This window comes from Euleptes europaea, chromosome 10 (assembly GCF_029931775.1).
Source record: "Euleptes europaea isolate rEulEur1 chromosome 10, rEulEur1.hap1, whole genome shotgun sequence".
Classification (NCBI taxonomy): domain Eukaryota; kingdom Metazoa; phylum Chordata; class Lepidosauria; order Squamata; family Sphaerodactylidae; genus Euleptes; species Euleptes europaea.
Window position 1 is genome coordinate 34,551,106 of NC_079321.1, and position 72,089 is coordinate 34,623,194.

General features: G+C 41.5%; 3 protein-coding genes across 4 annotated transcripts in view; 2 read left to right on the plus strand and 1 right to left on the minus strand.

The window, feature by feature from the left end:
• Positions 1–4,509, plus strand: part of ALKAL2 (ALK and LTK ligand 2) — a 9,814-nt gene extending 5,305 nt beyond the window's left edge. The window contains exons 3-4 of the mRNA XM_056856561.1: positions 1–18; positions 4,435–4,509. The exon at positions 1–18 is cut by the window's left edge and continues 63 nt beyond it. Coding sequence (XP_056712539.1) covers positions 1–18; positions 4,435–4,499 — 83 coding nt within the window. The 3' untranslated portion in view covers positions 4,500–4,509. The remainder of the gene's footprint in view (positions 19–4,434) is intronic.
• A 7,593-nt stretch (positions 4,510–12,102) lies between these two features.
• Positions 12,103–22,672, minus strand: ACP1 (acid phosphatase 1). Of its 2 annotated transcripts, none has more exons than XM_056856560.1 (6): positions 22,606–22,672; positions 15,583–15,656; positions 15,373–15,486; positions 14,208–14,269; positions 12,323–12,428; positions 12,103–12,195 (listed from the first exon to the last, which is right to left on the minus strand). In XM_056856560.1, exons 1-6 carry the CDS (start codon positions 22,643–22,645, stop codon positions 12,118–12,120), a joined length of 474 nt encoding a protein of 157 aa, XP_056712538.1. In that variant the 5' UTR covers positions 22,646–22,672; the 3' UTR covers positions 12,103–12,117. The 2 variants fall into 2 exon arrangements, with proteins under 2 accessions (XP_056712538.1, XP_056712537.1); XM_056856559.1 differs by lacking the exon at positions 15,373–15,486 and adding an exon at positions 15,212–15,325 and having other exon boundaries at positions 22,606–22,659.
• A 4,783-nt stretch (positions 22,673–27,455) lies between these two features.
• On the plus strand, positions 27,456–59,332 carry SH3YL1 (SH3 and SYLF domain containing 1). Its single transcript, XM_056856161.1, has 10 exons — positions 27,456–27,462; positions 29,974–30,084; positions 35,355–35,468; positions 40,403–40,467; positions 42,496–42,608; positions 43,711–43,839; positions 45,639–45,804; positions 49,612–49,672; positions 50,353–50,409; positions 59,086–59,332. Exons 1-10 carry the CDS (start codon positions 27,456–27,458, stop codon positions 59,277–59,279), a joined length of 1,017 nt encoding a protein of 338 aa, XP_056712139.1. The 3' UTR covers positions 59,280–59,332.
• The last annotated feature ends 12,757 nt before the right edge of the window (positions 59,333–72,089 follow it).

The following is a 72,089-nucleotide window of genomic DNA, read 5'->3' on the forward strand; positions in this document are numbered from 1 at the left end:
ACTGCACCATTCCTGCATGTAAGTGCCACAACTGCCAATTGCTGAAAAGAGTAGTTCAAGTTTTTAAGGGCAGCCCTCTTGTGCAGCTGTCATTCCGTTCCTAGAAGGAGCTTATGAAGTTACAGAAATTAATCAAACCACAAACTGTTGCTAAAATATAAAGTGCAAATGTGGTTACCCAGTACCTTTAATTGTTGATTGTAAAATAGGCATCATTATCATCTATGTATCTAATTCCCAAATCTGCCCCCTGCCTGTGGATACTTAAAATGGAATATAGGGGGCAGACTGACCCCCAACAGGTTTTTCTGCCGACTCAGGGGACCCCCTGGGCCTGCAGAAAATTTTAAATCCCCCCAAAACTAAAGAATTCTCTGCGCATGTGCAGAGAACTCACCTACCGTTGGCAGCTGCCAGCATTCCCCCTCTCCCCAGGCCAGAGGCAGCTGCTCCGGACTGGAGGGACGCTGACAGCCACCTAGAAATTGGGGTGGGCAGCCTCAGCAGTGAGGGGAGGGATCCCCCATGTGAATTTCGTGGGCCCCCACTTGTAACTAATCATCAAGTTTCCATTCCATGGAAAATATTTTGCTATTGCTGCAGTTCCTCAGAGAAGTATCATTTCATTTGCCATCAGTTAAAAATGTCCTTTCTGCAGGGAAGGGATGGCATCTCAAATCAAAACAGACTGTTCACATATTCCAGTTGTATTAGTCAACTCCTTTGCCTTAGATTTGCAACTCAGTAACTCAACACTTCATCACATATGCTAATACACATTAATAAATCAAGTTTATTTTACCTTGGGATATGTTTTTAAAATGTTTTCTGTCGTTGTAAATGACAGAGAAATCACAATGGATGCTGAAACAGGCCAATTAAGATGTCTTTAGCTCTTCATTCTTAAGAACAGAGGCATATTCTCGGCATCTCAGATATGTGTGTTTGATGCTTTGCAGGTTGTATGTGTGCCAACTAAATAACCTCAGAAAAAGTGGCCTATTGAATTACGGTGCTTCCAGTGACACGTAACATCTTCCTGTCCAGCCAAACTGGAATCTCAAGCTGGACATATGCTTTCACGCATATATAAACAAATGTACTTTTAAAGTACATTTGTTTATATATTTAAAACATTTATATCTCACCTTAGACTCAAGGCAGCAAACAAAGAAACAACCAGGTTGCCATGATCCAAAATATACTAGTCCAATAATTTATCATTTCTAAATAGCAAACATGTTTAAGGTAAAATGAGTAGATAATACATATTTTTGAAGGCAGCTTCTTGTGGAGTTATTTGTATTTTGGCTTGTATATCCAAGTACAAAAAGATTAGGTACTGTATCAGTTGTCATATACAGACATTGAACACATGAAGCTGCCTCATACTGAAGCAAACCCTTGGTCCATCAAAGTCAGTATTGTCTCCTCAGACCAGCAGTGGCTCTCCAGGGTCTCAGGCAGAGGTCTTTCACATCGCCTACTTGCCTAGTCCCTTTAACTGGAGATGCCGGGGATTGAACCTGGGACCTTCTGCATGCAAAGCAGAGGCTTTACCACTAAGCCACAGCCTCTCCCCTTAGTTTGCCTGTAAAATACACATATGAGAAAGGAATGGAAATCTGCTTATGTATAAATTTTAAACAGCAGATAACTTGCACATGTACAATTGTTGTCTTTTGTATTTGGGTATTTGCACTAAAGAAACAAATCATTGTGAGGAGGTTACCTGACAGAAGTAGATAAAGTTTGACTTTGGGCCCATGATTCAAAATAAATGCTTTATTCTAGGGCACTGGTTCCCAACCAGGGGTCCATGGATCCCCAGGGGTCCGCGAGAACTAAATTAAGGTCCGCAAAACAAAGTTATAAACCCATAATAAATTAATATTTTCAATTAAAAGTTCTCTATTATAAAATATATATATTCAAATATAATTCTAAGTTTAATGTTTAACTAACAGTTATGATTAAAGTTTATTTTCAAATTCCCGGAATTTTTATTTTAAATCTTGGGGTCCCTGCACCGAACAAAAAAGTCCTAGTAGTCCCTGGTCAAAAAAAGGTTGGGAACCACTGTTCTAGGGAATAATCCGATCCCTTCTGTGAAGGTGTAATAAGCAGTTCTGAATAGCTTATTATACCTTCATAAGGCAGCTGAATCTCTTACTTATGAAATTTCCCCCTCCCTATTGTACACCACTGGTTAGGCTATTAATGAATCTTCAACAGTGTCAGATCCCTTCCACTTAATAAACAATTAAAGGGATATATTAATGTCCTATTCCTCAGGACTCCTTAACAGAGCATCTTTAACTTGTCTTTCCCTTCCCTCAATAACCTTAGCTTAACTTGGCAGTCTTCTAATACAACTTGGCTCGTATTTTGATTTTAGGTTTACAGTTTACATTCGTTCTTGGCCGCTGTTCATAAGTCACTTACCTTTGCAAGTTGGATAGTTGTCATCTGCTGCATTAGCAAAGTTATTCATTCTGCTGCCAGTTACAGCAGACTTTTCCATGCTATATGAACTTGATCTTGGCAGCATTCGAGCGTCGGGAAGGTTAGGTCTTAACACACAAAGAACCATCCTAATGCTTGGCATTTAAATCAGGTTTGAAGGAATTCTCAATGAAAAACACACAGGTTCCCTGAATATTTCCCTTTCAAACTATTGTTTCCAAATCTGATTACTTGCATAAGCATTTCAGGCGTGGAGCATTTGTAATCCTAGTACTTGGTGGTCTAGAGAACCTGCTGCTTATCACTTACCGTTGCTGAGGATGTTTTCCCCATGGTTTCAGTAAACCCTGGTTTGCCAGCGAGGCTGCATCCACATGGCAATTATTCTGCGATGTTTTCATTGCATTTGCAGCAGCAGAAGCATTCATAGACTATCTGTGTCAGTGGTTCGCAAATCTTTCAGGCCACCGCCCCCTTGGTTCCGCAAACTCAACCCCAGCGCCCCCTAACCTATCCTATAAAAAGCATTATTCAAAATAGGGGTTTGCATGACTCACTAAAGAAGATAACAATAAAATTTCAAAACAGTAACAATTAATTGCACATCTATTCAAAACTCAAATTGAAACTTTGTAGTTGAAATTTATTCAACAAAACTGATGAATTTGATCCACTGGTACCAGCTCTTCAAAGTCTGGAAAAAAAATCTGATAGCTTCCACCAAATTTGCCAGCATGGTGCCATAGCCTGATCTATTGTAAATTAGTGAACAACTCAGTTGAAGGGGCCCACCTCTAGTGCCCCCCCCCGGGGGTGGTACTGCTCACTTTGGGAACCACTGATCTACGTGATCCCCTGCGCCATCTTCCCCTCTCCATTCCTTTCAAGGCAATCTGGACAAAACTGTCTGCACCTTCCCCATTCTATCCAGTGTGATGCTGCAGTCAGAGTTCTGGACTGGGATCGGGGAGACCCCAGTTCAATGGCCTCCTCTGCCATGGAAGGTTGCTGCGTGACCTTGGGCCCAGTCACACAGTCTCAGCCTAACCTCCTCACAGGGTGGTTGTGAGGATAAAATATGGAGGAAAGGAGGAGGATGTAATCTGCTTTGGGTCCCCACTGGGGGAGAGGCAGAGTGTAAATAAATAAATATCCACAATGAAAAGGGCAAGTATTACAATTTTCAAAAAATGGAAAACTTGAAATTAAGAGGATCGAGTAGATTACAGCAGTAGATTGTTATAGCGCGACAGCATTAAAAAAAAAACTTCTGGTGGCACAAAGAGGGAAATGGTGCTGATGTGGGAAGAACCTTCAAAATGTAAACCTTCCCATCCAGATACTGCTTGGATTATGTTCTTTCAAAAAAGAACATAAAAAGTCATAGCAGGTTTGGGAAAGATCAGGGCAAAACAGGGAAACCTGGGAAGCGGATGATCAGAGGATGGCAATGTGTAAATACTCTGAAAAAAGCACATGTCAGTATGGAAGAAAAGGCAGAGCAAAACATCCACGTGGAAGCATTCATAGTGTGTATTTGGCAGGGTTGCAGCCCAACATAGCTACAAGTGTACCTGTGTGATTCATGCATTTGCAAATACACGATGGTCAGGTTTACATTTTTGGTGTACACTTAAAAAAACATGAAATGGCTAAAATGTAGGCCAGGGAACTTTCATAAGTCAAGGTCTAAACACTAAGGTATAGTTAGAAGGCTCATAATGTAGGACCCTTCCTGAGAGTTAGCAAGTATGTGAGTGCCTGAATGGAAGGCCTCCTAGGTACCTTCTGCATACCACTTTGAATTCCACGATGAAAAGAATCTGTTGACTTTGTTCATGCAATTCATGAACAAAGTCAACAGTTCTTTCCTCCTAGTTTGCAACACCAAATGATTTTTTGTGTTTTAAACAAGTCAGTGGCAGTGTGTTGGTTATTTAACTTATATTTATGATCTTTTCACTGTAGACTATAAAAGATGTGCCAGGCTTCTGACTCGGCTAGCAGTAAGTCCAATGTGCGTGCAAGGATAAGGTAAGCTTTCGGTAAAACTAAATGGCACACTATTTGCATACGTATAACCTCACCTACATTATAGATATCAAAAATTCACAAGGGTCAGAACAATAGCCGTTTGGGTAAGAGATCCCCTTTCAGAGAGCTTGGTATAACTACCTTTATCTGGCAAAATACTGGTCATTAATAAAAGGATATTCCCCCTACTGGAAAGCATTATAAAGAATTAAACAATGTATGAATTATTCATAGCTACATGCATATAGTGATTTTTAAAAAACAGCATCGTAGGCAGAGCTAATTCAACTGTTGAGTCAACATCAATTTTCATGTATTGACATTGGTCATCTTTTTATTTATGACTGAAGATTATGTACATATTTTAATAAAACGTGCCTATTTTATGCATACAGAAATTAGTAGGGCATCTATGATAATTCACTCATAATACAGGAAATCAAATCATTGTATAGATCTGAGGTTAGAGTTGCATTTATTTCTCACTGAAGGAGCTATTTAACTAATGTAAGCAATACTGGGAATCCCAGACGTTCTAATAACAGAACATTCAAAACCCTAAACATAATTCACTCCTACTGGACTTAGCACAGTGATGCAGTATCCATCTTTGAAAACTTGTAAAGAAACCACTATTGTAGCTACTTAATATAAAACACCAACCTATAAATGAAGAACGTATTTCCGAGATGAGACTCATTATTCTTTTGATAGTTCCTTGTTTGTTTTCTATTTGTTGAGTTTATTGATGACAAAATATTGTCGAAGGCTTTCACGGTCAGAGTTCATTGGTTCTTGTAGGTTATCCGGGCTGTGTAACCGTGGTCTTGGAATTTTCTTTCCTGACGTTTCGCCAGCAACTGTGGCAGGCATCTTCAGAGTAGTAACACTGAAGGACAGTGTCTCTCAGTGTCAAGGGTGTAGGAAGAGTAATATATAGTCAGAAAGGGGTTGGGTTTGAGCTGAGTATTGTCCTGCAAAAGTATTGTCCTGTAAGTATCAAGATAATGTGCTAATGAGGGTATGGTATGTTAATATGGAACCATTGTATCCTGAAGTGATCTGTTAATGTGTGTAATCCAAAGCTAATCTGTATGGCTATTGTTGAATGTTGTCTTTGTCTGGAGGTTTTTCAGGGCAGGAAGCCAAGCCTTATTCATTCTTAAACTCTCCTCTTTTCTGTTAAAGTTGTGCTGATGTTTATGAATTTCAATGGCTTCTCTGTGCAATCTGACAAAATAGTTGGTAGAATTGTCCAGTCTTTCAGTGTCTTGGAATAAGACCCTGTGTCCTGTTTGTGTCAGTCCATGTTCAGCCACTGCTGATTTCTCAGGTTGGCCAAGTCTGCAGTATCTTTCATGTTCTTTTATCCTTGTTTGTATGCTGCGTTTTGTGGTCCCGATGTAAACTTCTCCACAGCTGCAAGGTATACGATATACTCCTGCAGAGGTGAGGGGGTCTCTTTTTTTATTGATGACAACCGCAAGAAGGGAAAGCCATGCCTTTCCAAAGGCAGGCATGGCTATGCAAGACAGGGATTAAGGGGATGCATAAGAATCTCAGCCAAATTTGGTCCAATGCTCCCCCCCATAAAAAAAAAAGTATTTTCAAGGTCTGGTCCAAAAGAGGTGGTATTTCTCCATTTTATGGAGGCCATTAATGGAGAATTGCCCTCATTCTGTGCTATCACTACATAAAGGTGCAAGATAGTTGCAGCCACCAGAATAGCTGCTCTCTCTCCTTACTCTATGTGAGACTGTCACATTCCCTCCTAGGTGCTTTAGATGTTTTTTGAACGGTATCAGATAAATATGAGACTGTAGAGTGTAAACACTACTTTGTCACACTGCCATCTCAGTAAGCCAAGTAAATCAAGATTCAAAAGGGGGGGGAACCTTAATTCACCATCTATAAAAACTACTTCCTGGGCATTATTCCAGGATTTAAACTGATCTAATGAGAAGAGAATCTGTCCTTTCACAGATGATGATCAGTTTGGAATAGCGTGCCAAGCAGACATGTTTCATCTAAGCTCTTGTTCTCTCTTAAGACCTTTTCACACAATTCTCATCTGCATGGAAAAACACTAAAGAGGGAGGCCGACAGTCACTCATAGCAAGTTGGCTGCACAATCCACTACCACACCAAACATTACTAGCAAGCAGAATTCTGACCATACCACTAAGTTGTATGATTGGCTTGGAGAGGAGCTTGGAGTCTGCATGTAAAGAAGTTTAAAAATATCTATGTCAGCAGACAAGTGTTTATACATAACTTTCTAATTTCCAGATGGCAACTATACAGTAGTTTTAAATTTAGTATGTTTATGATCTCACTTTTCACCTTAAGCAGTTCAAACCAGCTAATAAAGTATGAACTACAAAATCAGAATACATCTTTAAACATTTGCACTGGTGTATCTGCCTGTGACATCAATGTCTGTTAATGACATTGCTTTAGCCCAGCTGTTGATATAATTGATCTAAAGTAATCAGATGCCAGCTTATGGCAGCTGATGTTGCTTAGGCATTTAATAAAGTTGACATTGTTACCAAAACCGAGCTGTTGCCACAGTACATAAGAAAAGCCATGCTGGATCAGATCAAGGCCCATCAAGTCCATCAGTATGTTCACACAGTGGCCAACCAGGTGCCTCTAGGAAGTCCACAAGCAAGATGACTGCAGCAGCATTATCCTGCCTGTGTTCCACAGCACCTAATAAAATAGGCATGCTCCTCTGATCCTGGAGAACAGGTATCCATCATGACTAGTATTCAGTTTGACTAATAGCCATGGATAGCCCTAAATCAATATTTCACTTCTTTCAACTGCTGAGGAATAGCATTCAGACTACATTTGCATGGGGTTGCCACTGAAAAGCAGTGCACGCTTCTTCCACAAGACATTTGAAAATACTCAGATTTGTGGGTCTACATAGCATCTCCAACATCAGGAACAGTTGATGACACTAGCCACCTTCCCAGATCTACTAAAAGCTATCACTACCATCCAGACCTTTTTACTGAAAATGAACTTCTGTATCTGCCATTCCCATGCATGCCATTCCCATGCACTTGTGTAGCTGTGCAACAGCCCTTCTACTGAATTTGGCACTCTTCTGCTGTTTGAAATATGCTCATTTTCACCTTCTGTCTCAACTGTATTAGTAACAAGATATAATTTCACTAGTGAAGTTCATATCTGGTGGTGCTGCTCCAGTTCTAAATGAAATGACAATCGTGTGTGTGTGTGTGTGTGGGGGGGGGGTAATCAGCTAAATCAGTGGTTCCCAAAGTGGGCAGTACCACCCCCTGTGGGGGGGATTTCCTAGGGGGGCACTAAGAGGTTAGGGGGCAGCAGGAGGCGCTAGAGGTGGGCCCCTTCAACTGTGTTGTTGGATAGGGTAGATTTTATGGAACCAAGGGTGTGGTGGCCCAAGTTTGAGCTAAATAAACCAAGATTTTTCAAAGCAGTCATTTTTTGGAGATTCTTAAGCTTGTGAAAAAGAAAATACTGCACCACCAGTTATAAATTAGCCAATTTCTAAAAGATGTCAGTGTGTTTTATAATTCATGAAAACATTTCTGGTCAAATGACCGTAAAATAAAGATTGATTGATTGATATTTCATGAAAAAAAAAGTTTTGTATGTCATGAAAAAAAATCTCATTTTTTTTCCAGAAGTTGCCCTTATCAAAGGAAAAATAATAATAATCAAGAACCAAGAGAAGTGCCTTGGAAACTAACAGGGAAATCAAATACCATCTTTGTAACATATTCCATTGTGAACAAGAGATTTATTTTTGCAAGTTGATGGACTACTTCCCATAATTCTTTAAACATGTGTTTTGTATACTTGTCACCACTGTTTACAGATACATACTTTATGGTAGAAAAACTACCACTAGAACTTCAGTGTTTAATACTTTTAGCTGCCCTACATCAGAAATGTTGCATTGCCAAAAGATCCAGTAATATCATCCCTTTCGTGTACAAAAATATTGTACATTCTAATATTTTGTGGGATACTGGTCAAGGAGAAGATATTGTTTGAGACCTTTCATGCTTATGTAATTTCAAAATGTTTGGTTGCAAACTTATTCACAAATCCGTATGGTAAGGGTCAAATCAAACTCCTACAGTACAAACTGCATGCCACTTGCAAAAGACAAATGTGTTTAAATGGAACTTTGGATTCTGGCATATGTTTTCTGTACAATAGAGGTATAAACATTCCAGCTAAATGTGCAATATGTAAATAATGTAAATAGCATAAGTAATAAAGTGTTTGGTATACAACTTGGGCATTCTTCCTGCTTATGAGCTATAGTTTCAGAGATGTAAAATTAAAGAGACAGACACTACAGTTTGATACAATCTGGAGCTGGCTGAAATAGTACTCAAATGTTAAGCGCCAATCACAGTAGCAGATAACATGAAGCTTACTGGAACAGCATCCTTTCACATAATTCTTTCAGAATAATCACCTACTCTACAGACCTTTGGCCCTACTTTATCCTCTGTGACTACCACCCATACTAACTTTGGCTGTGCTTCACTTACATGAAAGACCACCATTTTTTAAAAAGTGTCAGAGAAACTGCAGAGGTAAAGAGAGACAAAAAGTCCGGCTTGTAATTTCCATTCCACCAGGATCAAAAGGAAGCTGAAAGATAACCAGAATTCTGGATCTCTGTGCAGATCAAAGCTGCTTTCCATAAAATTTACTCTGATCCAAGAGACAAATGTGGTATGGCTGAGATACTAGTATCATCAGGCTTTTGCTCCCCTTCTGCTCTGGTCTCTGGGCAGGCATACTGTAACATCCTGGCTAAAAGTGCCTCTTTCCCCAAATCCACATGTTCGGCCTTCATTTGTTGTGGCATGCTTGCAGTATGAGCAGCAACAAGAGTTTGCTACAGGGATTTACTTCCGTGCACAGAGGGTGCAAAAATTTTCAACAAGCAACATTTACATGTACTGTAAGATCATGACAACTCCCTTGTCTTTAGAGACCATGTGTTAATGGATGGACTGACACCAAGCAGTGGCGCAGGAATGCTTTATGAACAGTTTACAAATAGAACAGATGTATTCATCTTCTGTGCATATGCTGTATGTTATTTTATAATCTTAACTATTAATTAACAGTTGTGCTCAATAGTATCTTTTCCAAGATCCCATGTGGATATTCTCAGCACACTATGGCAATCCACACTTGCCTCAACTAAAAGTGGTTTTTTAAACCGTGAGAAGTTTACAGGAGGGGTTTTTCACTGCCTTCTGTTAATGTAGCCAGTTAAGCTGCTTAAGGAGGACTGTAGATAATCATGTGGGAAGTAACAACAGTTGGGGGCTGCAACCAACAGAAATGTTCTTTCCCCTTGCCTGAGCCACAGAAAAACCTCACACTGAGAATGGGGATTTTCCCCAGTCCTATTACAGCTTCCTATGCTCTTAAAAGGCTGCATTTCAGGTTCAAGGAACCATCAGAAAGGTGGGGAAGATGACAAAAATCCTTCTGTGGGTCTGTAAGATCCAAACCATTATCTTCTGGGCACAGAGCAGGGGTCACTGGGGGTGTGGGGAGGGAGGTAGTTGTGAATTTCCTGCATTGTGCAGGGGGCTGGACTAGATGACCCTGGAGGTCCCTTCAGTTTTGAAGCTGCAATGAAAGATTTACCTTCCTTTATCAAAGAGAAAGAGACCCAGTACCTCAACTTGAAGTTGTATATTATTACAGCCAGACAAATAATTAGTTTCTTATCCAAACCTTATTGTATCAAGCCTTAAACCAGAAGGAAATAATACAAACAATGACATAAAACAATGCAGAAACATTTCTTTTAGAAACAGAACTTGCTGGCAAAAGGGATATAATCCAATAGATGGTCTGTTCAAAAAGAAGAGAATGGGCAAGAACACTAAAGACTTTCCAGTTATGCAAAAAGTTCCCTAAAAAAATGTTTTCCAACCCCTGGATCATGACAGAGAACTTTTGCCTGGGTTATGCGACCCTATAGAGCTATTATTTTTTTACTACATTTGAAAGGACCCACTGCCTACAGCGCAAGGTGCCATGTCTCCTCTTTGCATGTACGCTGAGAACAGCAGCACAGAAACAGAGAGGATTCCACCATAGCTCTGACCCCTTGTCTTGTTCCTTATGGTGCTTGGCTTGTGTTTCCTGTCCCTAGATCTTTTGGATTGCTGCTCACGGCCCTGGCCTAGACACCAGGGAAGTGGTATCTCTGGCTCCCCTTCTTCCTAAGACTTGACTGATACTGGCTCAGTAGATTCCTGGTCTGGACCGACAGCTAGCACATTCACTCAAGGAATGTACGCTCAATTAGGATGAGTTTGACAGAGATGGGAAGAACGCTCACGATGGAAGCCTACAACTGTTTCCTGCCTAAGAATGTTCAAGGCCCGGATTCTTACAGCAAGATAAGCACAAAAATGTACGCAGTTAAGAAAGCAGTGAAATGGGACGCAATCTATGATAGATCACATAACCATAACGAAAAAGAAAGCATTTAACCAGGAAAAGACAAAGGATATCCCGCTTCTATTTTTGATGAAGCACAAGGAGCTGGTCACGGTTCCTACAGAGATGATTACTGCCTATTACTCCTACTTTTAGGGTTGCAAACACTTCCATATTTCACAGGCCGTAATAGGAATACTCATGCTGCAAAAGAATAATCTAAAAGTGTCATTCTGCTCACAGAAAGAGTCCTACTGTGAGTGGAAGGGCACCTTTGCAGCTGATACAGGAGCTTGGCTCCAACCCAAAGTCCAAATTCTACAGCAGGGCTGCAGTTTGTATACATTATGTGAACTAAGCTCATGTACTTATATTTGCATAATTTATTTCACTTCTGCTAACAGAAGGCAGAAATGAGGGCATTGAACACCCATATATCAGAAATCTCTTTCAGTCAACCACCTGGCTTCTGCTATTTCACAAGGTACTGCCTACTGACTTTCAAGCAACATTTCAATAGTGAGGACGAATAGAGCTATTTTGTTTTGTTAAACAAAGAAAGCCAAGATTGAACTCTTGTCATTTAGCACATATTACACTTTTCCTGTGTTTACGCTAAACTGCAAAATTCACACATCAATTGCAATATTCTAAGGGCCATAAGCATTTACAAAACGGTTATTGGACTAAACAGTCTTTTGTCTGTCTCCAGTACGTAATATTGTGACAAACCAGAGCTTACACAGAAAACAACTGGAACTACCTGAAAGTATAAATGTGATTCTAACAAATATGTTTAGGGTTAAAATCTCGCCGTTTAAAATGTTCCATATTTAGAGTATGTATATAGGACTTCTTATACATACCTTATAGAGCACATACACTCATAGTTGCATTATTTATTCTTTTTGTTGGACAACTTTTCTTCCATTACAAGGATGATCAAGCACAATACTGTTGTTTTTTTTAAATCTATTTCTCAGGACATACAGGAACTGCAGTGCAAAACTAAAATGAATAAAATTCAAATGGGACTTCTTTTAGAGGAATATTATTACAATTTGATATTAAGTTCTAGAACACTTCTTTAGAAGAGCTACTGTTTGTTACTTTCAGGACCACTTCAGCATGTTAATGAGGTTTCTCTAAAAACTCTTTACAGCATCTAAGGCATTGTTCATAAACAGTACTAAAATCTTCATCATTCCCCTACGGGAAAAAAGAGAAACAGGAGGTAAGTGATCAAGGGCACCTATTCCAGCTGCAAATACATTTATTTATTAGATAATATGACCGATTTTATGATAGATAGGAGTAAATGGGCTGGGATACTTACATAATATGGATCTTCGATAATAAGCTGTTTCTGGGGATCATAGCTGCCCAACAGTTCAATTTGAGCTTTACAGTTCTGAATTTGATTGCTTTTCCTTTTCAGATCTCTGCAATTGAAAATATACAGCAGCTTTTTCTCATGAAGTGCATAACATGGGTTTTTTATTGGACATCAGCACATTTGTAAATAGAATTTGTAAAGTATGAAGGATACTGAAAGACTCCAAGCGGCGATTCCAGCATGATGCACTTTTCCTACAAATAGTATCAAGGACACTATGGATAAAAAGTAATTACAAATCTCCGCCTTTCATAGATGTATTCTCATGTTTATTGCTATTATTTTGTCAGCAAAGTGACTTTATATTGTTTCTTCCCCAATTCATTTCCCTTGTTCAGCCTTAACTTTTAGATAATAAAAATGTTGTTCATGTACTTCTAGAAAATGGAGAAAACGCTTCCATGCTTCCATTGCACAATACTCCTTTGTTAGACATTTCCTTTATTTTCATTCCAGCTCAATTCAAAAACAGTATTCTTCATGAACATTCTCCAATAATGCACCAATAACTGAAACGTTGGACAATATTATTTTCTACCGCATCTTCTCATTTTTATGCTTTACAAAAACAAAAAGGCCTTAGACTTCCGCCCATCATCACTGATTTGCAGCCAGCCAGCCATCAGACAGTATGTGGATTTCCACACTCGATTCCCTCCCATCAGTCCCTTTTGACCCTGGAAAAAATTATTGCTGTAACTGTGAGACCTACAGGTTTATCCATCGTTGCTGGCCTCCCCATGCCTCTCCCCTCCACACACACACTCTTGCTATCTGTGGGGGGTTGTTCTGCTGAAATCTGGCTCCATGTTTGGGATTGTTTAATGCCATCTTGTTTTATAGTTTATGATATGATGTTTTAACTGATGTTTTTATGGTTTTATGTACTTTTGAGAGGATGTTACCCGCCCTGAACCCGGCTTGGCTGGGAATGAGGGCGGGCTATAAATTTGGGGAAAAAATACATGGATGACTACTAGCTGCGCAGTTTGGGGGGTGGGGAGGCTTCAGTGAGGAGAGAGAAGTAAGTGAAAGTGTCCCTTCCTTTGTCAGTGGAGCTTAACTTGCCCCTTTCCCATCCTGACTGAAGCCCCCCAACCCCTGGGGTTGTTTGTCTCTGTGGGTCTTGCAACCCCAGGAATAAGCTTTCCAGGGTCAAAAGGGCATCTGGGGTGGGGGAAAGGGAGAAAAGAAACATGAGGAGAATCAATCTTATTCTAACAATTGGTGGGGGTATGAGCCAATACTTCCATGGTTGATGGCCATCTCTGGTTTGGATGATGGAAGACTAACTAAGTGGCAGCCCAGGGTCAGATAATGCCAAAGACACACAAGCACCTGATGGTCCTACAAAATTTTAACCAAGGCACATCTTAGAGTCTGAAGGCAACTAAATGTAGGTAAAAAAATGCCTCCGACCAAAAAGCCTTCAATATAAATGTTGGCAACTTTATCATGGGTCCCAGACATATAGTAAGGGCTGTTTCTGTGGCAAGATGCACTTTCAGCTCTAGCACAGGAGAGGAAGTTTCGATACCCTGCCTTTTGAATATGATTTGTCACAAAGACACATTCACATCAACAGCATTTTCTCCTATTGCGGAGTAAAACTGGTGATCATTTGCTTGCAGGAGGAACATTTTACTGCACTGTAAGTAAAACAACACGAGTCTGGCTGCTTCCTGACAACTGCCAAGCATGTCTTATGGATGTTGGGGGGAGGCACTTTTTAAAGGCTATCACTTCTAATCACAACACATTTTGATGCTGCATTTAGCAGAAACAACGTGATTATTGCGAGAAATGCTTATTTTTTACAACTTACCGTAAATTGCTTTCATCCATACAAAGTATATAATCAAATGTCAGGAAATCATCCTTCGTAATCTAAAATTCAACAAATATGTTTAAACAATGTTAAGCAGAGATCCATAACACCTGTATGGAATACTAAAAGTATATTCATTGCTAAATAAGAATTCTACGTTATCAGTTGCATAATAGTTGTGTATCTATTCATGGAAGTGTGTTTTTAAACAAAGAAATGTCTAAGTGCCATTGGAGCTTTAAAATCAGAAGTTCTGTATACATACTAAGAGATGTTCATATGGGGTGTTTGAAAAATATAGTGTAAAAGTAGGTCTCCTGTAAGCATGCATACAGTTGAAAATTGTATGTCTTACTTTCTTATGCATAACTATTCCAGACAGAAAATCATGAATAGGTGATAAAAACAATACTATACAGGAAAAACAGGCAGGCCACTGGGTAATTAACTGTGTTAAAAGCACATGCTAGAGATAATAAAGTCTGCTACTCGAAAGCGTCTTTGGTCTCCTGCTTTGTGTTAAAAAAGATTCTGCATGTTAAACAATCCAAATATTTAGAGTATTCAAAGGGAGGGACTATGGCTCAGGGGAGAAGTCTCTGCTTGGCATGCAGAAGGTCCCAGGTTCAATCTCCGGCATCTCCAGTTAAAAGGGCCAGGCACCAGGTGATGTGAACAACCTCTGCCTGAGACCCTGCAGAGCTGCCGCCAGTCTGAGTAGACAATGCTGACCTTGATGGACCAATGGTCTGATTCAGAATAAGGCACCTTTGTATGTTCACAAGCATCACGGATCATATGTAAAAGGCACTAGAATTTGGCTACACCTGACTCATCATAAAGATGCCATCAACATTTCCACTTACGTTAAAACAAGGATTCTGATGTTTAATACTTTGTTACTGCATGTATTGAACACAGCCACTACCAGGACTGGACAATAATTACAGCGCAAGATACTCCCACGATTTCTGCCAAACAATGAAACAGACTCCTTCTACCTGTCGTGCTTTATGGGCCGCCTCAATGCCATGATTTCTTAGACAGCTTAAAGCCCTTGCATCTGGGGAGCGCCCCACGTTCCAGTCAGAAACAGCGGCACTGTCTATCATCCACTGCAAACAACAATACATACATATTTAAAGAAACATGGGTACAGTACCTGCCTGGCAATATGATTCATAGTAATGCCATGTTTCCGCATGCAATTCTGGCCTCGATAATCTGGAGGGTTTCCTATTTCATACGTAGATGTTGCTGCACTGTCTATCCTCCACTACAGAAAAACAAATTCAAATATTTTCATTTTCCCTTCACACTATTATAATGCTAAGAGAAGTGAGCCATCCGAGGGCAGAAACAAAACTTTTACCTTGTTTTCAGCATTCTGATCAATGACAAGCTTTCTGAATACAGCTTCTGCTATAGGCGATCTGCAAATATTCCCTGTAGGAAACAGAAAAATAAACATTTAATACTATGATTCTAAAATAGAGACCTGCACCTCAATCAGCTAAAAACCTCTAGTATCTACAGAAGCAGAGTAGGAAAACTGGAAAATTGGCAGAGCTCTATAGTGCTGTGATAGTGTGGCAGCTTTATACTTGGTAATAGTAGAAAAGCACACTGTGTAGTCAGGAACGAAAGAGACTCAAGAGTATAACAGCAGCCCTATGGTCAGTGGAGAAGGAATCCCACCCACCTTTGATTGTAGCATCCCTGATTGTGGAGCACTGACAAAGCAATACACTAAACACCTCAAGCCCAATAATCAGTTTCCCATGGTTCTAAAATAAAAACCATCCACCTGTTTCTCAGTATTTAAAGATGGCCCACAAATTAATATTTCATAGAAAACAGAAAATGGGATAACTTCACTTTAGAAGCTTAATGATTCATGCATGTCTGAGACAAATGAACCCACAGCATTAAAGTGCATAGATATTCAGAACTTCAGCTGTGCCATGGCAAAGATATAGTATTTTGCAAATACCAAAGATTCTTTCTGTTTTATTAAATCAATGTCCTTACCAGCTGTCAAGTAACCCACCCATCGCTTGTATCTTCTGCCCGTAATTTACTGCCAACCTCTTTATTTTCTTGTATAGTAGTACACCCCAGAAGTGTTAGGCAGCTCACCAAAACTAAGCACACATGGACTTTGAAAAGTTATTATGGATTTCATGAGCAGCAGTAAGACTATATTCCACTGTTAAAGAAAAGTAAGGCAGTAAACCTGCCAAGGGTCATTCAAGTCTTCATCGTTTTGGGGGCTTGACTATCATGTGCCTAGCATAAAGCTACTTCAATTGGTGCTTAGAAGTTAAACTGTTACGTTCCAAGCGTTTTAGGGGCTTTACTGTTTACTGGAAAAGGCACTTCTTGTATTGACTTATCTTCAAAAGGTAAATTACCAGCATAGCCGAACCCAAACTTTCCTAGATTTTAATCCTAATTCCAAATTACATATTGAAATGAAGTCAGAGCCTACAATCTGCAAAGATTTCTATTTCCTAAGAAGCACCTGGTCCCTTTGTCTAAGAGTGAAGTTATATATTCCCCAGCTGAGCCAGCATATTGAGATAAGCACAATTATATTGGGGGAGGCATAAACTTGTCCTGCTGTCCCACCTCATCTCACATATAGATTTGAAGCCTGAGTGAAGTGGTCAAGAAAGCATGCATCAACTTTCTTCATCCTCTCAACAGGGTGTAATCTGGACTACAGTCTGCCTTTCCATTTGTACTGATGGCTGATGTTAAGGGGGCATTTACAGACATCTCCCTCCTGATACAAAAACCCTGTACTATTGGGCTTCATTCTGTTTCTTCCTCTGTACCTCACCCTTTTCTGTCTATTTATTCCATGAAACCCATTTATAACCCATCAATTCATGAAAGAAATACATATAGATTTTAGTTTATTTTCCCAACTGTTTGCTGGCTTTATGGCTTTAGTGCAACCAGCTCTGGATTTAAGGGATGTACTAAGATCAAAGACTGAACAAATGCATTTGCAGACTTTTTCTTCCTTCTTTGGTGATTGAAACTACTGGAAAGGCAGTAACCTTTTAATGAAGCAAAATGCTCTAATGTTATATTCATCTTTGTTGGAACTGTAGGCAGAGGAAGTATGGACAAGTAGAGGTTTCTGATCCAATGGCTCTTATTTATTTAAAACATTAATTAGCTGCCTTTCTTCCTTGTGGAACTCTAGGCAGCTTACAACATAATAATAATGATAATAAAAACAAATAAAAGGTCACGGTTTACATTTAAAAACTCCAATTAGGATTGCCAATAAGTAAAACAGTTAAATGCAGTCCTAAATAAAACTGACTTCAATTGCCTCCTGAAGATCGACAATGAGGGGGCCAGGTGCACCTCCCTGGGGAGGTTTTTCCATAATTGTGGGGCTGCCACAGAAAAGGCCCTCTCTCACGTGTCCATGAGATGAGCTTCTGTGATTGATGGGACAATCAAGAGGCCTCTCCCTACAATCTTAATTCCTGGGCAGAACTGTATGGGACAACATGGTCCTCCAGACACCCCAACTCATAATTATGTACAGCTCGAAGGATACAACCTTTAAAGAAAGAACTGAAACATAGATGTGAGTATGCAAAAACATGACTAGCAGATGTTTGTGTGTTCTTGAGGCACAGGATTAACTGAAAAGTTTCATTTCTGAAAAACAACAACACTCATAGCTGTTTTTAAATTAACAAGCACTTCTTTCTTCAGTCATTGGGGTCCAGTTTGCTGGAGTCTTTAGATTTCAGTTATGTTATATATTTTCAGTTATTCCACCCCAGGGATATAATTAATATAGAAAAATACTAATCCTGGTCCATATGGTGCAATCTCTTCTTCTTCATAGGTCATGCACTCTTCTTATTGTTAACCGCAGGAGAAACTCAAACATATAACTTTGCAAGTATTAACTAGATTATAGATTGCTATGTAAAGAATATCTGCTACTCCTGTTACGAACAGAAGGCAGATGGTATAGTGATATTTGACCAGCTTTATATTTTGAAACCAATGTAAAAGTGGTCAGATGCTTTACACCATGCAAGAAAGGCCATAAGGTCACCAAGTCCTTCCCTATACCTTAGGGCAAACTGTGACTTATAAGTCAAGATAAGTATAAATCAAGTCCCACCTAGTTGTGACTAACTTACAGAGGATTAAGCGTGACTAGTTTTCTTCCATTTGGGCTACAATCTTCATATAAAGAATGCACCACAGAAAAGACACAACACACCAAGGTATATATATGGGGGGCTTTAAGCTACATAATGGCATTCCAATGGGTCACTAACACATTTAATTAGCAGGTAGGGAGTTGCCCCACCAAACCCAACTGTGATGATCATTGAGATCTTAAATGCAAAGTGAAACCATCATGTTCTTCCTCTGCTCTCAGACTTCCAAGAGATTTGTGTGTCTTGCGTTCTGTGGAGAAACATCTAACTGCTGGTTTTTGAATTTTGAATGGAATGCTTCCATTCTATATTTTTTTCTTCTCAGTATGCTGGGGCACAATCTGTTACTAGCTACGGTAACTGCATCCTGTGGCTACTGAAGACAGCTAAGCATCCTACAGACACCATGGCCTGAAAGATCTGTCTCCCCTCTCCCACACACACACACTTTTTAAAAAAATCCAGCATGATGAAGAGTTATGGAGAACTCAAAAGCTTGCACACTGTTCTGTATCATTTTGGTTCATCTTAACAAAAGGTATTCGTAACTTTTGGATTTTGCTTTGGACCAAGGCCACTACTTGCCACTTTTATCCAATCAATTCTCATAAAGGGCATGTCATTGTGCACACCCAGAAATGACCCTTTCTAGCTGTCAAGTTCACCATTAAAGCTCCACATATACATTATCCTCTGATAACTGTAGCTGGAGTGCTTTGCTTTTGTTTTTGTGTGCATTTGTTTTGAACCCAGGTAATGAATCCATTACCTTATAAGCTTCTCAAGACACATCAGTATAATGAAACAAGTAAAAAAAATGATTTCAACAGAGTAGCATCTGCTTCACTATCATGTGGGTACAGAAGTTTCACATTAAATAATAGCAAGTAGGGACCTAGAGTATCTGAATGGCCTACAAGGAGACTGGGCTTTCAAAATGCTTTAACAATCAAGCTGTTATCAGCGCAAGCGGTTGTCAGCACCATAAGTTAATCAGGAAGGGAAGAGTCTGACTTGTAATTTAATTAAATTAGATAAAGGAGTCAAAGCATTCTAACAGCAGCCTTATACACACAACTGGAAAACCTACCAAGGCAGGACCTGAATTCTGTTCACAGAAAAAAAATTATGGCCCAATTTTTTAAACAAAAGACTACCCCCACAACTTAGTGAACTGCAACATGATCTACAACTGACAAAAACCACTAAACAACAATCAGCATCTATAACAATGCATGCAGTATGATGTCACTTTGAAGCCTTGTGACTGCCTCTTCCAGGCAACCAAACAAATGGAAAATTACTAGGCATCATTTAGAAAAAGAATAATGTAAGGAACGGCTCCTCTTATGTTATTTCTTTATTTAAATATTTATGTCCTGCCTTTCCATGTGGTTCAAGGTAGCTTACAAGTCACAGTTACAACATTAAAACCAATAGAATAACCCTGCAGATGAGCCTTAGGAATACCACCTAGCCCTCCTCTTTCCAGGGGTCTGTAAGGCTCTTTGCTAAATGATATTGATTTAGTAAAGAAGATTGGTAAGGATTTGTGAAGTGGCTAGAGAATTTACCAATGACATACAGCAAGGCTGGGGGAAAAGAAATCTTTCATGTTTCTTCTATATGTTACTCTTCTGCAAAATTGAAGTAATTCAGACATCTAGGTACAGGAATTCTGCACACTCTGATATTTGTAGCTTGACACAAATAGCAATTGGGATTCCTCAGACAAGACAAAGTTATTATGCAACTAATAGCTGTGGACCAAGTTCATACTGAGGGACAAGAGCCAGTCCTTGAAAGAGAACCTGAAAATCTGTCCTGGGGAATGCATATAGGATGACCTAGTTTCACATTATAACTCAAATGTGATTTTTTTACAATAGCGTGTTTGTAAATAGCCCCTCCCTTAATAACTTTGGGAAGGCAGCCTAGGATCTGAGGTTTCATCAAATGATAGACAAATGATTAATAGATTATTAGCATAATAGTAAAATTATAAGCTAGTCATTTGTTATCGTTATCATGAACCGACAAAGAAGTGGATCAAGAGACAAGGAAGTGATTTTGCCTCTCTATATACTAATTTTGCCACACATGTAAAACAAAATAGTCTAATTAAGACTTTATGCAATGTTTAAAAAATAACTACAAATAGTTATCATAGTTTACAGCATAATCTTGTTCATTATCATGTTATAGAATAGATTGTAAGGCACAAGGCCCTGTTCACCAGCTAGTTGGTTCTTCTGACCCATGGAAAAGGAATGTAAAAGAAGGAAAATCTCAACAGGCTCAACTTTTTAACCCCGATTTGACAAGCAGGGTCTGCTAATTTTTTCCCCTACACAACTATTACAGCTGCCTTAATGAACCATCACCTCACAGCCACAGAATGCACTCTATTTGAAACCCTTTCAGGGCCACGCCCCCAGAGAGACATGCATATGTGTGTACAACACAAGGGATCTCATTTCAGTGCTCTCCCTTCCCTCCAGTCCATTCCTTTTTCTTAGCAACGGCTGAGCAGACCTGACTTAAGTCCACAATCCTATTCACACTTACCTGCAAGGAAGTCTACTAAACTCAGCAGGTTTTACTGCCAGACAGACCCATTTGAGAATGCTCTCTAAGGCTGCCAACCCTATGCCCGATACCTGGGATTTCTGAATAAACATGCATGCAATTACAGTGTGAGTACCCCTCCGCAGCTGGGGCTGGTGTGTCCCCCCATTAACATAGAGCCCAATGGAGTAATGAAGGCAAGGAGGCTGGTGTGAGCTTACGGCTTGCTTTATTGGCCAAGAAGTCATAACTGGGTGATCCAGGATCCAGACAAAGAGCTCCGCGATCCTGTCACACAGAGGGAGGGGCAATGCAAGAGGTTTTATAGACATTTGACATTCCAATAACATTCGATGTTAGCTTGTCAATGCAATGTCATTAGTTTCTAAAGCGCCTGCGTGAGCATTGCTACATTAATGAATAGAACTCTACTGTTCCCTTGCAGGGTGAAGCGAAACCTAAAGGAGGAATAGGTGGGAGGAAGGCTGTTCCCTTATGTGAGAGGAAAGATTCCAGCCTTTGGCATGTGTGTGTCTACTTGCTAATGGAAAGGGGGGGGGCACTGACAAGCGGCTTCCATGGGTATGCGTGTAGCCTGCGTGTCTGAATGTGGTTAGGTCGGCACAACAGGGTGAGCAGCGCTGCTGAGAAAGGGAAGTTACCGGTGAGCCATGGAACAGCAGTGACCAAGTGAGAAGGCGGGAACAGCAGAAGAGAAAGCAGACACACACACACACATGTAGTAGAAAAGGGCAAGAGTCCAGACTAACAAACTAAAGACTAACAAAAATATTTTCTGGTAGGGTATGAGCTTTCGTAAGCCACAGCTCACTTCTTCAGATACAGCTAGAATGTGAATCCATCTGTCTTTAAGTAGAGGACAGTGAATTCAGACAAGTATTAGTATGTAAATGTTAACAGTATGTAAATGTGAATAGCAGGCGTGATGGGATTAGGTGTGGTATGCAGAAAAGTCTGTGACGTCCAGGGGAGAGATGGGTGTGGAGAAATCAGCATTGGTCATGAGCCATGAATGCAAGGTCTTTATTCAGCCCAGGTAAATGCATTGTCTTTATTGGTTCTTGTAGGTTATCCGGGCTGTGTGACCGTGGTCTTGGCATTTCCTTTCCTAGGAAGAAGGAAAGAAAATACCAAGACCACGGTCACACAGCCCGGCTAACCTACAAGAACCAATGAACTCTGACCGTGAAAGCCTTCGACAATATTTTTGCATTGTCTTTAGTTTGAATATCAACTGTAATTCAGCAGTTTCCCTTTCCAATCTCCCTTTGAAATTCCTTTGTAAGAGAACTGCAACTGTGAATGACACACACACACATGCAAAAAAGACGCGACGGATTAGAAAACGTCAGGTAAGGAGAGAGAATACTGCACTCCTGCTTTATTATGCAACTAGAGAGACGGGGAAGGCGGAGAAACACGAAGAAGTCTGGATCGTTTTCCTCCCCACGCGGCATCCCTGCCCCCTCGCCTCCCAGCACCTCCATCTTTTAGTTTCTACCCAGGTACAGAGACGAGCAATTAGAAGACCCTCCGACCTTGCCATGCAGCCTCCCCGCCTTTCTCCGGAGCTCGCCCTCGCTCCTTCTCCCACTCACCCAGACACACGAACAAGACAGACCTCCCCTCGGCCGCCATGCTCGCCCAGAAGCCCGTTGGTGAGGTGGCGGCCAACGGGCAGAGGCAGCCTCGTTCCAGCACTGTCGCGAAACCCCTTCGCTGCTTTACGGCAACAACAAAACGAGAAAGCCGTTAAAAGTCCGTCTTTGTATGTTGCCTGACTGAATGGCTGTTTTATTTTATTTTTAGTATGAGGGACGCATAAATAGTATCCTTTTCTAAATGTGAAAACACATATGATGATGAGGGCGTGACACCGGCGCGCGCCCGCTTTCCTTCCCCGAGAGAGAGGTCCCCTAAAAATCAGGCATTGGGCTGGCCTACTATTCCCCAGCTCAATGCACCTGCCCCAGGTGAGACTTCGCTTCTCATGGGTGGGGTTTTACCGAGGGAAGGAGTGTTCCTCCCTCTGTTTTCCCGTAGTTGCCTGATGTGTTGCTGTCAAGATTGGGAGAGGCTTTTCCAGCGGGGGTTTCCGTGCGTGTCTATGAGCGCACTGAAAAGAGTAAGTATATGGATGCTCCTGAATGTGTGGAGGTGCGAATTGGCCGAGGGCATCTTTCCTGACAGTGGGCCTCCCTGGTTTGTTGTCTCTCGCCGCCTCTCATGCAATACATGGAATTAAAAATAATAATGCTTTAGAATTAAAAAAAGCTTGCAAATCTATAAAAACAGCAACAACTGCTCCTGAATGTGTGGAGGTGCGAATTGGCCCAGGGCATCTTTACTGACAGTGGGTCTCCCTGGTTTGTTTTCTCTCGCCGCCTCTCATGCAATACATGGAATTAAAAATAATAATGCTTTAGAATTAAAAAAAAGTTTGTAAATCTATAAAAACAGCAACAACACACCCTTAGTCTGGAAAAAGCTGCCTGTCATTTTTAGAGCATTTTAGACTCCTAGTCCAGTTGAGAAGGAGCTGTAACTTTTTAAAATGTGACTTCTGCTCAAGTGACTTCTGTATGTTTTCTCAGTGTCCAGTAGCATCTGGTTGCTTTAAAAAAATAGTTTTGGGAAGTCAGTAAAAAAAAAATGTTGCCCAAGCTTTTTAATCTATTTTTTCTTGAAATTGTTTTTTTTCTGGTTGACATGAGCATCAGTGCATCCTAAAAGCTGAGGACTGGTGATACTACCCTCTTCCTTGTGATCAACAGGCCAGCTCTGTGTCTTATATGGGGGGGGGGAATCAATATTGTGTTCACTAGACCTTCTCTTTAAGCGCAGTTGCGTTAATTAAAATTGGGCTAAACCAGCTTGCACTTAAATATCTTGTTGTTCCTAGAAGTTGGTTCAGTGACTCAGGCACCTGTATTATTCAGTGTTTGCAAGTGATCTTGTGGATAGTTGCAATGGAAAAAAAAGTGTTTTCGGTAATGTCAGCTGGTATGAAAGTTTACTCTGTGTTGTTCGTTGCTGTTTGATGTTTGTTCTGCCAATTAGTCATGAACATGCATTTGTGGATCCGTAGTCTTGGGCGTTTTCTTGTTATGTTCAATGCCATAATATTCAGCAAAATATACTTATCAGTATTTTATTGCCTATTGTTAAGGTTACATTATTCCAACTGCCTTCCCCCTACTCAATAAGAAGTAAGAATTACTGTGGCTAGATGTCTGAAAGCACAGACATCTCAGCTTACTAAAGGACGTTTGATAAGGAAAGGTAGGCACACCCTAGCCAAAGATTTTTTTAAAAAAAATTATTCCCCTATTGCTTCTTTTTCTATCATATATTTACCCGTTGCTTGCCGTTGAATTTAATGGGCTTAATTTTAGTTGAGATGTGCTTAAATTGAAGAGAAAAAAGGGCTTCGTGCAGGAATGCACTTTGTCATTAACTGAAACTTGTAGCTGCTTCTTCTCTGTTACCGCCAGCTGCCATCAGTGAGACCAGGCATAAAGAGGAAACAGCTAGGCACTCTTGCATCATGCCTGGACTGAGACCTTACTGAGATCCCTGAGCATCTTTTTTGTTATATCTTAATATCAGTTGGAGTTTTAAATTGACATCAGGTGCTTTGGGAGCCAAAGTTTGACTGCAGAGTGAGGCAAAATGTAACCAATATGGTGCTGAAGATATATCATAGACATTGCTTAGGAAACCTGAGAACAATCCTGCAAGACAGACCACTATTATTATTCCCATTCTGCAGGTGTGGACTGAGGCAAAGAGAATGAACACTTTGCTTATGGTTCCCTAATGAATTATGTCTAATGTGGGATTTGAATGGGAGACTTCTTTGTTCATGGTACTTCTCTACACCATCCCAGGTCTCTTACATTTTTATTTAAAAACTTTAAAAAAGTTATTAGGCTATACTCTTGAATACCATTATCATATCCCCGCTGTATAAATTGAAATATGTGAGCTCAAAGTTATAATTAAAACTCTTTAAAAATGTTATTTGTAAACCTTGCATAAATTCCAATACCAAAATATAAACTGCTGGGCAATTGATACACAATCTGCGAGATGAAAAGGACAAAAGGCAGCCAGGCACATGGTGTAGAGGAGTGATCCTAAGCAGGTCTAGTCAGAAATAAGTCCTATTTTATTTCAATGGACTTAGTCCTAGGAAAATGTTTTTTCGGATTGCATTGAGGGGCTCTAACCCAGTTAACTGGCTCTAACCCAGTTATTGTTAATTGTATCTAGAGAAACCTGTTTTCTTGTCTTGTAGATCTAGGACAGGCCAAACTCTGCTCTGAAGTCGTCTGTTTTCTCCTCCTTTCTCACCTACAGTAGGAAACTTCATCAGATGCCACAGAATCTTTTTATTTATGTGAGATTATACAGGCTGACGTATTTATAATTTTTTTAAAAAAATTCTGCATTCATTTGCCCTTAGTAGGGACAGGCCTAGTTTAGTTTAGTGTTTTCCAGCTTGTATACGTGCTGCTGCCTCAGCTTTTGTGATGTTTAGTTTTAAACTGAAGGTAAGCAGAAGATCCCAGGGATGACCTCAGAATCCTGGAGAACTCATCTTGGAGAGAGAGATGTCATTGGCATGCTAATGACACCCAGCCCTATATTTCTGCCATGAATCATTTGGGAGCAATGCTAAACAGATCTACTCTGAAGTAAATCCCATATTATCCAGTGGGGCTTACTCCTAGGAAAGGATTACAGCTGTTCTTCTCAACCAGCATCTTGGGTGCTGGTCAGATGAATGAGTTAGGATAGACTGAAAATGAATCCACACAAATCAGAGGAGATGATCTCAGGTGCTGTAAGAATCTGGGTTACCTGTGACTGATGGTATTACGACTTCCCCATCTGAATGAGTACAATGCGTAGGAGTGCTTTTTTATAAGCAGGGAGGAGGTTGTGGTTGGTAGCTTTTTGACTTAATTTATTATGGAGATTCCACCTCTTCCTTAGCAGAAGGACTCTTGCATAGTGATTCATGGTTTTACAGCCTCCAGGCTTGTCTGCTGTGATCTGCTGTGTGTGGGTTTCAGTAAAGCTTTTGACAGGGTTTTGCATTATATTCTGATGGGTAAACTGGAGGACTGCGGACTAGACTCTAGGATAGTTAGGTGGATAGGGAACTTGTTGGAGAACCGCACCCAAAGAGTCAATGGTAGTTTATCTGATAGGAGGGTGGTGTCCAGTGGGGTGCCACAGGGCTTGGTTCTGGGCCTGGTACTTTTCAGTATTTTTATAAATGATCTGAATGAGGGGATGGCGGGACTATTCATTAAATTTGCAGATGACACCGAATTGGGAGGAATAGTGAACATCCTGGGAGCTAGAGATAGAATTAAATGAGATCTGAACACACTGGAAAAATGGGCAGATGTGAATAAGATGCAATTCAACAAGGATAAATGCAGAGTTCTGCATCTGGGTAACAGAAATGAGAAATACATCTACTGGATACGGAATATTCTTCTAGGTAGCAGTGTGTGTGAACAAGATCTTGGAGCACGGGTGGACTGTAAACTAAATATGAGCAGCCAGTGTGATGCAGTGGCAAAAAAGACTAATGAGATCTTGGGGTGTCTCAAAAGAGGCATAATATCAAAATCACAAAATGTCAAAATCCTGCAGTACCTTGCATTGGTCAGGCCACACCTGGAGTACTATGTCCAGTTTTAGAGGTCTCACTTCAAAAAGGATATGAACAGAATGGAGCAGGTGCAGAGGAGAGCAACGAGACTGATCAGAGGCCAGGAGACCAGACCTTACAAGGACAGGCTGAGAGACTTGGGAATGTTCAGTCTGGAGAAGAGGAGGCTGAGGGGGGCATGATTGCTCTCTTTAAGTATTTGAAAGGCTGTCACTTAGAGGAGGGCAGAGAGCTGTTCCTGGTAGCTCGCAATAATGGGTTTAAATTATAGGCAGAAAGGTACTGGCTGAATATTGGAGAGCGAATTTACAATAAGAGTAGTTCGGTGGTGGAATCAGCTACCTAGGGAAGTGGTGAACTCCCTTTCACTGGCAGTCTTCAAGCAGCAGCTGGACGATTACTTGTCAGGGATGCTTTAGACTGATCCTGCATTGAGCAGGGGGTTGGACTAGATAGGCTGCACTGCCCCTTCCAACTCTATGAGTCTATGTAATCTTGAAGATGACTCAGTAATTTTAGCTAGCTGAGACTGCAGCTGCTCCCCTCCCTATAGATTTGGGGAACTATAAACAACATGTGTTATATCAACAGCACTAGCTGTCAGCATGCTTCCAGGCCCAATTGTAAATGCTCATTTGAATCTTTTAAAGCTCTCCTGGTCAGGCATCCATATATCCTTAGGAACAGCCTCTCCCTACATGATCCTCTGCACCCACTACCTTCTTTTAATCGGGTCTTGCTTCGCATTCCAACAGTATGTGGGGTAAGAACTGTATCCAGCACAAGCAAGGGACTTCACTTTGATTGTGGCGCTATCTCCCCTCTCAAGTTCAGAGTACCATTTTCTTACTCCGTTTTAGAAAGGGACTCAAATTTTAACTGTTTTGTCTGGCATTACCTTAGTGAATTTGGTGCTGTGATATCTGGCTAAGGAAAAGCTCAGGACCCTGAAAATTTTGTTGGTCGCTAAGGTGCTACTGGACTCGAATCTGGCTGTTCTACCAGATTGTGGGTTGAATTGTATGACCAACACAGCTACCCTCTGAAACTAAATAAACAAACTAACTCTTTAATAAGAGACAAATTCATGCCCCCCATATGTCCCAATAAGCGTGGGCACTCTCTCTCTCCCCCCCTCGTCTCTAATGTATTTCAGCTGTCATTCAGAGAGATTATCCTGCTTAGGAGGATGACAGAGAATTCTGTTTGTGTGTACTTAGATTCTCAATTCCAGCTGTTCTGGAATACAAAAGTAATTTCCTGTGAGTCATAAAATCCTCTTGGTAATATTTTTGTTTTTTAATTAGGTTATCTAGCAGATTTCCCTGAGATAAAGTCATAAAATAAATTGAAAGCATCTTGTCAGAAGCTTAGGTAATGGATTCTGTGTTGAGGTGCTAAGCCCATTCAGGAGAATATGTTCTTAGATCACAGCCCAAAGCTGGATTTCCATGATTAAACTATATTGTGTATGTGATATTTTAAAAATAGCATTTGTAAAGTCGGCGCTTGTGTTGTATTATTGTACAGTACCAGAGTACAATGGGAAAGCAGTTAAAATCAGCGAAATGTATCTAGATATTTATCACCTGAAGACTGTGGGTTAAATTGTACGTTGTCTTATGCTTGTTTTTTTCTATAAATACACCGGTTGTCATAAACTGATCTACACTTGACAGTGGATCAAGAATCAGCGTTTGTGTTTCTTTTGGAGGCTGTCTTGACTCTGACATTATGCCTGTGGTCTGTAGACCTCATGGGGAACACAAACTTGTAAAAGTCAATTTTTGCAATAGTCTGTGGAGAGATCTGCAATTCACAAGGTCAAGTGAAAGCCATTACTTGTCTTGGTTCAGTTTGTCCGTCTTCTCATATCTAAGCCATATCTAGATGCTGGTCAAGAGGTGAGAATTCAATTTTCTCCAAGAATCTTTAGAGGCAGTTGCAAGATTCCAGTTGGGTTTTTTTGCTCCATTATCTCGGATTGTAATTTTTATATAACACCAGTTCTTTGATCCATGTGAACCCTGTAAAATGTTACCTAATTTCCAGAGTTAATGTTTGTCACTTTTTTATCTTTTCCTTTGTCTTCTACTTTGTAAAGTTAAAAAAACCATTTAGTGCAGGAATCGGTATATATTGTTCTGAGAGCCAGCATGGTGTGGTGGTTAAGAGCAGTGTTTTGGAGCGGTGGACTCTGATCTGGAGAACCGGGTTTGATGCCCCACTCCTCCACATGAGCGGCGGAGGCTAATCTGGTGAACTGGGTTTGTTTTCCCACTCCTACACACAAAGCCAGCTGGGTGACCTTGGGCAAGTCATGCTCTCTCAGCCTCACCTACCTCTCAGGGTGTCTGTTGTTGGGAGGGGAAGGGAAAGGGGATTGTAAGCCGGTTTGATTCTGCCTTAAGTGGTACAGAAAGTCGGCATATAAAAACCAACTCTTCTTCTTCTTTCTTTTTCTACTGTGGAGAATGGGTTACATAATTTTATTCACAGGGGATCTTACCGGTTCTGTAGGTCAAATTTTAATTCCTGTAAATTGTATCAATTGTTAGATCAAAATGGCAATCTTTTATGCTTTGCTTTAGTAGGGCCATAACCATGAGTTTTATTTTAAAGATTTCAGTGAAGTCATCAAAATAAAAAGAAAGTTTGTTTAAAAGGAACTGAGCCAACATAACACTTGGATTAATTACGGATTGACAGGCTTCCCTTGGAAACCTGCAAATTAAACAGTGTGTCAATTTTCCATTGACATTCTGCCCTGGAGCATACACAGTGCTGACTCAGATGGGGATCAATATCATCTTTCTTGAATAAGCATTTCCCACCAAAAGCACCAAATCCATCAATTAATAAATCCCCTTCTGGAACAACTGTTTGTTTTTTATTTCCTGCTACATCCCTTGTGTCTCTTGAATGCTGTTGGAATGGGAATTGGACTAATTCTTTATGAAGCTTGAAGCATACTTCAAATCTACCACTGAAGGAATGTGTCACCTACTCACAGACTGTATTCCCACTGTAGTGGTATCAAAATAATAAATGTTACTGCATTTGATCAGTGTGATTTCCCAAACATCCTCCTATTAAGTATGCTGAGATTGCAGGAAAGTTGTACGGTGTTATACATTTTGTGGTAAGTTGGTTTCTTAAAGTGAAAGCCGTCCAAACACGGAATGTTGTTAAAATATCATGAATCCTTCCAATCTTTTGATATTCAAGGTTTTGTTATACTATCACTTTTATAATATTTATCATTTTTTTCCAGTGAATAACCCTATACCTTCCAATTTGAAATCAGAAGCAAAAAAAGGAGCTAAGATCTTAAGAGAATTTACAGAAATAACATCCAGGAATGGACCTGACAAGATCATACCTGGTTAGTAAAGATGTCTCTCACTCTCTCTCTCCCTCACTCTCCCCCTCCCTTCCTCTCCCCCCCCCACACTTCACTTGAGAAGAATAAAGGCATGAGCTCTATGTATAATGTGAAATGGCAAAACCCTGTTGTTGGCACCACAGGTTAATTGTTCTCATAGGAACTGAGTTAAATTCCAGGAGGCAGCAGTGGCCCAAAAGCATACTTGCCTTCAGTCCTCAGATAAGTACCCAGTTCAGTGAAGATGTTGAAAAACGTCAACATTCAGACATAATGACAACCGTGGTTTGCAGTGACTTCTGAATCATCAAACCAGAATGGTTAACAGTGATGTGAAGTTGGTATGCAATACAACGTTTGGACAGACTGTAGTTTGGGTTACATCTGAAATGATCTAACCATGGTTTGAGATGGCATGATACCCTTGCCTGGCCATAGAAAAGGGGCAGAGAGAAAATCAAATTGCTCTGGTGGCTCTCTATCACTAATGCTTTCCTGTTTCACTCCTTCCTTTTTCTTGGCCCCTGCTTTGTCTCCAAGCCAATTTTGCAGCTCTACTGATGCTCAAAATATTGTTTTTGCTAAGGTTATTCCTTTTTTAAAAATTTTTGTAAATAGTTCAATGTGAAAACCATAATAATTACAAACATTTAGGATTCCCCCACCCCAGAAATAACCATAGATGTTATGTGTCTCATTCCAATCAACATGTTTTGTACTAAAACAAAACGCATGAAGTCTCAAGTGGGAACTCCACCAAGTCTCAAGTATGGCTCCACCATACTTCTACACTGAGGTGTAAAGTATTCAGTGATCAATAAGGAAGTTCTGTGCTGCTGTAGCCCCGCCTCAATGATTAGGCATGAAATGTGGGAAATAGCACATGCCTACTCTGTACAGCAGGGTGAAATTTACCTTTTCCGGTATCTGGTGGAACCCTCAGTCACTTTGGTGCCTGCAGCTGCTTTGCAACACATCCCATGGCACAAGATCACACTCTGCCCTGATTTCCATTGCTCATCATGACAGTAATCAGATCCTGTCTTTTGCTGACACCTGGGACTCAGCTCTGGAGTCCAAGACCAAAAAGGCCACAGCTTTGTCCAACCCAGAAATCGGGGTCTTCATACACTTGTGGATGTCTAACAACATTTGAGATGGTCTGCTGGACCAATTCTAGCAGCGTAACCTCCTCAATAAAGATACAAAAAGGACTTCAGCAGATCATATTCACAATTCAGAGCAAGCAATGAATGTCCTTAAAAAGTAATTCAGGTGCACTAGTGTTCAGCAGAGCCATGCTGTGTTTTTGAGAAGCTGGCACTGATGCATCTTGAGTGGAGAGAGATGACCCCCGGCCATGCTGTAGGCAGTGGGATAATGAAGGGAGCAAGTGATGGACAGCTAGCAAAACATCTGCTGCCTCTGTAACTCCTGCCATTATGCCTTCTGTGTCTTGGTTCAGCAAGATAGCCTTGATGGTTAACAACCTCACCAGATTTTCATCAGCTTGTGGATGCTATTTTGGCCATGATAGCAAACAGTACCAAGGGCTGTTCTTCAATAGAGCCATCCAGAGCCACTAGAGAGACCACACTTCAAGATGCTCCCACCACAGTAAAATCTGTGGAGGTACCAGCAGGCTCGCCCAGCCTTGCCAGCATGCTCCTGGAAGAGATGTGACTATGATACTCATTACCACAGGAGCCTCCCTCCTGGTCTTTAAGCAGAGTGGAAATGTGAAGACTCTACTGTATAGGCAGTTTGAGGAACCAAAGCTGGAAGAAAAGGACATATCTGAAGACCTGGTCATTGTTGTGGAAAATGTGTTGTGTTGACCAGATCCATCATATGACATTTTTCTGGCTTCTTTGGCCTACTTGTTCACAGTTGTCCTCCCCCAATACAATTTTTCACTCTGAGTCACAGCAAATCGGGTTTCCCTGATGACATTACGAAGAAGATACAGCCAGAAACAAGCAGCCTTCCAGAATGACTAATGATATCGTCTGTTGTGTTTGATTAGCAAAGTGGGTAAACATCATGCTAATGTTTCTCATTTCATGTTCCTTTTCATATTCATATCTAGTCATCCAGTGTATTATTACCAAAATAATGCATTGTGTGATTAGTAGTGGTTCATGTGTTTTTTTTTTGGGGGGGGGGGTTACTAGCAATTCATGTACTCACTGATCTCTCAAAATCCATGCAACCACCATACAGAATCCAAAGCCCATCTCATCTGCCAAGGATAATACAATTCCAGTGATGAATGGCAGGTGTGCTGTGCTTAAATACCAATGTACTTATGCTATGTATTTTCTTGTCTGGTTGTCACTTTCAAAGCTCTCTTCAATATCCCTCTTAAATCATCCATCTCATCTAATACATATTTCCAGGCAAACTAATCTTCCATTGCTACTGCTGTATTGTGCAACAAACATCCAAAGTCAGCTAACTGAATTGACAGTTTTGCTGACTTGGGTATCTGTTGGGTTGGTGCTCAGGTTCAGAAGACATGCTAACATATACTAGGAAGATGTGGTGGAAATAGCTTCCAAGGAAGATATGGTGCTCCAAGAAGAGGCTATTGAGGGGAGGTGGTGAGAATAAAGTCTCAGAAACATGGACTACAGCAACCTCCAGTTGGTACCGAGCCTGCCCAAATGGAACTAATAACTATAGTTGAGTGTGTGGTCAACCGGGGGAGAGAAAAAAGATGGAGAGGCTACTATGTGTGGAAGACAGGGCAGTTGAAACTGTTTGGGCTAGGCAAAGCCTCTGTACCAAACTGACTGTCATGGATACAAGTGAATTATGGAGGTGGTTCAGTGACCAGCACTCAGTGGATTGGGTATTGCAAGAAGTCATTGGGGACAGGAACATGTCTGAAACCATCAGTAAAGCTCTTGGGGGGTCCCCCAAGTTAGTGTTGGCTGCCATTTGGGAGTCTCATTCTATCCATCAGATGGAGGTACATATTAGGCTACTAGAGGAACCAGAACAGAATTTTGGATACTGGGCCGCAGCAATCAATGATTGTGGCCTGAGACATTACAGAGGGCCACTCCAGAGCAACACAGTACCAAATGTGATTATCAGCATCTGGGAAGGATGAGCACAACTGACTGAGTGGTTACATCTTCTCCCACATCCTTCCTTTCATGAGCTCAACATTCATACAGCCAGCTGCATAAGGGAAAACTTTGCTGTCTATTGCAGTATTTAGAAATATGTCACAAGAAAATTGTTGTTGTGATCATATCAACTAATGTGAAAAATCACATCGTGCCGTCATAAGCTATGTTATACCCTTTGAAGACTACTGACTTCAGTGGACTTAAAATGGTTTGCTTGTTCTTTCCCCTGATCTTTTCTTCCCTCCCCAGCACTATTTTTATGGCCTCTTTTCCTCTTTGCTCTCCTCCTTGCATTAGCTTTTGCTTCCTACATTGTCCAGATTGAACAAGCTATGGTTAGTGCTGACTTTGAAAACGAACAAAAAAGGGGGAGAAAATTTTCAACCCAAAACCGAATAGGTAACCAAAAAGGTTTGGGTGGGGGGACAAAACACCCTTATATATGGGAATATGAATGTCAGTTGCACAAAAGCTAAATTTATATTCCAAACACTTTAATCAAATTACAAATGTTAAAAATTGTGCATCAAAATACAACAATTTTTGATTACATATGACCGTACCTTCCCCTAATGTAAAGAACATATAGTAAAAATGCACTTGTACACATGGGGAAGTCACATGATCATCCTTTCTATGACAGGTATAAGTATAAATAACATAGAATACACGTAAACCTAACCAAATGTGTTTTGGCCATGAGGCCTTCCTCAGTGGCTAAATTTTGTACACCACACACCATGTACTGTTTTTATTAAAATTACAACATGCCTGACCAAAGCACTGAGCATCCTAAAAAGGAAAAGGGAAAAGTAAAACCACTGATTTAGATTATTATTTGATTTAGATTAATTATTGTGTGAATTTTAAAAACAAAATATAATTCTTCTTATTAACTAAACATATTAAAATTACACTTACCAGGTATAATTTTTTTAACAAACTAGGTATCTCTCTTTGTTGTTAATTAGGACCATCAATGATAACTTTCCAGATGGCTTACGTTAGCAGTCCAACTTTCTAAAATATGTAGAGAAAAATACTATCCATTCATTCCAACAAAATATTAAAAGGACAATAAAAAATACAAAATGATTTTATACCAGAAAATATGGAAAATTTACCCCTATAAGCCAGGTCAGGATAAAACATTGCCCAATGGTGTGTATAGCCACATACAAGAAACCAAATGTGATTTCTTTGAAGCCATGAGTAGACCAACTTAAAAATGGAGACAGGAATCTACATATGTTGGGGGGAGAAACGTGTAAGTGTTCAAACCCATGATATCTTTCAATTTCCTCAAAGCATTGTCTGAGTTGAGCTAGTGTCTTCATCAAGTACATCAGTGTCCCAATGCTGCCAAGATGTTCACAAAACAACTGCACTGATGTAATGTGAAAAGTACATGAATTTTAGTGGAAAGGTATTTGTCATTTGATCTGATTCTTTTTCATCATCAGTTTGAATTGGCAAGGGAGGGAATAGAAAGGTTCCCTAAATTTGGCAGAGTATTATTTATGAAGGGACGTAAAAGAAAGTGACATCCTCTCAAATGTACTTATGTAAGAATTTGACTGTCTTTTTGTTTTTGTTTCCTGTGATCTTGTCTTTATGGTTGTGCTCCATCTATCATTTCGTTCCTATTACATGTGACTCTGAAAAGTATATAAGAGAAATCCCTGGATTTTGTGTTGTTTTGCATAGTGGATAATGATAACTTTAAAGCAGAATTGACATATCAAATCTCCCCCTTCCTTCCAAAAAAAAAAAAAGTTCTGTCAACAGCTTTATATTTACTTAGCTTTTCAGTAAAAAAAAAAAAAAACTTCAGTTAATTCCATGTATTCAAGAAGGCTTTTGGATTTGTGTTTCTACCCTCATACTGTATGGCAAAACATTGTTTAAACCAAAGGCAGTTGCAAAAGCAATTTGAGGTAAAATACAGGGATCTGCTTCTCTGAGAGGAAAAAGTCAAATGTGGGATTGGGTCACTTCAGCTTCAACTGTAATGTTTTTTGCATTTTTCAAAGCATGGTTGGATCTAGGTTGATTTTTTTTTTTTTAAAGGCTTTGCCCTTTGACGAATTTCTTTTCCTTCCATAATCTTTAATTGTTCATTATTTGCAGCTCATGTGATTGCAAAAGCAAAAGGCCTCACAATTTTGTCGGTTATCAAGGCTGGATTTTTGGTAACAGCTCGAGGAGGCAGTGGGATTGTATTGGCTCGTCTGCCTAATGGAAGTAAGTATGCCCATTTTCGGAACAGAAAGAGCTCTTTCTTTCCCATACAATTACCTAATAGTTTTGTGTGTGGGGTATGGGAAGGATTTTAAAAAGTTACTGACTGCGCTAGATGTTATGGGGTGGAGGGGAAGAGGTAATATCTTTGTTTACAGAAATCTATCAATTCTTGTGTAAAGAAAGTTTTAAAGAAAATTAATTTTCTTAATTTTTAAAGAAAATTAAGATGTGGTAATGTCCGTTCCCACTCTGAGGGTAAGGGCATCTTGCAGCTCGGGTTATTCCCATTGGTTGCTCGGGGAGGCAGGACTAAAAATCTTTAACTATCTGTCTCTCAGGGCGGGAATAGCCCCAACTTTCAGTTTCCCTCCTGCTTTTGCCGGGGAGACAAGCTTAGAGCAGAGCTCCTGCTCAGTCTAGGATAGTGTAGGAGACTTCCATATCTGTCTACCTTTGGCTATTCTTACCTTTGTCTTACTATATTCTAAATCTTATCATCTACTTATATATATATTCCCTTATATAAAATTCCCTTCTCTCCGACTGTGGGTTTCCCCCCACCCGATTCTATTCTCCTCTGCTATTCCTGCTTCTCGCTGAGAATTCAGAGGGTATGGTTACCACTGCCACCTCAGTTGCCCGAGAGGAGGATGACTACCTCTCTGAGGTGGATCATGACGGCTCCTTGTGCGCCCGGCAACGCTCGGTCGCGTCAGAACAGCCCCGCGACCAGGGCAGCGGCCAACTTTTAAAAACAAAGGAGCCAGCCGACTGCCGCCCACGCGGACAATCTGAGAGGCGGGAAACACGTGAGCCGTTTGCCTTCCCACCCCTCCCAATACTGCCAAGGGTTATCAGGAAGATAAGATCGGAAGGAGCGGATGTTATACTGATCGCTCCGGACTGGCCGAGGAGGCTCTGGTACGCGGCCCTCACAGCCATGTCGACCCAGAGGCCCTGGCGCCTCCCAATTCTTTTGGATATGTTACAGCAGGGTCCGATCCATCACCCCAATCCCAGTTGGTTCAGTTTAACTGCATGGGCATTGAGAGGCAGCGACTAGAGTCGCTAGGCTTGAACTATTAGGTCATTTGTACCATTCTGGAGGCCAGAAAGCCATCCACCAGGAGAATCTATTATTACACCTGGAAGGCCTTCGCACGCTGGTGCCGTTGAAAAACCATCAATCCGATAACCATTGACCTCCTGAACCTATTGGCATTCCTCCAGGATGCGGTCAAACAGAAGCTCAGACCGGCCACCTTACGTAAGCAGGTGGCGGCTATTTCCACAGTTATTCCCTCACTCGATGGATTTTCATTATCCGGTCACCCACAAATTAAGGCCTTCCTCAAGGGAGTGACACAATCTAACCCACCGGTTATACATAGATTCCCAACCTGGAGACTTAATGTAGTCCTGTCACCCTGACCAAACCACCCTTCGAGCCCTTACGTGAGGTGCCCCTTCGCTTCCTAAGCATGAAAGTCATTTTCCTAACTGCCATCACATCGTCAAGAAGGATCTCTGAAATTAGGGCATTATCCGTTAGAAAAGAATTATGTATATTCCATAATGAAAAGGTGGTATTGCGCACAGACCTCACATTCATCCCTAAGGTGAATTCAAATTTTCACCATAAACAAGAAATCCATCTTCCTTCCTTTTCTGCCAATCCAATCACTGCAAAACAAAAGGAATGGCACTCCTTAGACGCACGTAGGGCAATCGGTACCTACATCAACCGTACCGAACCAATCAGAAAATCCAAGGCGTTATTCGTGTCAATTTCAGTCCCTAATCAGGGACTGCATATGTCCAGACCATCCATTAGTCGGTCTGTTAAGCAGTGCATCACCGAAGCATATAAGGCTTCAAAGTTACCAATCCCGACAGACATAACTGCTCACTCAGTAAGAAGTGCTGCTACCACAGCAGCCTTCAATAACCAGGCCTCAGTGGACAAAATATGCAAAGCGGCCACATGGTCCACCTTTTCAACATTCATGAGACACTACCAAATTGACATGCTTGCTGCTGCGGACGCATCCTTTGGTAGAAGGGTGCTACAGCACATAGTCACAGATTGAAATATTCCCATCCGTATAATAGCTCCTGGACATCCCGAGCTGCAAGATGCCCTTACCCTCAGCGGGAATGGAGCCTTGTATACTCACCGAGAAGGTTCCTTCCGCTCTGAGGAAGAAGGGCATCTTGGCCCACCCAAAAATTTCAAATCAAAGAAATACATGGCCTTTATTCACAATAGGATAGCAATCCAGTTCTCAGCAACCTTAATAGAGAAACGTAATGCACAGTTTATTCTTGCTTACTACCTTCTCACTGTTATATTCATTCTGTTACGCTGTTTCCTAGTGTTCGTTTTAGGGTTTTTTACATGTTGTATGATGTTTCTTCTCAATTTATGAGTGTGTGTGTATATATATATATTTATATTTTTTATATATATATATATATATATATATATATATATATATATATATATATATATATATATATATATATATATATATATATATATATATTGTTTACCCTGTCTCGAGTAACTAGCTAGTGGAAAACTGGAAGTTGGGGCTATTCCCGCCCTGAGAGACAGGAAGTTAAAGATTTTTAGTCCTGCCTCCCCGAGCAACCAATGGGAATAACCCGAGCTGCAAGATGTCCTTCTTCCTCAGAGCGGAAGGAACCTTCTCGGTGAGTATACAAGGCTCCATTCCAGCATGGTGTAGTGGTTGAGAGCGGTGGTTTGGAGCGGTGGAGTCTGATCTGGAGAACCGGGTTTGATTCCCCACTCTTCCACATGAGCTGCGGAGGCTAATCTGGTGAACTGGATTTGTTTCTCCACTCCTGCATATGAAGCCAGCTGGGTGACCTTGGGCTAGTCACACTCTCTCAGCCTCACCTACCTCACTGGGTGTCTGTTGTGGGGAGGGGAAGGAAAGGGGATTGTAAGCCGGTTTGATTCTTCCTTAAGAGAAAATCTTAGTAGAGAAAGTCGGCATATAAAAACCAACTGTTTTTCTTCCTTCATCTGATATCACTGCGCTCAGGTGAAACTTTTATTCCAGCCAGGCTCTTTTTTTAGTATCCGAGCCTGGAAAAGGAAACAGTGTTTACATACGAACATAAGTGCCTTCAAGTCACAGCCTATTTATGGTGACCTCAGCAAGGGGTTTTCAAGGCAGCGGTGAGTTTCAGAGATGGTTTTGCCATTGCCTTCCTCTGTAGAGTCTTTCTTGGTAGTCTCCCATCGAGGTACTGACCCTTCTTAGCTTCTGAGATCTGATTCAATCAGACTATGCCATCTTCCCTCCCTGGACAATATTTACAATCCTTCAAATTCACCCTGCTTTTTTAACATCCGAACTTTAGGGCATGTGTAAATATCTCAGAGTTTTCCTATTTATTGTTGCCTGTGTTACTTATTGTCTTGTTGGGGTACCACTCACCTCCATATGCCTTCCCCATAAGCGAGAATTCCCTATAAAGCCGGGATGCTTTAGACTCAGTGTCTGACATTTGGCAGGGAGAATTGTTTGGGTCAGGATGCGCTGCCATAAGGTTTTATCCCAGATAGATGAGGGGGGAAGGGTTATAGGAAGGCAAATTCTCCACTGAAATGGGAAACCCAACTGAGTAATTGAAACATATGATATTAACCAATTTAATGAAATGAGATCAAGGTTTCCAAAAAGGAAACAAAGTTGTGCACATTCTTCTTAGCTGAATTGGATAGAAGAAAATGCCAAAGCATTCTGTTCAGTTTCACTTGTAAGACCACATCATGGAACTTGGCAGAGTTAGAGATTTTTAATTTAAAATTGTGCCTTTAAGAACAATAGTGGATTAGTTTCAGTGGAGAACTGGAGGCCATTTGCGGTGTTTTAGTACTATAAACATTTTGATACCTGTGAATGCTTTTTCTGTTAGTCATCTTCCATGCTTCTGGAGAGTGATGGAACTCATTGAAAATAATATGCTAACACTGAGACCAAATTGTGTTACTGATATAGCCACGCGCCTCAGAAGTGTGCGTTGCTAGCAGGCACTGATAAGGCACTGCTTCCTTAACTTTGAAAATAGCTACAAATGAATGTTCTCTTTGTCTTGAGTCTATACTTATCCAAAAAGTATTATGGTGCGATTGCACAACACAAATTACGTGTCGACTGTGGTATAAAACAGCTCATTGTATACCATTGTGAAACTTTTCAAATTAAATACTGAAACCATTTTGTTAAGCAAGGGTCTGCTGTTCAGTTAGTTCTCTCCGCTAAAGATTACCAGTTCCAGAAAGTTGTGTATAGTGTACATTGTTTAAAGGGAAAATCTTTTCCTCAGTATTAGCAAAGAATCGTAGTGTTCTCAAAACTACTGTGGATATGTTTACGAAGAATAGTATAACACATCAACCTGGATCTAAGTTGTGAGTCTGTAGCATCATTCCCTCCCCTTCTGTTGAAGAATCCACAAACAATATCACAGCTGGAGACTTGCAGATTCTAGTGGATGGGAGTCTGATTGCGTGATTGGGGGATGCCGAAGGAGTTTATGCTTGGGTCAGATTCACAAGCAATAGTTTTCTGGTTTTGTTTTAATTTTTTATACCCCATGTCGTGTGTATCTTATTTGGCATGCCTAAATTGAATTAGATACATTGTTGCTGTAAAATTTCCAGTGTTCACTTATGGAACTTTGAGATATCTTAACTGAGATGTAGCATGATCTTCAAGTGTTTATTCCTCTCCCCTTGAGGAGTGTAGCATGCACAATTACCTGGCTTGTTTGCAAATGAAGTTTCTATAAAAGGGGTGGATGTGATGAGTACCTCTTTTCATGTGGCATCAGTAAATGTCTTCCTAGTTCTAAAGATTGTTATCTAATCAACATATGTTTCTGTTCATGTTGTCCAGGCTGGTCTGCTCCTTCTGCAATAGGGATAGCTGGCCTTGGTGGTGGATTTGAAATTGGAATCGAGGTGAGCAGTTTATATATAAAACATATTATTCTTTTTGCAGGCATGCATCTTCCGTTCAATACCTGACAATGCCACAGAATACTTTCTTGTTATTATCTGACTTAGGACCTTAAAACGAGCTCTATAGCCATATGCATCAAATGTGAATTTAGTAATAGTTTGAGTTTATGGCTGAGCACTAGCTATGTTATCCTATGTCTTCCAGTTGTTTTTTTCATGATGGAAGATTAAATTGCTTAGATCCACGTAGGAAGGGGGTAGTCTGCTGCGACCAAAATAAGTCTTGTGCCGCTTTAAAAATACACACATTTATTGTGGGATGAGCTCCTTCACAAGGCTCCTTGTTGTTTTTTATAGCTAGTAGTTTAGTTTTGTCAGCTAATTTACAAAATCTGAAGTTCAGCCGTAACACTTTCCTTGAGAATTACTCCCAAAGAACAAATTAAGGGAGAATCATACTTCTTCAGAATACAGAAGGCAAGGAGGTGATTGGCATCGCGGTAGAGTCTCTAGCACCATCAGTGGAGACTATCTTATAATGCAGATCATTTGCGTACACACCTGCTAACTGACCCCCCAGCCAGATAAGTGTCAGACCCTATCCTGAATCTAGCCAATTAAATAAAGGAACCAGCTGCTCCCGCCTCCACACACACACAACTCGACGTTGCATCCTCCAGGCCCAAGTGCATCCTGTAGAGCAGTGGTTCCCAAACTGTGCTCCACGGAGCACTTGGAGCACCGCGAAACATCTCCTAGTGCTCCATGAAGAGGTTAGAAAGAAAAATACTACTGTTGTTCGGTTTAGTATATAGGTGCTAGGTGAAAAATTAGTGCTTCATGTTGAATTTCTCTCCTGAAAAGTGCTCCATGACTCAAAAAGTTTGGGAACCGCTGCTATCGAGTGTCAGGAGGAGGAGATTACTAGAAAACAGCTCTCATAGAAGCCAAGATGGAAGCTTCAGTAAGTGCATACAGGTGAAATGAAGAGTCAGGAGACCATGCCAGTGCCAGTGCTGTGTAGTAGACATAATTCAGTAAACAAATATTCACCTTTATCTTAAACACTGATAGTTTTATGAAGGTCTATCTCCATGGGCCCTTCAGTTGTTGACAGGATGAACTTACAACACACTTAAGGAACTACGTGACAGACACATGTCTCTCTAAACACTTCCAGGTGTGATATGTATGCATATTTTCCCCCATACATATTGTAAACAAAGGGACTTTCCCCCCATCATTGTCAAAGGCATCTTTTTGCTGTTGTATGCTGAACTAGATAAGTCCTGAAAGATATAGGAGATCAGTTGCTATTCCTACTTTGGGGCCATGCTCAAAGCCTGTTCCTCTAGATTTGTTGTGGTAGCATGTAGCCAGTTGGAATGGGGGGACAGGAGGAAGCTCACTCTTTCCTGGTTTCAAGATGCCATTTTATTGAACTGTTTGTTTATATTCCGCTCTTCTCCTGGACGGGGGCCCAAAGCAGCTAACAGTACACAGAAGGAAAAGGCAAACCAAACAAAGGGAGGGGATGCTTCCAGTAGTGAAGCAGGCCTTCTCTCTCATCCAGCTGATCTTCCACCCAGCTCTAGACCCACCCATCAGGCTAACAGCCCTGGGCACACTCAGGCATTGCATACTGATGTGCAGAGAGAACAAACTCAGCAAGAGTTATTTAGCTGCCGCTACCTAGCAAGATCTTCCCCGATTCCTCCCCTGCCAGAAACTGGTTTCAGACACCTGAGCATCTAATGCCTTTGATGTTTGCACTCTGTGGGTCTACAAATTATGTTTACTTCTCAGTTACTTAGGACCAAAACAATAGAGAGATGTGTAGTCATTTAGTAGTGACACTGGGTTTCTTCCTTATCTTCTAGTAAAAGATCTTGATAACACCTGTTCTGCAAAATGTTTTCTGTGCTATTCTGCTGGTTGGCAAATTCCATAATTTGAGTACCTATGTTCTTTCTTTTGGGAAATAGATTAAAATTTAAGGGTTCCCCCCTCCTGTTTTCCCTTCTGCAGGTATCAGACCTTGTAATAATACTGAACCATGAAAGAGCTGTTGAAGCATTTGCAAAAGGTGGCAATCTTACTCTGGGAGGAAACTTTACGGTGGCAGTCGGGCCTTTGGGGAGGTAAAGATATTTTTTTTCCAATTTAGTATACCTCTTCTTTCTTGAAAGGCAATGGCACGAAGGACCAAATAATACCTGTGGGGGTTTGGGTTTGTTTTTCTTTCCCTGCATTAGCCTTTAAAGTACTCTGGGGTGGGTCACAATTTCCAACTAGGGAAACATCCTAGGGTGGAGAGATAACTTCTTTCTGCAGCTTCACAACCTTGCGCCCCTACCCAGCTTATTTTGGGGAGGGGTTGGTTCTAGTAGAGTTCCAATCCCGGAACTATAGTTGCCTCTAGTTTGACCATAAGAAATGGTGTGTGTGTGTGTGTAAAGTGCCGTCAAATCGCAGCCGACTTATGGCGACCCCTTTTGGGGGGTTTTCATGGCAAGAGACTAACAGAGGTGGTTTGCCAGTGCCTTCCTCTGCACAGCAACCCTGGTATTCCTTGGTGGTCTCCCATCCAAATACTAACCAGGGCTGACTCTGCTTAGCTTCTGAGATCTGACGAGATCAGGCTAGCCTGGGCCATCCAGGCCATAAGAAATGGTAGTACCACCAATAAATACCTTGATTGCTGTACCTGTTCTGGAATATGGGGAAATGGTAATGGGTGCCACCACAAAATGGCTGCCTGTGGAGGGGGAATGGCCCATCACAGGATGTTGGGAGATTCCATTCCAAGTGTTGTCCTACGATAGGGGCTGCTATTTTATTGGAATGAACTCTTCCTGTAGACCCAAAGGACTACTCTGGGCTCTGTCAGAAGTGTCTCCTGCTCCAGTGAGGTGGAAGAAAAGCAGGACTTGTTCTTTGGGGGAAGAACTACCTTGAGGACAAAATAAGTGGGCACCAAGAAACACATCAGCAGGTGCTATCAGCAGCTACGTTGCTGATAGATTCTGCATTGGGGATCACTGGTACACCTACCTATGGGGGCTTCACTGCCAAGGTATGCTTGGAAGCTAGAGTGACTTTCTGCAAAAAGAACAGTTTTAGAAATGTATTTATATATGTGGTTAAAAAAAGAATGTGAAAGGCAACTTGGGCATATGCAGATGACCAAGAGGTAACTGATAGCTGATTGCAATGGGTCTCTTTTCTTTCTCCCACCCTCAGGAATCTAGAAGGTGACGTAGCCTTGAGAAGTTCTGCTGCTGTCTTTACATACTGCAGATCTCGAGGGTTATTTGCAGGTGTGTCTTTGGAAGGAAGCTGTTTAATTGAGAGGAAGGAAACAAACAGCAAGTAAGTTGTAAGCAGAGTACTCGTTTAACCTCTTAGTTCCAGTGTTGGGGAAACATTAAAGAAGTGCTTCTCCTTTTAAAGTTTGATCATGAATATGCTGCCTGTGCATGGGGAAGGATATTGTTCTTAAGTCTGTCCAGTAACCTGTTCATGTTACAGTTGCACAGTGCAATTTACTCTTGTGCTCAGTATGTTTCTTCCCACTGGAGCTCCAGAAGTTGTAATTGAATGTTTCCTCCTCCAGGACACAGTGGGTTGGATTCTGCCAAACACTTCTGCTGTCAGCAGAGTGGAACTTATCTCATCTGTTGTTGCACCTCAAAATGCCCCCAGAAGTGCTGCTTCTGGGGGCCACAGGGACCTCAAAGAACAGCAAAAGGGAAAAGCCAGAGGTCTGCCATGCAGAGGGGTCGGGAAGCGAAAATTGTCCCTCCTCTTCTGTTAGCAGAAACATTCCACTGGGTCCATCCCATTTACCCTGATCTAGACCTATTGGACCTCAGTAGAACCAGGGAATCGAACCCACTGATGATTTCCCATTCCTTTTTGTCCAAGCGTGATCCACAACCCCCAGCATCCACTTCTCAGGGTCAAAAGGGGTACTGGAGGCAAGGTGATGCAAAGAACATAGGCCTCTGCCAGTCTGCTGACTGCCTGTTGAGTGTTTAAATGCTGAACAAATAGATGACATAAACCTGAATTTCACTTGTGTTTCTCTTAAAGAAAACGTATTTATTAATGCTTTTAAGAGTCACATGCCTTAACAAGTATCCTTACATTAGTTCATATATGCTGACCAGTTATGTTCCTTGGTTATAAATCAGACATCAAACATATGTGTGTGTTGTGTTAAGTGCCGTCAAGTCGCTTCCGACTCATGGCGACCCTATGAATGAAAGTCCTCCAAAATGTCCTGTCTTTGACAATCTTGCTCAGATCTTGCAAATTGAAGGCCTTGGCTTCCTTTATTGAGTCAATCCATCTCTTGTTGGGTCTTCCTCTTTTCCTGCTGCCCTCAACTTTTCCTAGCATGACTGTCTTTTCCAGTGACTCTTGTCGTCTCATGACGTGACCAAAATACGATATCCTCAGTTTAGTCATTTTAGCTTCTAGAGTCAGTTCAGGTTTGATTTGATCTATAACCCACTGATTTGTTTTTTGGCAGTCCACGGAATCCGTAACACTCTCCTCCAACACCACATTTCAAAGGAATCTATTTTCTTCCTATCAGCTTTCTTCACTGTCCAGCTTTCACACTCATACATAGTAATAGGGAATACGATGGCACGAATTAATCTAGTCTTGGTGGCCAGTGACACATCCTTTCACTTCAAAATATTTTCTAGCTCCTTCATGGCTGCCTTTCCCAGTCTCAGTCTCCTTCTGATTTCTTGGCTGCAGTCTCCCTTTTGGTTGATGGTGGAGCCAAGGAATAGAAAGTCTTGAGCAATTTCAATTTCCTCATTGTCAACCTTAAAGTTGTGTAATTCTCCTGTAGTCATTACTTTTGTTTTCTTGATGTTCAGCTGTAGTCCTGCTTTGGCACTTTCTCTTTTAACTTTCAGCAGTAGTCGTTTCAAATCTTCACTATTTTCTGCCAATAATGTAGTGTCATCAGCATATCTCAAATTATTAATGTTCCTCCCTCCAATTTTCACTCCACCTTCATCTAAATCTAATCCAGCTTTCCTATATATCAAACATATAGTCTTATGAAAAATACAGAAATGAGATGATTCTCCTTGATTAGTTACATGCCTGATTAAACTTTCCCACCCCCATTTTTGAACTACCGGTAGATTCTATGGTTCGGGCGTTCGTGCAAGTGCCATTCTGTTCGGTGATCTGCCTCCTCCTGTTCAGGCACAAGACCTTTATGATGTTCTGGAGTCTTTTACTCTACAATATGAAACTCAGAAGGGGAGAAACCATGGATGGACACCAGCAGTAAAGGAACCGAGAAAGGTGGGGGCAATCCAGTTCTGTATTAGTTAATTCCTTCAGTCAGGCCACTCTTGTCATTTCTATGGTGCTCTGGTTATATCCCGTTGACTACTTTTGGCGACCGGTGATCAAGACTGGAGTTGTGGCTCAGACGCAGAACATCGCATACAGAAGGTTCTAGGTGAAGACACGCAGGTGAAGGGTTCATGTGCAAACAAAATTTTCTGTGCCTACTCCAGAGCTCCTATACTTAAGGTTGCCAGCACTGGGTTGAGAAATACCTGGAGATTTTGGGGGTGGAGCCTGAAATGGGCAGAGTTTGGGAGGGGAAGGGACTTCAGTGCCATAGAGTCCAATTGCCAAAGAGGCCATTTTCTCCAGGGGAACTGATCTCTGTCACCCAGAGATCAATTGTAATAGTAGGAGATCTCCAGCCACCTCCTGGAGGTTGGCAAACCTATCTATATTCCTCCCCTCTCCCTTGATTACCAACATTTGCAGCTGTTTTAAAGGAGGAAGTCAAGAAAGCCTCATTACAAGGGACGAAGCACTTCTCCATGGTTGGGAGCTGGAGAACAGAAACTGGGAGTGAGTTATAGTAGGAAAATCCTGTCTCTGTGCTCTGTGTTGTAGGCAGTATTGCAGGAGCATGGCAGTACAGGTTGAGTATCCCTTATTCATAATTCCTGGAACCAGAAGTGTTCTGTATTTCGGATCTTTCCGTATTTTGGAATATTTGCATATACATAATGAGATATCTTGGGGATGGGACCCAAGTTTAAACACAACATTAATTTATGTTTTATATACACTTTATACACATCACTAGAATGTAATTTTAAACACTATTTTAAATAATTCTGTGTACATTGAATCGTCAGAAAGCAAAATGTAGCTATCTCACCAGAATACCTGTATCAGCTGTTAAACAAGAGCAACAACAAACTAACTAACAACAGCAGGCTTTCAGTCTCTCCCTACGATGCTGTGTACACCAGGGATGTCAAACTCATTTGTTACAAGGGCCGGATATGACATAATTGTCAATTGGTCGGGCCGGGCCATGCCTCGCCAGCCCAGATAGGGACTGGAGGGAATGGCAGGCTCGGCTGGCTCGCGGGCTGGATAAGAGCTCTCAAGGGGCCGGATCCGGCCCACTGGCCTTATGTTTGACACCCCTCCTGGTGTACACTGTATTTTATTTTTTTAGGTGAGAAGAAACATCAGAAGCAGTTGAGGGACTAGGAAGTGGGGGGGCCCAGGGATGAGGAGGCATTCTGCTGGATGGCTTTTTTAAATGTTTCCTCCAAAGTCATTTACAGTGGTTTTACTCTTAGAAGTCCAGTTTTTCGGTCATTCCAGTTTTTGGATGTCTGGTTAAGGGATAATCAACCTGTCATTATTTTAATCAGAAAAAAAGAGGAATTTTTAAAATCTCATAGTTCTATACGCTGATCCTATCTCCATATTTTACAAAATCAGATTTACTAAGTGAAATCTAAAAGTAATAAAATCATCTATTCAGATACATTGCTTTTCATGCTGTTTAAGTAGTCACAGTCTGTAAGAAAGGGATAATTGGAAAAGTCAATGGGAATCCACCTGCATTTTTGTCCCCCTTAGATGAAATATTTTTTTAGACAAGAGCAATGTGGAAGGTTACTGACAAATTATGGCATACCAAAGGACATAATTTTGAGCCCAAACTCAAAACATTTATCCAGGGGTTGGAGTATTTGCTTGGCTTTTTATACTGTTGTATGTAACCTTTAGAATTTGGGGAAATATTTTTTTTTAAAAAAATAAACATTTAACTTGAGGTTACAGGGAGATCCACACCTATGCAGAAATGATTATCAGGCGGATAAAGATAATGACTTGGATCCGGAGAATGTGTTCCACACATATTTCGGTTCAGCTGTAGCAGAGCTTGCTTCCTGTGCTGGTAGCATGTCTGTTTTTGCTGAGGCTCACTGAAAACCATTGCTCTTGTACAAGGAGGAGCAGCAGTGGAAGCGAACTGTGCTCTGGACAGAGCAAAGCGCACGTGGAGCACATTCACAGGATCCCAGCCAATGGGTTGGATCCAACCCGTTTTTCTACTGATGAGGAAGGGGGTTTCTTTCATCAGAGCCAGATCAGAGCCAGATGGAATGGGGACTGAGAATGAGTGAAAAGGCTGCCTGGATCTAACCCAAATACCAGAGCATAGCAGCTATGGTTGAAATGGGCAGAAGCTTCCAGAAGGATCGCCATCATGAAAGGCAGCTACACTTTTGGCTTCATGGTGAGACTAAGCACCAAGAAAAGGGATGCGTGTAGCCTGCTGAGATGGTGACAAGAATATTAGATATAAGTGTTAAAAATGGAAGTCTATGAATATTTCAGGAAGACATACGTTGAGTAATGGGGACCAGTGATGTATCATTTGTAGTTCCATAACACTGAGCTGATATATTCAGTTAGTTAAAATATATCACAATGTCATAGCTGTTCTGAGAGCTGCAGTGGTCTTATGTTTAGTTTTATAACGAGTGTGAGTGATAGGAGTTCTTATCTAGTTACCATCTTCAACAGGAAGAATATGTATTGTTGTTGATGGACTTAGGCAGGATAGCCTTGCGCTGTGGAGCCATGGCAGCTCTGACGTCCATTATGAAACTAATCGACTACTGCTCTGGTTGCCGGGTCAGCAACCACTGGGCATTTCCATGCATAATACTTTGTGCATATTAATGAAACATGACCTCGTGACTGGAATTACATTAAGTGAAGGGGTCTGTTCCACTGTTGTAATTGCAGGCATTTTAGTTAAATGCTAAGATAAATGTGAACTTTTTAAAATATCCCATGAATAATTTCAACCCCCTCATGAATTATTGGGGAGTGCAGCAGAACTAGCATCTGAAGGCGGCTCAGACATCCCATCTTGTGTTAAAGGGTATATGTGCAATTTCTTCTCAGGAAGATCAATTATACCAGGAAGACTAACCAGTCTTAAAAAGAGTTAGACCCTTCTAAGGCCCTTGACTTCAATACAGATTTTTCTGTAATTAACTGCTTTAAACCTCCTTTAAGTCAGGCTCCTTATTTGCTTCTACTTCTACTGTGAAAAATAAGAACCTATTTTGGGCAAATGTGACTTGGGACTGGTTAAAAACTTGAGGTCACTGCCGTTTGCGGTGGGAGGGCGGGATATAAATTGAAACAAATAAATAAACAAATATTTCTAAAGCCCTATAGGGCTAAATCTTAAGGAAATGACTCTTCTTTCCCTTGGGGCTGACAGTGTTCATATGGGAAGGAAGCATGTTGGGGAGGGGTATCCAGGAGGGGGGGATTTGAGAAAATTGCCCCCCATAAATATTCTAGGCAGGATCAAAGCCATTATGATGGTAAAAGCCTGTTTGAACAGTTGACTGATAATTGGAAGACAATCCTCTACCAAATGAATAAGGAGAAAACTCAGAGCCATTAAGACGTAAGATTCTCTGAAACTCTCCATCCTGAGTAAGGTTTTGGGGATTGAAAAGCATTGGGCAATTTTTGTTAGTTGCACTTTTAGTTTTACTTTAATCACTGCTGCTAGAACCCATCAACTGCAGGTGGACTTTGATTTGACAGTGTAATCAATTGCTCTGTTTAGATAGCTGACTGATAATACTTCTGTATGGTAAGTTCTATGTGAACTGTGTTGTTTGTGTATGAAATTCATTGGGTTAATGGCTTTGGGTTTCCTTAAAGCTTTGGATTTGGTTGTACTGCGTATTAAGAATGAACATGTTGTTGCATTTCTGCCCTCTCACCCTGCCTCCCCCCTTATTGTAGACTAATGAGCACTCCTCAAGGCCACATTCACACAGGACTTCTGAAAACTCCACACCAGAAGGTAGTATTACACGTTCCCTGCGTGTGTTTGTACAGTTTACTGTATCTTCACTTCTGTCTTCCCATATTACTTAGTAACTTTGTTATCAAAGTTGGTTAAAACAGATGTATTCCTTGTAAACCCTGACCTGGATGGCCCAGGCTAGCCTGATCTTGTCAGATCTTAGACGCTAAGCAGGGTCAGCCCTGGTTAGTATTTGGATGGGAGACCACCAAGGAAGTCCAGGGTTGCTGTGCAGAGGAAGGCACTGGCAAACCACCTCTGTTAGTCTCTTGCCATGAAAACACCATAAGGGGTCGCCATAAGTCGGCTGCGACTTGACGGCACTTTACACACACACATTCCTTGTAAGCTTCTTAGTATTTATACCTTCTTCCTAGGGTATGCAGGGTATGTACACATTATGATAAATAGTCATCTATGTATACCTATCTTATGCATACCTATCTTTTGTAAAAGGTTGCTTTCATTATGCTCAGCCTTGCACAAAGGCAGACTACTAAAATGGAGCTCTTTCTTCTAATGCTTTTGTGTTTATTTCCCCATGGTATAATTTTGTTTTCTCTTGCCCCACTCATTTTTGGGTTGTTTTTTTTACTAGGAGTTCTGAGAGAACTGTTATAGCTTCACAATATCAAAGTGAAATGAATTAATAAAACATGTTTTGGATTCTTTGGCAGCTGTGAGAACACCAAACAGACTTTATCCTGAACTTCCCAGTTACTCTGCCACAGTGGGTAAGTGCTTGCAACGTTATCGTTTTATGCAAGTCCAAGCAGGGTTTAATTCAAGAAATTGTTTGTAAGTGATTATTCTGTTTGTAATCCAGATTGTGCTGCTATTCCATGCATAGTCCTAAAACTGGAGAGTTCACATGCATTTTTACCACTTTAACATTTATTAAGATCTCAGAAAGTCATATCTCAAAAGCTAAGCAGGGCCAGCCCTCGTTAGTATTTGGATGGGAGACCACCAAGGAATACCAGGTTGCTGTGCAGAGGAAGGCACTGGCAAACCACCTCTGTTAGTCTCTTGCCATGAAAACCCCAAAAAGGGTCGCCATAAGTCGGCTGTGACTTGACGGCACTTTACACACACACACACACACACACACACACACACACACACACACACATTTAAAAAAGAAATTGGCTTTCTTTTTAACATTGTAACAACCTTGAATCAAGCATATCTTGACATGATCTTATCCCAAGTGCTTGGGCTACTTAATGTTAACTTTTGTTCATTGTTGCTGGAAAAGGCAGTGTCTCAAAGATCTTTTTGCTCGCTTTTGAATTTCATTACAATACAGATCCAACCACACACAATTAAGCAATCACCGTAGTGTTAAATGAAAATGGCAAAGCCGAAGAGTATTTTTGTATGTAATATTCTGATTTTTAAAATTTAAATTTTGGTTTTACTTGCAAAGCACTGTTCCTTTCCAATATAAACCTCGAGCAAGATACCTTCATTTCTCATTTAATACCCATCTACAAACACACAGATATGTTCTATGCTGTACATTCTGAATAAACCAAAGAGAATCCTGTCATTCTGTTTGCTAGCCAAACTATCTCACTTCCATTCAACACCAGGACAATATTTCAAAAAGTCTTTAGCTCTGTCTAAACAGAGTCCTGAAACACTGGCCTCCATTAAACAAGGCAGCCTACTGGCAGTAGCACAAGGAAATCAGCTTGGGGAGCAAGTAACAATAGTTAATCACCTGAGAGTGCTTTCAAATCCTGGGTATGGATTTTCTAAGGCATGCATAACACCACCTCACAGCTACTGCCAACAAAATGGGGGACCATCCTTTCCCTGTCTTTTCTTATCGCTGCCCATCTTTCATGGAAGGTAGGATGGGAAAGGACAGGCTCAAGTTGCATTGTTGTGATGTGTAATGCCTTGAACCTTTGCAGAAACAACCAAAAACATCACAACACCAGGCTATTATGATACCATGTACTATATTCCCTGAGAATTTCTAACAACCATGACTGTAATGCATAACAGCTGAAGTATTCATTGCAGATTTCTATTTCATTAGCAAATGCATAAAATTTCATTGGCAATTGTACAAAATATCTGGCAACTGGTTTTCAACTTTCTCTGTTCCACGGAGTTTTGGCATTGCTTTTAAATGATCCCTAGCTTGTACAACAGCTTAAAATCCGAAGTTCCTTTTGGACAATGCAACTCTGTCTGTTACTCCAAAGTCCTCTCAACTGCCCTGGTCTCATTTGCTTTCCTTAGGGCAGTGATCTTCCAACATAATGCGTGTGGGTGCCATGGTGTCCTTTCACAGCAAACACTCACTGTCTCCTCAAAGCATCTCTTCCTCCAAAGTTCTTCTCCATCCAATCAGAGCAAGGGGAAGGCTGCAGAAGATACCCAGAAGCATCACCTTTATATATGCTGGGAGCAAGAAGAACCAGCTGCCTCTGGGCGCTAGCATGGTGTAGTGGTTAAGAGCAGTGGTTTGGAGCAGTGGACTCTGATCTAGAGAACCTGGTTTGATTCCCCACTCCTCCACATGAGCGGCAGATGCTAATCTGGTGAACCGGGTTGGCTTTTTCACTCCTACACATGAAGGCAGCTGGATGACCTTGGGCTAGTCGCAGCTCTCCTCTCAGTCCCACCTACCTCACAGGGTGTCTGTTGTGGGGAGGGAAAGGGAAGGTGATTGTAAGCCGGTTTGAGTCTTCCTTAAGTGGGAGAGAAAGTCAGCATATAAAAACCAACTTTTCTTCTTTTCTTCTTCTTCAAACTGTACAGTACTGCAGCATGGGCAGCAGTTTTTGCTTCTCTTACAAACAGTGCTGCATTGCCCAGGTGGAAACTTCTTTCATTTATTTATTTTAAACATTCAGGAGTTCAGAGGTGCTTGCGGCGATCCCCAGCAATTCCAATGTGGAATGCCGCAGCACAGACACTAGCAAGCTGCTGCTGAAAAGCCCCTTCGGTTCAGAAGTGACCTACAGTAAACCTGTAATGTTGGCAAATCCCAAGACCGTGTGTCTGTCTTTTTCAAAGAGCAGATGTAGAAGGAGATTGAAATGGGCAGCAGGGATGACCCCACGTCTCCATGGTTATTAATCCAATTCAGGCACAAAAGTCTCACTTTTATTTACGCTGTCTGCACTAAAGAAAGAGACTCGTAGCTCCTGCCACAACTGATCCCATCATAATCTCCAGTTGCACACTTTCTGTCAGAGGCCGCAAGTGTTGCACCGCTCCCCTCATCTCCCACGAGCTACAGAGTCACTCTTTAGAAATACTACCCCTTCTCCACCAGACGGAAAACACAGCGGTACAGACAAGGTACCGCGCAGTTAAAAGTTCAGATTAAAATCCAAATTCAGCAGCCTGAATTCCAGTTCCAGTTTCTCAAAAGGCAGAAGAAAAAATACATACACTGTGAGTAAGGGGATGTATGTACATTATTATTTTTTTTGGGGGGGGGGCTTTCTCAGCACCACAGTCCCTGTCAGTGAGAGGGAGACCATGCATGCAAAGGGGGTTACAGTGTCTCCTTTTAGACATGTATATGCTTTTCATCAGTATAGCATTCAGGGATTCTTAGAATAGCTGTGGGGCACCCCTTGCATGTATGCCTCTGTGTGCACGTGCAAAGCTGCCCTGCATGGCAGAAATGCCCTGAGACATCTGCTGCAGCGACATACCATTCTTGGCAGCACAGTCACAGTGGTGCAGGGCCAAACTAGTTGCAGCAACTTTCCCACTCAGCCCGCCTTCATTTAGGTGCATGTTTTTTCCCCCCAGATTCTCCTGTATGGTTTGGTTTTCTTTTCTATTGCTGTTGTCACAACTGTTGGATTTCCTTAATTCACTCTTGTCACAACTCGTTGGGTGGTTTTGGCAGGGGGGTGGACCCTTTTGGGAGATTAGGCCTGTGTGCCCATCCTCTTGGGTGGGAAGCCCATTAAGATCCTTGGGGACATGGGTTAAGGGGGCATGTCCAGCTCAGGGGCTTCTGGTCTCTCCTGGCCCCAGTGACTTGTGCCCAGGTGTTCCTGTTTCACTGCCATCCCAGGTTCTTCTCTCAGCAGGTGGGCTGAGGAATGGGGGTTACGAAATCAGGTGGCAGGTGGGCCACTTGATGTCTTGGATCCATTCCCCTATGCCAAGCCAAACCTTTGCAGCTGTAACCAATAAAAAGTTGTGGCCTGTTATACCCACACATGGTGTTGGTTCATTTTTCTGCCCAGTACCCGCCTCCCCTTCACCGCTGGGGCCACAATTTATGGTCTTCCCTTTAAGATTTAGGTCCATCAGATCTCCACAAGAGCCTTTACTGATCTGTCTGTGCACGTCAAGTGATTTAGGCACCTACCTAAATTGCATTTGCTGCCTTTATAAGGCCTTGGCAGTAGGCCTCAAATGATTTCTGAATGAGGAGCTCAACCATTTTGATTCTTGACAGCGGCCCTTGTTCATTCCACAGGAAAGCCATCCTTTATGCCCTAAATATTTGTTTAGTCTCTGAAACTTGTACAATTGCCATGACTTAATCATGCTAAAAAGGTATGCGTTCTTAGTGCCTGCCAATTACTCAATTTAACAGAATGGCACTGACTGAAACGCACCTCAAAGCCCACCAGGGCAGCCAAGTGCCAGGTGGCTGCGGGTAAACTACCACCAATCCACCGGGCTGCCCGCCGACCAGCTGAGGGCCGGTGGGCACCCCTTGCACGCACGCATGTGTGATGTGCCTACGTCAATTCAGGGTTTACCCTGAAGTGCCGTGGACGCTCTAGCAAATTCAGCTGAAACTCTGTGGTTTCTTAGAGTTTCAACTGAGATTGAGAGAGCATCCCCATCACTTCCGAGTAAACCAAAAGTGATGTAGGTGTGCGAGCGCATGAAGCCAGGCGCGCGCCCACACAGCACACCCCAGAAAACCTCCTGGCGATCAACCGATAGGACCTGGTAAGCCTAAAGCCCACAGTTTTCTAGCCTGAACATGCACATACCTTGCTCCCTATCTGCGTTTTGTAACCAGCTGGCTCTGTTGTACTGTGCATATTCAAGGTATTTATTCCCAGTAGGATCCTGAGTTCCACGTGGTATATCTCTCCCCCCACACGCATTATAGTATAAGCCAGAAAAAGAATCTTATTTAAAGGGCCATAAATAGTATTATCCTAGTAAAGAAGTCATAAAAATAGTCTTAGAAATTGTTTCCTGGGGATTTCCTGCCTTATGATAAGCATTAAAGCAATCTATAATAGTAACAGCAGAGGAAGGGAAGCTCTAAGAGGGGTGTTTATTTTAGTTCAGCATAGGCTACAAGCCTGATTAGGAAACAGAAAACCACAAAAAGAGAGTGAGAGAGCAACTAGGCTACGATAAACTGCTTTAAAAGGGAGGAGGGAGGCTTCACTTTTTCCTATTTACAAAGTTGATCATGTCATCGTGGCTTATAAACAGATGTGCCACATTATCCCTATTGACTACAGACCTTCTGGTACAAATATCCATTAGTCACCCTGATTTAGTGTGTTGCTTTTATCATTTATAATCGGCTATGGGGTGCTTTCTAGAAATTATTACAAACATACCACCACACAGCCATTCTGTTAAATTGAGTAATTGGCAGGCACTAAGAACGCATGTGAAGGGCTAGAAAACAGTTTCTCCTACGTAAAATTCTGTAAAACAACCAGTCCCCACATATCACATCCATTCCTGCAGGAAAAAAGTTCACCACTGTATTCTGCTATGCAGTAAGAGGTATCGGCCGGTACTCTACTAGGTATGTGTGTGTTAAGTGCCGTCAAGTCGTTTCCGACTCATGGCGACCCCTACTAGATATAACTATGCATATTAATTCAGAGAGCTCCCTTATTCCAGTGGAAGCCTTGGTTGTTATGATCTGTGCGACATTTCCCTCTTTTGTGCAATTTTGCCCATAAAGACTTATTTCAGTGTTGCGCGTGACCATCAACGAGGATGGCAGGCAAACAAATCCAATCCTTCGATATGAAGGAAAGCTATGACGATTGATCAAACATGTGGAACAGCATTCTGAATAGGGAGTTCATCACTGCTGCATAAATGGAGGGCTTGCTTAGAATTTGACATTGTGCTGAAGCGGAGAGCCAGCATTGCACATGCTGGAATTGTAACAAAAATATAAATGACGAGACATACTTTGTTATGAGGTCCAGTACTGATGCTGTGATTATTAGTAATAACTTTCAGTGTACTAGTCATACTCTTTAGTTTGATATTTTATATATTAAGGAACTGGACTATGGGAAAAGAAAGGAATATGGGCCCCATTGGTACTATATTGTCCCACAGAAGGCACACTTTAAACACTTCTCCAGTGGAGGGGCTGTGGCTCTGCTTGGCATGTAGAAGGTCCCAGGTTCAATCCCTGGCATCTCCAGTTAAAGGGACTAGGCAAGTAGGTTATGTGAAAGACTTCTGCCTGAGACCCTGGAGAGCTGCTGCCGGTCTGAGTAGACAATAGTGACTTTGATGGACCTTGATGGTTTGATTCAGTACAAGGCAGCTTCATGTGTTCAGAGACCTTTGGGTGCTCTAATGGAAAATTACTAGTCTCCTATGGAGATCAAGCATTTTTTCCAGGTGATTAAGCAAGGAATGGTGGCAACTATTGGTTTGTAAGTTTTATTTTGATCATAAATGATTAGCACAACTGGGCTGGTGATATGAGTTAGCAAATTTGGTAGACTTTCAGTGCATTCCTAAGGAGAGTTACTCCAGTCTAAGCCCATTCGTTTCAGTGGTCTTAGACTGGAGTAACTCTGCTTAGGAATGCAGTGTTATTTGCAAGATTGTGGAAATAGTTTCTGGCGCTCTCTACACAGGGAAAATTAACTTCCTGGGAGCCCACTCTCTTGTTCAAGAGAACCATGGTGTGGGTGCCAAAAAAGCATCATATTGGAGTTCTGGGTTCCTAAGTTTCCGAAGAGTATTTGGGTTTTTTATTGTTTTAAGACATTTAATGCTTTATTTCCCCAAAAAATGTGGAAAGGAAGCTTTTTTAAAACAATTTGCCAAGAGCAACTTTTCAAAGCTCTGGAGTTCTCTGATGCACCAAGCTGTGTTAATTCAGACCTGGAATTAACCCGCAAGAACAGAGGTTTCCTGCTTAAGGGGACCAAATTAAATTGCACTTACAGAAATGCCATCATCTAACCGTGGGAATAGCCAGCAAGGTGTAGTGGTTAAACTGTCAGAATAGGATCTGGGAAACCCAGGTTCGAATCCCCACTCTGCCATGGAAGCTTATTGGGTGACCTTGGGCCAGTCACACACTCTCAGCCTTGACCCTGACTGGTATTTAGATGGGAGCCTTCCAAGGAATACCAGGGTCATGATGCGGAGGCAGGCAATGGCAAACCACCACTGAACGTCTCTTGCCTTGAAAACCCTACAGGATCACCATAAGTCAGCTATGACTTGACAGCAAAAAACCAAAACAAAACTCTGGAATGCTCTAATGTTGAAAAAGTTGGCCATCCCTGAAATAGCACTGGGTCCAGTGGCTTCCTCCTTCCCCCATTTCCCAAGATAAAAATGAGATGGATATGTTGAAGGCCTTTTTTATAAATAGCAAATGACTTCCTTCCCCTTTTAAATTTGATGTAGGATTACAAAAATGCAGGTCCCACAGTGAAGATCAACATAACCTGTTTGGTTTGCTAGTTTCCTGTTAACAGATCAACACAGCTCAAGAGCTCCAATATTTGTTGAATGTAGCACTGTAGCACCATCTTGTGTGAGCTGTGTAGGGGTTTTCCTTTCACTCTTTAAAGTACAAACAAAACAGTTTTGCAATGGAACAAATTACATAACAATGACTTTGCATTTATACAGTATCTCAGTATAACTGCTGTACATGTGAAGAGGCTACATGTTCTGCGTAGCTTCTTTGGTGGAGTAACCTGCATTAAATGAGCTGCTATAGAAATACCAAATTCCACAGGAAAATGCTTTTGCCTTGCTAGCATCACATTTCAATCAAGCCCATCTTCACACTTTGCTTTAGTTTGGTCAGTTTTCACTCTGGATTCTTAAACAGTGTTGTCAATTAAGATAAACTGTTTACAAGATGAACGGCCCGAGTTAAGCAGTCTCTGCTTTTCTGCACGGTTTGGAGAGAGTGGCAGGGAGAAGCTTTTATCCCTCTCTCATAATACTAGAACACAGGGGTCATCTGCTGAAGCTGGAGGGTGAGAGATTCAAAACATAAAAGGAAATATTTATTTACACAACACATAGTTAAATTGTGGAACTCCCTGCCCCAGGATGTGGTGATGGCTGCCAACTTGGAAGGCTTTAAGAGGGGAGTGGACATGTTCATGGAAGAGAGGAGTATTTGTGGCTACTAGTAAAAATGTATACTAGTCATGATGCATACCTATTCTCTCCAGGATCAGAGGAGCATGCTGAATATATTAGGTGCTGTGAAACACAGGCAGGATGGTTCTGCTGCAGTTGTCTTGTTTGTGGGCTTCCTAGAGGCACGTGGTTGGCCACTGTGAACAGATTGCTGGACTTGGTGGGCCTTGGTCTGATCCAGCATGGCTTTTCTTATGTTCTTATGCATGCTATGAAAACCTGAATACTTATTTACATGTGAATTCAGATGACAGCTCAGTTTGAGCTGGTAGATGGCTCAGACTTTAAGACCTTGTAAGCAGACTGTGCCAGACTAAGTGCTGAACTTTCTAGTTGTTCCAGTTTTTAACTTTTGAAACTCTTGATTAGTTCCTTTGCCAGCAAACCTTCCCCTGAAGTGCCCTGGTCTGTTTGCAGATGTTAATGGCAGTATCTACTGTTCGGCATTACAGTGTGCCACTATGAAACATTTTTGTGTATTGGTTCTTAGCAAATGTTTTGACTCTCAACAGTGGGCAGATATGCAGCCAACTTAAACATTAAATGACATTCTGTAACCTTTGAACTATCCCTCTATTTATTTTTTTCACTCTAAGAACACTGTGAGTTTAGTGCAATATATCAGGGAATTCTACAAACTCTATCTGAGCTGCATGCCAGCGATACACTCCTTCAACAGAGCTGCAATCCCTTCCCCACCACCCCCTCCCCTCCCCAAACTGCTTCATCTACAGCAATTGACTATTCATTTGCTACTTTCTAGGACAGTAGTGGAAGGAGAAGAAAGAGAAGGGAAGAAGTAGGCAGTTTATAAAATGGAGCAAACCATGCTTTTAGACGTATTTGGTACCCATTCTTGTACTGCTTTGTAGTTGCTGAATTGAAACCAGGCTGTCTTTTCTGTAGCATGAGGTATTGTATTTGGCATGTTAGCTCTCTCCACTGTGTGAATGTCTCAGTTTATAATTAAGTATCGCCTCAGGTCTTGAATGCGTTTCTTCCTTTTTCAGGAAACTCTTGTGCCAGTCCTATGATGGTGAAAGCAATATATCCATTTGAAGGGCAACTGCCAGGGGACTTGACTTTCAAAGCTGGAGACCAAATCAAGATCACAACGAAAACAGATTCACAGTTTGATTGGTGGGAAGGATATTTCCAAGGCAGGACTGGCATTTTCCCTGCCAATTATGTCACAATGAACTAAAGATAAAGCAATATTAAATGGTGTTATCATTTAATCGACATACTTCTGAAATACGCAACAGATTACGGTATCAGTTGTATTAGATGATCTAATGGGCCTGCGTGCCGCAGATTTGCAGTGAGACACTCCTCCCAAACATAAGTGCAAATGCAAGGGATGCAAAGAGATATTGCATGGAAAGAGGGGTTCATGAATGCCTCCCTGTCCTTATCCAGTCCATCTTTCATGCCTTATGGAACGTCTGGGTGGGGAGGCACTCGTGGGTCCCCCGTTTCCTGCAAGTACCCTCTTGTGCTGCAGCTCAACCTTTCCTTTCACTGGGAAACAAAGTATTGATTTCCATGGGACTTCTTTGTGCATGAGTCTATGCATGTCTGTATTCAGCCTTATGGTTTTTAACATTTTTTTTAACCAAAATAATATTTTAAGAAATGCTTTTTCTATATCTTTCGGTAATGGAAGAAATTTTAAAAATTGATCAAAATGAGCTGCACGTGGAATGATAAGCTTAATGTATTATACCTTTTTTCATTAACAGTGCCTTAAACAAACCTGAAATTTTATTTCTTGCTAATTTGTTTGCCAAAATAAATGGGTATTTACAATGGGAATGTTTAAGCCTTTAATTGCAATAAAGCAAAAGTAAACTCAGTGGTAAGGCATTTTTTGTTTCTTTAATCTGATCTTCATGTCTATGTTTTTCACTGGGTCCCAAACCTCTCTTAGCTATCCCCTCCAATTTTGCTCCTTCTCTGGAACTGCAACTGGGAATTTTCAAAGGTCCTGCTGAATGTGACATTAGTCCTGTATAAAAATTAACAAATAAATACCTTAACAATTCTTCATTCCAGCTGGTGTGATATTTAAATCAAGTCTCTGGTCATGAAGAATGCAACATTTCATACTAGAATACATCTATTTGGGCCATGGATGCCTGGTATGCTAATGGAAGTAGAAAAGAGCAAGAGACGAGTAGCACCTTAAAGACTGGCAACATTTCTGGCAGGGTATGAGCTTTCGTGAGCCACAACTCACTTATTCAGATACAACTATAATGTGAGTCCATCTACCCTTAAGTAGAGAAGAGTGAATTAGACACACAGTGGCAATGTAAATGTCAAAAGCAAGTAAATGACATAAGCAGGCATGATTGGATTAAGTGTGATATGCAGAGGGGTAGTAGATGTGGAAAAATCAGCATTGGTGATGAGACAGGAATTCCAGATCTTTATTCAATCCAGGAGAAAGCATTGTCTTGAGCTTCATTATTAGTTGTAATTCAGCAAGTCTCTCTTTCTAATCTCCCTTTGTAAGAGAACTACTCTTAAATCAGCAACTGAATGTCCTGGAAGATTAAAATGTCCCCCCACTGGTTTCTGAATGTTGTGGTTTCTGATGTCAGACTTATGTCCATTTAATCTTTGTTGCAGTGACTGGTATGCTATTGAGACACACTAGGCATCTACCCCAGGATGCTTATGTCCTTAGTGAATCATTGTCTGGTTTTAAAAAGACAGTTTTCCCCAAATGCCAGCTGCACAGCAATCCTTGCATTACTCTTAAAGGTGATGTCCAGTTAAATTCCCCAATGCATTTTTCATCACCTAGACTTGGCCACTTGATAATATATTTACAGACCACTCTTAGTCATTATGCATAGTTCATTGCTTGGTGCAGAGAGCTCCTAATTTTTCAGTGTTGTTTCTGTTGAAACCAAGGGTGTTTGTCTAGGAAAGCTGGGATAGGCAGAGGGATAGATAACACTTTGGGACTTGATTGAGCCACACCCTCCTGTCTCCCTATTTCAGGAGCCACCTCCCACTTTGTGACTGATTAAAGGGTTTTTCTCTCTACCCCAATCTTCCCTTTGTCACCACTCAGGTTTGGTTTGGTTTATGTGAGCTAGGTAATATATGAACACACAGGTTCTAAGAATCTCAACATACAACTGCACAGTTTGGGAGTTCAGAGCCAAAATATCCAGATCTTCTCCCACCCTCAGAGAAGACTCCCTGTCAGCTCACCAAACTTCGCCCACTGCCTGCTGGCATTGGCTGACAGAATTCCTCAGTCTCAGAGACTACATTTAACCCTGAATCCATCACCCAGGGCATGAGAGCAAAGCCATCTGTTCATATTTTAGCATTTGGTACTTTCAGTAGTATAGAAGAGTTGGTTTTTATATGCCGATTTTCTCTACCTCTTAAGGAGAATCAAATCGGCTTACAATCTTCTTCCCTTCCTCTTCCCACCACAGACACCTTGTGAGGCTGAGAGAGCTTGAAGAGAACTGTGACTAGCCCAAGGTCACGTGAAGGAGTGGGGAATCAAACCCGGTTCTCCAGAGTCCGCCACTCTTAACCACTACACCACTCTGGCTCTTTCCTCCAAACATGGAAGTTTCATTGAGGTTTAATGGCTGTCTTTCCAATATAGCTGAATGTTCCCTCTACCATCCAATTTTAAAGCCATCCAGGTTAGTGACCATCCCTTCTTATGGTGAAGGCAGCTGGGCCCTCAAACTGTAGCAGTCAGTTGGTACTCCAGAAGTTCGGCTACATACCGAAAAATCCCTGCACAAAAATATTCAGTAAAGTGAATAGCTCTGATGTGCCTCATATGTTTTCATCACATGACTCCCTTCTGCTAAGCCTTCAAGGGGGATAAACTTCCTTCAATGGAGAATGACTTTTTCCGGTGGAGAAACGTATTAATTTTTTTAATGAAGTCTCTCTCTGTTGGAGAAAGACTTTATGGAAGGGAGTCATAGGCTCCAACTGTATGTGTCTCTTTTTCTCCATTGTAGTTTCTAAAGATGACCTTATTAATAGCTACCATGTAAAAACTATTATTCTCCTGTTATGCCACATACAAAAAAATGTGACCTTTTCTATATGGGTCTTTTTAGTATTTGAACAGAGCAAATTATAGGTTTTCTATACAAAATTATATATGTGTGTGTGTGTGTGTGTATGTATATATATATTTAAAAAATTGGTATTTGTGTGTATAACTGCTTCTCATTTTGTGAATCTGAAGCAACTCTTAATCATATCTTATTTTACCAGAAAATTCTTGGAGGAGAATATTATGAATTGTATATTCATCTTGATAGGCATGTTAAGAATCAACCTGTCAATTGCTGTTTATTTTACCATTCATTGTTTTGGTTTTTGCTTTAACATACAGCAAGCCACACTGAGCACTTTGTCAGGAAAGGATTTATGCAGATGTTATGACAACCCAGAGGGCTCTTTGGTGACAGTTTGTAGCCAAATGCCACACAATATAAATCAGAGGTCCCCTGTTAACTGTGGTATGTCTGGAGGAGTGTTAAACACTACAAAATACAAGCGTGTAATGAATCAGTTATGAGCACCGTGGTGCAGATTGGTAAGCTGCAGTACTGCAGTCCAAGCTCTGCTCACCACCTGAGTTCGATCCCGAGGGAAGTTGGTTTCAGGTAGCGGGCTCACGGTTGACTCAGCCTTCCATACTTCCAAGGTCAAAAAACAAGTACGCAGCTTGCTGGGGGTAAAGTGAAGATGACTGGGGAAGGCACTGGCAAACCACCCCATAAAACAAAGTCTGCCTAGAAAACGTCGGGATGTGATGTCACCCCATGGTTCAGGAATGACCCAGTGCTTGCACAGGGGACTGTTACCTTTTTAATGAATCAGTTGCAAGGATCATCATTATAAGACACCAACATTAAGTTTGCACCAACATTAAGCCGTTATAGGCACAAAAAATGGTTTGTTGCTATGCTCACTTGCACAACTCACTTCACACCTCCTCCTCCTCTTCTCATGCAAAGAATGGCAGCTAGAAACTCCCGATTATCCATGGCAAATAAGTGCAGGTGCTCAAGTTACTGGAGTTGGAACCTCAGTTTGTCATAGGAGGGGGAACTATCTGAACCTCTGTTAAAAAGGTAAAGGTCCCCTGTGCGAGCATCGGATTATTCCTGACCCATGGGGTGACGTCACACGTTTACTAGGCAGACTTTGTTTTACGGGGTGGTTTGCCAGTGCCTTCCCCAGTCATCTTCCCTTTACCCCCAGTCATCTTCCCTTTACCCCCAGCAAGCTTGGACAGTAAATTTGACACCCATAACTATGTCAAAACCAATTTTAATTGAGAAGTAATGCTGTTTGTTTCAGGACTGAACTCCATTTAAAATCCCGGATGGATGTTCTTGGTTAGCGTTAATTTTTTAAAAAATGAAATATGGTCCTTGGTCCATTTACGTTTTCAGCTTTGTCTCTCTATGCCAGGTGCATACAGCCTAGTTTCTCCTTTAGTAGTTCCTTTGTATTTCAATGCACCTTATTCTCTCCCTTCAGACTCAATTTCCAAACTCAGTCACAAACCCAAACCATCATTGGACAAAAATGCACATAATAGCTCACTCCCACCATGTCTCAAGTGTTTTGGGTCACTTGTTTTGTATATGCTTTTAATTAGCTTAAAATGTGAGCCAGCAAATATCTATGTATCACAATGAGAAGTGTTTGCCTGGGGCTATAAACAGGATGCCACAATTTCACTGACCTTAGGAGACTCTTGAAGTCTTTCAGTTGACTTCATTAGACTTCGGGTCAATGTCAATATATATATATATATATGTATTTCCACATGCATGAGATACAATGAACCGGAATTTCCATTAATTGTAGTAGTAAGAAGATCTTTCCCATTAGGAATAGCATGTAACTGAGTTCTTATCAGTTGGGCTAAGCTTATAAACTTTTCTCATTCTGAATGTTTTCTCCTTGCCAGCATTTTGGGCCCAATAAATCCCAGCATATTGCACTCCTGGGATAATTGTTTTTTCATGTGTTTGCTACAGTTCTTTGGCTTTAAAGTTAAAATTACAATTTTAATATATCTCAGTCTTGCTGGTAGCATCCTTTTGTACCCATAGAATACGGCTGTAGGTAGTTAGCCTGGCAAATTTTTTTGTTATTAACAAGCAAATTTTATTTCTACAGAAATGCTGAAAAAGGACTAATCATTCCCCAAATTCTGCTACCTATAAAGTAAAAGAATATGTATTCCCAGCTTTAGAGTTTAAAATAAAAGGTGGAGCCTAAGGGCAACTATACTTCTACTCCAGTGCTGAAGGACTCAACCGAGCCTTTAGACGGGAGCCCAGAGAATGGGATACTCTTGTCATTATAGCTATGAACACCACAGAGCTCATACCAGTCCCATACTGATATCTGATAACTGAATAGATTCATCCCTTAGGGTTGCCAGCTCCAGGCTGGGAAATACCTGGAGAGTTTGGGGGGGGGGGGAGCCTGAGGAGAGCAGGGTTTGGAGAGGGGACGGACTTCAATGCCACAGAGTCCATTTGCCAAAGCAGCCATTTTCTCCAGGGGAACAGATCTCTGTCACCTGGAGATCAGTTGTAATAGTGGGAAATCTCCAGCCACCACCTGGATGTTAGTAATTCCCTAAGGAAATAATCTCAGTACACAGCCACCAATTGTTTCAACGTATGCAACTTTACTTAAATGCTATTCCAATATGCACGTTGTGTATGCGTAACACTCTATTCAATAAAGTATTGAATTGACAATAGTCTAAACGTGATGTTAACAATAGGCTTTCACCTTCTACATATATACACACTTACTCTCCTTATCTTACAAACATTCCAGAACATAAACCCACCTGGATGTTGGCAATCCTATAGTACATGCTCAAGAACCCTGTCTGTACTGAAAGACCGAGATGGCATACCTGATCCCTGCCATAAAAAACAAGGTGGTTTCCCTAAAATTAATTCAGCAGACTGTTTTCTTATCTCAAAATGCCCAGTCACACCCATGCACTCGCTCAGCACTCCCCCCCCCCCATTATGGAGAGGAAGATTCCATTAATGCACTCCCGGCATCTAAGTGAGCACAATGTTTAACAGGAGCCTCAAGAGCCTGATATGAATAGCTCTTGCCTGACAATGTGCCACGTGCACATTATTGATTGCCCTCCTGGCACACTGAGCTCGACTGAAGTACGGCGCTCAAGTAGCATGTGCAGGCAAGCCAGATGCGAAACTAAAACACTATCTAAACAGAGCTGACTATGAAAGTAAATAATCCAGCGGGTGGTCCTCGAGATTGTCAGCAATCATTGTGGCCCACAACATAAACAGGGTTGTCAAACAGGATTCTTGTTACAACGCTAAAAATCTCATTCTTCACCCCAAACCTTTAGGCTGTTTCTTCTCAGTAAAAAGTGTTCTTGCTTTAGAAAGGATGAAAGCTTTCCACATATTGATATTCTTTTATTAAATAAACTGGGCTTGAATCCTAAGCGTTGCTTTCACTTGTGGAGGGAGGGTAACAAAATTTATGAAGACCGCAGATTGGTAACTTTACTTGCTTAATACCTCATTTTTGTCATAGAGAAGTACCGGTAGGTGAGCATTCCTTGAACCTCTGTAGGGTTGCCAACCTCCAGGTACTAGCGGGAGATCTCCTGCTATTACAACTGATCTCCAGCTGGTAGAGATCAGTTCACCTAGAGAAAATAGCCGCTTTGACAATTGGACTCTATGGCATTGAAGTCCCTCCCCTCCCCAAACCCCACCTTCCTCAGGCTCCACCCCAAAAACCTTCTGCCAGTTGCAAAGGACCTGGCAACCCTAAACTTCTGACTCCAGCCCTTCATATCCTACCTAATGCAGTTCCTGAAGGTTGGTGGACCCCACTGTGTGCCAGTTTTAGACAGCACCAGAGTCTGAACCTAGGAGTGCAAAACATTCATTCCTCTGTGCACACAAGACTGAAACAGAGGTTTCTTGCTGGTAAAAGAAGCTTTAGTCCAAACATCCCTTACAATGGGTGTATTATATGCCCACCTTCCTCACCTCTCATCTTGCCCTACAGTAGGCAAGTCAGCAGCAGTTTGACAAGATACTAAAGTCCTGATTGCATAGCACATCCAGAAACTGTCATGTATTCATCAGTGCAGTTCTTCTAATGAAATGAAATTTCTGTTTGCAGAAGAAGAGGCAGCAGTCTCCCCCCATTTTGGCCCCTATGCTGTTCTTGAGGGTCCTTTGATCCCCAGGACAAAGGTTCAGGGGGACTCACTGAGCTCTGAGGAAGGAGAAGTAGGAAAGTCCTGCTATATGGTCCCCAGATGGTTGGATATACTCCATTGTCTTCTGACTTCGTGACAGGCTATTTTGGAAACCTGGGGAAAGAAGCAAAACTTTCTGAGGTGACATCAGACAGAAGGAAGGCTAAGGACTGGAGTGAAGGAGAGGAAGGGTGGCAGAGAAGATCTAAGCTACAGTAGCAACGACGGTAACAACCATTGCACAGAGAAGGGAGGGAGGGAAGCAAGCACAGAGACATTGAGACAGGTTGAGCTTAAAGTGTTATGGTGCCAGAGGTAAGCAAAAAGTCCAAAGAATTTGTGATGTCCAAAATATAATAATACAGTACAGCAAGCCTGTCTTTTTCATAAGAAATGAGATTCTAAATAGTATAAATAAATTAAAATTTATTAAAATTTCCCAGGCGTTTCTACCTGAAACCAAACTGTCTCTAAGGGTGGGACTGGCGCTGTGTAGAAGGTAGGACAGACTCTGGAGCTAACTCAAAAGCTGAATGAGCACAGCAAAATTAGAAGGAATGCTAAGGACCAATACTACATAATCATTACCATTCTTGGAAAGTGGCTTTATCATTGGTTACCAATTGAAAAACAAAATGAAAAGATGAGGTGGCCTCCCTAACAGCAAAGGTGAAAACTTGTGGGGAATTTTTGTGCTTTCACACTGATAGCATTGCCTCTCCTTATATAATACATTAAAGCCATCTTCACTTATTGTCCCCTGGAAAATAATTTTTAGAAATGTCAGCATTGTGATGGTTATAATAAAATTGTGGTAAATGTGTTAGGGTTGCCAGGTCCATCTTCACCACCAGCGGAGGTTTTTGGGCGGAGCCTGAGGAAGGTGGGGTTTGGGGAGGGGAGGGACTTCAATGCCAGAGTGTCCAATTGCCAAAACGGCCATTTTCTGCAGGTAAACTGATCTCTATCAGTTGGAGATCCGTTGTAATAGCAGGAGGTGTCCAGCTAGTACCTGGAGGTTGGCAACCCTAAAAAGTGTACAGCTGAGTTTGTGAGCACAGCATTAAAGAACTGCAATATATTAGATGCAAAATGCACCCCCAGTTGCAAACCTCCATCCTTAAATAATTAATTAATGTTAAAACTACTTGTAAGAAAGCTACTGTGTGGCAGAATCAATGTGAACTTCCTTCCCGTGAAGTTTGAAATGCTGCTTTCCGTTTTCTCAGTGGGTTGAGAGAGATTCAGTTTCTTATTCCCAGATGCAGCTGTCCCACTTTATGTGCGCATTTCAATCATCCTGCAATTGTGTGGTGTGTATATCTTCCAGCGCATCATCAGAGTTTGCAAAGGCTGCCTGACAAGACCACAGGTGGTATCTCTTTAGAGAAATTGTTTTCCTCCTCGGCCCACTTTTAAGGCAATGGTTGCAAACATTGTTCACTCCCATTAATGAGCTGGAAGAAGCTCCCCATGAACTTAGTGTGACCTGATCGTGGTAATGTAAGAGACCAGGCTCTGCAATCTGAGGGGGGGGGGGTTCTCTGCTGTGTTTGTGCAGATCCATCCTAGGCATGTTTACTCCCAAGAACAACATGTGTCTTTTCCCCCCCCTTCAAGAGGCTAATAATATTTGGTGGAACCAGGTGTGTGGGGAATGAAGGGTTAAGCTCCCTTCCCCATCCTTGCGTGGCCCAGAGACCTTTTGCTCTCTCTCAGTTTCTTTTGGCTCTAAGGGTGTTCCCCAGTACTTGTACACATAAAATGACATTGACTATGTCAGCCTGTTCACATGTCTAGCAAAAGGGTGGTTACCAAGGGCTAAATTTAACACATTGTTGCTTAATGGTAGCATGTCTTAGGTTCTTTTCACCCAGAGGTCCCCCCACCCCAGTTGTTTGGGTTCCAAACTGAAGCTTTTTCCCCTCTGCACTTCCATATTGCTGTTTTCCTGTGGTTTCCTCATCATTTCTCGGTGCTTTTTCAAACCATATGTGATATGATTTGAGAAAGCAGGGAGGAATGACACAGAAAGACAGATAATGGGCATCATGAGAAAGCTTGGAGAAAAACTGTTGCAGTTTGGCACCAAAACTGCAGAGGGGAAACCTCCATGTGAAAAGACCCTTACAGAGTAAGCTTGGCTAAAATAGCTTTTCTGTAGCAGCTGTTTCAAATTATAAATTTCTCACAATACTATATGCAGTTATCCTATGAAACACATTGTAATGTGTTTTGGTACTAAAGGATACTGAGAGTTCACTGTTGCAAAGCATCTACGCTTAGACCCTGTTACTTTGCTGGTCCTTTTTAAGAATTCTGTTTTTGCATCTTATAATTAGGTGTGTGGACTAGTTTTTCTTGATGTTTTCTGGGCACACGCTGCCCGGCAAAGAACTCGTGTGGTATCACAGTAAATATTGTCAGGCAAACATATCCCATCAGTTAAGATCTGCCTCTAAAGCCCTCCTCTCTGTGCTCCTGCCTTCAAAGGTGAAGCAGGTGGAAACATTTTCCGTGGCAGCACCTTGCCTCTGGAACACCATTCCACTTGAAGATTGCCTGGCACCTAACTGTGTTTTCTTTTAGCTTCCAGGCCAAAATACAATTTTTACCTAGGCTTTTAATTGGGTAAAATTTTACTAGCTTTTTAATAATCTGCATCTGTTTTATAGGTAGTTTTTATGCTGACCAATGGCTTGTTCTTACTATTGTGACGTTTTAATTGTATGCCACCTGAAGCAGGATTCTGTCATGATGCTTATAGGCTTTCAGTCTGACCTCCCTCACAAGATTGTTGTGAAGGTCATATGATTAGGCTCCCCCAAGTTCCTTGGAGTAGGGTTGCCAGGTCCCTCTTTACCACCGGCGGGACATTTTTGGGGCGGAACCTGAGGAGGGCAGGGTTTGGGGAGGGGAGGGACTTCAATGCCACAGAGTCCAATTGCCAAAGCGGCCATTTTCTCCAGCTGAAAAGTTCTCTATCGGCTGGAGATCAGTTGTAATAGCAGGAGATCTCCAGCTATCACCTGGAGGTTGGCAATCCTACCTTGGAGGAAGAAGAAGAGTTGGTTTTTATATACTGACTTTCTCTACCACTTAAGGAAGAATCAGACTGGCTTACTATCACCTTCCCTTCCCCTCCCCACAACAGAGACACCCTGCGAGGTAGGTGGAGCTGAGAGAGCTCTAAGAGAACAGTGACTAGCCCAAGGTCACCCAGCTGGCTTGATGTGTAGGAGTGGGGAATCAAACCCAGTTCTCCAGATTAGAGTCTACCACTCCAAACCACTGCTCTTAACCACTACACCATGCTGGCTCTCAGCCAGCAGGATATACACGCAAGGAAAGGATAAACAGGTTGTCAGATTTTACAGTACTCTGATTCTTTGAGTTCTGACTGATGCCAAGAGAACTAAGGCCTTTTGACCTCTGGCTTTTCATATGCAACATTTTTTTTTACATCAAAATATGATGTCCAATTTAGGAGATGCAAAGGGATGGAACAAAGCTAATATGCCTGAACTGTCTTATTGCATGACTGCGGGCTTCAGTTTCACAGAAGATCTCAGTACTACAACATTCCCACAAAAAGAGGGAAATTGCCAACTCTTGCATACCCAGCTGTCCTAAACACCCATCACTCTTAAAGCAACCCCTTGGCCCCTTTTTATTTTCATAATTAAATGTATGTTATTAAAAAGAAACAAGAACATGGGAAAGGAAAGGCTTTTCTTTTTTGCAAGCAAAAACTGTGGGAATCTAAGATGGGAAACAAGCAATGGGGGAACTTTGGTGCAACAATGCAAAATCCTACAAAGGCCCAATTGTTTATATATTGCATTTATTTATAGGGACACCCATTGAGTGGGCACTTAGGTGCCCTGTGCTAAACAAAACAAATATCTGACCAAAATAGGCTTTGTAAAGTCTGCTAAGGTCACTGCACAAGCTTGGAATCTTCCCTAGGCTTTCCTACTAATCTAGCCCAATAATGAAATGGTAACAGGGACAGATGGATTTCATCAGAAAGTCTGGGTTTCCACCCATCCATCAACCACCTTCCAGTCAAACTCCTCTTTAGATGGTTGGGTGGAACTCCCTCACTTCCCCTCCCCTCTTCCCTTCACCTTTCCCCCTTGGTAATCTGTCCTGGGGGACAGTAGAGCAGAGGCTACCAAAACCAGGGGCTATTTTTCTTCAAATCATTCTTCCCTTGAAAGAAAGTCATTCTAGGGAAGATTAGGAACAGGAGTTATCATAGCATCACAAACTGAATCAGAAGGCAGAAAACTTTACAATTCCCATCAATGCCAGCAATCCCATAGGTTACATCAATAGTGGCTAGCAGGTGGATGCCTATGTGAAGATGAATGTGCCAATCACAAACCAATGCAAATCCATTTGAAATACTGCTTTTCTTACGTTGCAAACAATTACAAAATGTATACCTCTCTTTTCTGCCTTCATCAGGGCTGCCAACACAGCCAACAAATTAAAAAGACACGTAATAAAAACACATCTTAAAAACCAATACAACCAAACAAAAACACATCATTGTAAAAAAATTAAATCAAGCTAAAATATACACATGAAACATAAAAACAACAATTAAAAATACGGCAAGGAGGCAGCATCACTAATGGAGCAACAGACAACATGGGTCTTCTTCACCCATTGGTAGAAGAGGGCACCAGAAAGGGACAGATGAATCTCCTTGGGAAGAGAATTCCAGAGTTTGGGTGCCAGTATGATTGTAGAATGTGCTCAGTTAGAGAAAATGACCATTGCAAGAGGAATAAAACTGACTTTAAAAAAAAATGTTACTTGCAAATATTGCAACATCACTGCCTGCCCGCCCTGCTTGTGCCCCAGGTAAGTAGTTCTCAAAAGCAACCACAAGACAAACACTCTCCTTCCCACAATAGTCAAAGCTGCACTCTGGCTATCTATAGGAGTTAGTGCCTCCTGCTGTAGCAGTGGCCTGGAGTCTGCAAGCACAGCAGCTCCCTGCCCAGAAACCTGCAAAGCCTCACAATGAAGCTTGGTCTTCTAATGTAGAGGTGGCCAGCAGTCTACACCATCTGAGCTGAGGTTTGAACATTCAGCCTTCTTTGCTCCTGGGATTCTGGGGGTGACCGTGGCAACAGACAAATCTTCTTGGTGGGCTCCCCGGCAGTTCCACCTCTGGTCTTGGCTTCTGCTTCTGAAACCCCTGGGCTTCTGGCTCAGCAGCCACAACTGGCTGTGTGTCCCCTGACACACAGTCGGAGGGTCCAGGAACTTCAGGTCCACCAGGTTTTTGATCTTCATGAGGGACAGCCACTGTGGCACCCTCATCCTCAGAGGAGGACACATCTGGGCCAACAAAGATACTACTCAGGGTTTAAAATGACAGAAAGTTGGAATTGTGGTGTGATAAAATCCATTTTATAAAGAAGCATGACAAGATTCAGTACTGTCACTGTTCTGAGTCCCATGAAGAATCCTACAGCATGGTGACTGTTCCAATCTGATATTTCCTATGTGTTCACATATTACAGCTAAACCATGATGCAGTGCAGGTTGTACTGGTGTTTTGAATGGAGGGGATGCTGGTCAGTAAGACTGGTGCCCTTGAGGTAACTGTTTTCCTTATTTAGATGGTAGGATCCTGTCATTGGCTAGGAGTTTAAGGGTTCTACTAGCCTAAAAATAGTCATGGAGATGTTCTCC

Bases quoted from the DNA above. Each gene is read 5' to 3' on its own strand.
- ACP1 (XM_056856560.1), bottom strand. From the start codon at position 22,645: ATGGCGGCCGAGGGGAGGTCTGTCTTGTTCGTGTGTCTGG. The intron at 12,429-14,207 runs GTAAGTTGTAAA...TTTCAATTGCAG, and splicing joins ATGGATGAAAGCAATTTACG to AGATCTGAAAAGGAAAAGCA. The intron at 12,196-12,322 runs GTAAGTATCCCA...TTTTTCCCGTAG, and splicing joins TTATCGAAGATCCATATTAT to GGGAATGATGAAGATTTTAG.
- SH3YL1 (XM_056856161.1), top strand. The intron at 30,085-35,354 runs GTTAGTAAAGAT...CATTATTTGCAG, and splicing joins ACCTGACAAGATCATACCTG to CTCATGTGATTGCAAAAGCA. The intron at 45,805-49,611 runs GTGGGGGCAATC...CCCTTATTGTAG, and splicing joins CAGTAAAGGAACCGAGAAAG to ACTAATGAGCACTCCTCAAG.